This window comes from Olea europaea, chromosome 1, assembly GCF_002742605.1.
Source record: "Olea europaea var. sylvestris chromosome 1, O_europaea_v1, whole genome shotgun sequence".
Taxonomy (NCBI): domain Eukaryota; kingdom Viridiplantae; phylum Streptophyta; class Magnoliopsida; order Lamiales; family Oleaceae; genus Olea; species Olea europaea.
This window is the reverse complement of record NC_036237.1, coordinates 22,453,212-22,516,989: the sequence shown is the minus strand read 5'-3', so window position 1 is coordinate 22,516,989 and position 63,778 is coordinate 22,453,212. Positions and strand designations below refer to the sequence as shown.

General features: G+C 32.0%; 1 protein-coding gene and 1 long non-coding RNA gene across 4 annotated transcripts; both read left to right on the top strand.

The window, feature by feature from the left end:
- Positions 1-33,016: 33,016 nt before the first annotated feature.
- LOC111397279 (protein ORANGE-GREEN, chloroplastic) lies at positions 33,017-42,687 on the top strand. Of its 3 annotated transcripts, none has more exons than XM_023024132.1 (8): positions 33,017-33,321; positions 35,864-35,978; positions 36,122-36,238; positions 36,351-36,437; positions 37,181-37,257; positions 40,388-40,515; positions 40,884-41,020; positions 42,211-42,687. In XM_023024132.1, exons 1-8 carry the CDS (start codon positions 33,119-33,121, stop codon positions 42,286-42,288), a joined length of 942 nt encoding a protein of 313 aa, XP_022879900.1. In that variant the 5' UTR covers positions 33,017-33,118; the 3' UTR covers positions 42,289-42,687. The 3 variants fall into 3 exon arrangements, 2 of the variants coding, with proteins under 2 accessions (XP_022879900.1, XP_022879891.1); XM_023024123.1 differs by lacking the exon at positions 33,017-33,321 and adding an exon at positions 35,330-35,638; XR_002703211.1 differs by lacking the exons at positions 33,017-33,321; positions 42,211-42,687 and adding an exon at positions 35,330-35,638 and having other exon boundaries at positions 40,388-40,722.
- Positions 42,688-48,881: 6,194 nt separating this feature from the next.
- Positions 48,882-50,070, top strand: LOC111394546. Its single transcript, XR_002702643.1, has 3 exons — positions 48,882-49,003; positions 49,620-49,744; positions 49,845-50,070. It is a non-coding gene; the product is annotated as an uncharacterized LOC111394546 (long non-coding RNA).
- The last annotated feature ends 13,708 nt before the right edge of the window (positions 50,071-63,778 follow it).

The following is a 63,778-nucleotide window of genomic DNA, read 5'->3' as shown; positions in this document are numbered from 1 at the left end:
TTTTTTTTTTTTAAAATGTTAGACATTTTTTGCCAAGGTTATACCGTGATTTTAAGATAGTAAAATTAATGTTTAACTGTTAGTTTTATTTTTGTTATGTCACATGTGAATTAGGATTTTATAATAAAAAGTGACACATCATGTACTTTTTAATTAAAAGGTCGCACATTGTGTAGTTTGATATTTTTAACGGATCATTAATTTTGTTTCACTCAATTGTCAAGCCCGATCAACTCGAATTTTCATGTGGACTTGACCTCTCACTTACATCGTATGTCTGATTGCTTGAGTAAAGACAACAAATTAGCCTGACTTTTTCAAATTTCCACCATCAACCTTAGCTAAGCTTACGTTCAATGTTTGACTCATGTTTATAAATTGTTTATAAACAGTAAAAATAATTGATTTGGTCAAATGTGATTGTGTATTCAGATCACGCTGTGTTAAAGTACTTGATGAGCAAGAAGAATGCGAAGTCGATACTCATCCAATGGATACTCTTATTGCAGGAGTTTCATTTAGAGATCCGAGACAAAAGATGGAGTAAGAACATAGTTGTAGATCACCCATCTCAATCAAAACTTTGATACTTATGCTACAAAGAAATGTGAAAATGAAGTCGTAACATGTAATTTATGACCATTAACATAATGAGTTTTACAAAAACTTATATAAATAGATAAATTATCACGTGATAGATGCAATCACAAGGCTAAATCTTGTTATTCTGATAATGCATAAAATTCATGGCGTGTCGAATAAATGTGGTTATAACAAATTCATTCGGCATGCATGTTAGCACCATTTCCACAAAATCTTGAATAATTTAATATTCTTGAAGCATATAGATCAAGTGATATTATCATTAGGTCGAGTATATGTGTTGTACTCCTTTTTCCTTGATCAAGATTTTTCTTATTGGGTTTTCTAGAATGTTTTTTAAGAAGACAATTTTTATAATGTATTCAAATGAATAGTATACTCTTTTTTTCTTTCATTACCTTGCTCAATGTCTTAGTCAAGAAGGAACTGACTTTTTCTAACTCGGAATGAATTGGAAGCAATTCCTTAGGAATTGAGTAAGGGCTAGAACCGCTCCATCATCCCCCGAGGGGGAATATTAGAATTATCTAATAAGATTTTTAACAAAGCATATTCTTTGTGTAATTAATATCTATAATGTAATGAATATATATTCTCTACATAACTATATGATTTTACTCTCGTATATTATAAGTTGTATGCAAGACTCCCGAATATTGCAAAAACAAAACCTTTTTTTTTAATGAACCATCATGCTAATTAAAGTCTAATAAGAGTAGATGAATATCATAAATGAAAACGATCTTGTTTGGAGACAATAACAGACAACAAGGGACACAATTTACGAGAATTATTTTATACAAGTTTTTTGAAGATGGAGTATTCAAGACAAGATATGAATGATTTGATATAATGACTTTCATTAATTGAAATAAGTGGGAGTATTTTTACTCTTTTCTCCTTCGTAGAGGTTTTATTTCCTTAGATTTTCTTGACAATGTCTTTATCAGACAGGTGCAAATATTTATCAAAGAGGAAGTGTTGTAAAACTAAAGGATAATTTTATATAACTATTTAGTCTTATCAAAGTACTTAGATAAATTTTACGTACTTTAGAAGAGTGTACTCTGCTCAGATTCTAACTACCATTGAAACCATATATATAAAGGTCACTGTTATAATGAAATAGGCACTTAAGCTTTGACTTTACTACTTTTGTTCTATAGTTATTTATTTTCCTCTTCGTTTTATAACCCAACTTATTTATATGTATTTTGTAGTTTCAAGTTAAACACTCGAGAAAATACTTCATTTGCATCATATAATCATGCTATTTCTTTCCATTTCCCTTTATATTTCTATAAAGAGCCAATTTAAGAATAGCTTCGTGATGAAGATCGAATATGGATGATTTTAATTTAATTTAGACAATTTTATCTATGTATTGTTTTTTAATTTATAATTAGTTTAGACATTAATTCCATTTAGAGTTAGTCGTTATTTCGAATAAATGTGGTTATAACAAATTCATTCGGCATGCATGTTAGCACCATTTCCACAAAATCTTGAATAATTTAATATTCTTGAGGCATATAGATCAAGTGATATTATCATTAGGTCGAGTATATGCGTTGTACTCCTTTTTCCTTGATCAAGATTTTTCTTATTGGGTTTTCTAGAATGTTTTTTAAGAAGACAATTTTTATAATGTATTCAAATGAATAGTATACTCTTTTTTTCTTTCATTACCTTGCTCAATGTCTTAGTCAAGAAGGAACTGACTTTTTCTAACTCGGAATGAATTGGAAGCAATTCCTTAGGAATTGAGTAAGGGCTAGAACCGCTCCATCATCCCCCGAGGGGGAATATTAGAATTATCTAATAAGATTTTTAACAAAGCATATTCTTTGTGTAATTAATATCTATAATGTAATGAATATATATTCTCTACATAACTATATGATTTTACTCTCGTATATTATAAGTTGTATGCAAGACTCCCGAATATTGCAAAAACAAAACCTTTTTTTTTAATGAACCATCATGCTAATTAAAGTCTAATAAGAGTAGATGAATATCATAAATGAAAACGATCTTGTTTGGAGACAATAACAGACAACAAGGGACACAATTTACGAGAATTATTTTATACAAGTTTTTTGAAGATGGAGTATTCAAGACAAGATATGAATGATTTGATATAATGACTTTCATTAATTGAAATAAGTGGGAGTATTTTTACTCTTTTCTCCTTCGTAGAGGTTTTATTTCCTTAGATTTTCTTGACAATGTCTTTATCAGACAGGTGCAAATATTTATCAAAGAGGAAGTGTTGTAAAACTAAAGGATAATTTTATATAACTATTTAGTCTTATCAAAGTACTTAGATAAATTTTACGTACTTTAGAAGAGTGTACTCTGCTCAGATTCTAACTACCATTGAAACCATATATATAAAGGTCACTGTTATAATGAAATAGGCACTTAAGCTTTGACTTTACTACTTTTGTTCTATAGTTATTTATTTTCCTCTTCGTTTTATAACCCAACTTATTTATATGTATTTTGTAGTTTCAAGTTAAACACTCGAGAAAATACTTCATTTGCATCATATAATCATGCTATTTCTTTCCATTTCCCTTTATATTTCTATAAAGAGCCAATTTAAGAATAGCTTCGTGATGAAGATCGAATATGGATGATTTTAATTTAATTTAGACAATTTTATCTATGTATTGTTTTTTAATTTATAATTAGTTTAGACATTAATTCCATTTAGAGTTAGTCGTTATTTTTAATTTTATCATTATTTAAAATCAGTCGATATCTAGGAATTTAGTTATTATCCAAATTTTATTTACTACTTTAAATATGAGTTGTAAGCCTTATGGAATTCAAATTGAGTGGAATTTGAATAGTTGAGCTTTCTCTAATTTCCTAAATTCTTAGGTTTGATATTTAAAAATCAATGAGTACAATTCTCTATATTCATGCATGAATCAGAGAGTTTTTTTATGCCTATATTATTGGTATTATGAGAAATCAACGGAAACTAGAAGATGATCGTGTTGTGGTATTCATTTGAGATAAATGAATTTTGGATAACGTGTTCATCAATTATTTTATTTTTATCACTTTCGTCATGCTACATCAGCTGGTATCAAAGTTGTGTTTGTTCATTATAGTGATTGTGAAATTCAATGACAAAAGTTATGATGTATAATGATAAACTTTTCGGTCCCTTCAATCTAAAGAAGTTGATGGACATGTATTTGAATGAGAACCATGATGGTCCACCAAATTTTGACATAGAAGTTGAAGAATATTTGGATTTTTGTTAAAAAAAGGTCCTCCAATCTTTGACGAAGAAACTGAAAAATTTGTGGATTCAAATAATGACATTTCCAATGCCCCCGAGGGGGAATATTAGAATTATCTAATAAGATTTTTAACAAAGCATATTCTTTGTGTAATTAATATCTATAATGTAATGAATATATATTCTCTACATAACTATATGATTTTACTCTCGTATATTATAACTTGTATGCAAGACTCCCGAATATTGCAAAAACAAAACCTTTTTTTTTTAATGAACCATCATGCTAATTAAAGTCTAATAAGGGTAGATGAATATCATAAATGAAAACGATCTTGCTTGGAGACAATAACAGACAACAAGGGACACAATTTACGAGAACTCTTTTCTATGAAGAGCCTAATGTCAGCGTCTATAATAGGCAGTTGAAAGTAATCATGGTTTGGTTTAAGTGCCATACAAGAGCATCCGTGGATCTTAAGATGCATGCTATAGTTCGCAATTCATTCGAAGTGTTTTCTTTTGTGTGCCCTACAAATTTACCAAATAAATTGTCATTATTACAAGACTTTGGATGATGTCACGGTACAAGATTCGAGGACGAATCTTCGTCAGTTGGAGGAAAATGTTAAAGATTGAATATAGATGATTTTAATTTAATTTAGGCAATTTTATCTATGTGTTGTATTTTAATTTATAATTAGTTTAGTCTTTATTAATATTATGACTCTAAATTATCATAATTTTAATTAGATTAGAATTTTAATTTTATTTAGAGTTAGTCGTTACCTTTAATTTTATCATATCTACAATTAGTAAATATCTAGAAGTTTTGTTATTATCCAAATTTTATTTAATGCTTTAAATATGAGTTGTAAGCTATGGTCAGTGTTCAAAATGGCGCGTGTGGCAAAAACACCATGCCTGAGACCTGGGTGCTAAATAAGTGGTCAACGCTATCATTATTATCCAAATTTTATTTACTACTTTAAATATGAGTTGTAAGCCTTATGGAATTCAAATTGAGTGGAATTTGAATAGTTGAGATTTCTCTAATTTCCTAAATTCTTAGGTTTGATATTTAAAAATCAATGAGTACAATTCTCTATATTCGTGCACGAATCAGAGAGTTTTTTTATGCCTATATTATTGGTATTATGAGAAATCAACAGAAACTGGAAGATGATCGTGTTGTGGCATTCATTTGAGATCAATGAAATTTCGATAACGTGTTCATCAATTATTTCATTTTTATCACTTTCGTCATGGTACATCAGCTGGTATCAAAGTTGTGTTTGTTCCTTATAGAGATTGTGAAATTCAATGACAAAAGTTATCATGTATAATGATAAACTTTTTGTTCCTTTCAATCTAAAGAAGTTGATGGACACGTATTTGAATGAGAACTATGATGGTCCACCAATTTTTGACAAAGAAGTTGGAGAATATTTGGATTTTTGTTAAAAAAGGTCCTCCAATCTTTGACGATCATCTATCTTCGATGAAGATATTGAAGAATGTATGAATATTGTTGTGACAGTTATGACGTTTCCCCTCTTTTCTATGAAGAGCCTAATGTCAGCGTCTATAATAGGCAGTTGAAAGTAATCATGGTTTGGTTTAAGTGCCATACAAGAGCATCCGTGGATCTTAAGATGCATGCTATAGTTCGCAATTCATTCGAAGTGTTTTCTTTTGTGTGCCCTACAAATTTACCAAATAAATTGTCATTATTACAAGACTTTGGATGATGTCACGGTACAAGATTCGAGGACGAATCTTCGTCAGTTGGAGGAAAATGTTAAAGATTGAATATAGATGATTTTAATTTAATTTAGGCAATTTTATCTATGTGTTGTATTTTAATTTATAATTAGTTTAGTCTTTATTAATATTATGACTCTAAATTATCATAATTTTAATTAGATTAGAATTTTAATTTTATTTAGAGTTAGTCGTTACCTTTAATTTTATCATATCTACAATTAGTAAATATCTAGAAGTTTTGTTATTATCCAAATTTTATTTAATGCTTTAAATATGAGTTGTAAGCTATGGTCAGTGTTCAAAATGGCGCGTGTGGCAAAAACACCATGCCTGAGACCTGGGTGCTAAATAAGTGGTCAACGCTATCATTGACCACTTAAGGCGTACCTATGCGACCTAGTCGAGCATTATTACATATATATTATTTATTATTTATATTTTTACAATTCTTAAATGGTTGATTTTGTATCACATGATATGGAGGACGAATTATGTAAAGAAGAGAATGTTGAATTGGAGTTCGGTAAAGAATTAGATAAGATTTAAGCTCCTATACTATCTATATTATGTAATTATGATTTTGAAACTTATATTTTTATTGAAAATTTTGAAAAAAAATGTATAAAATTCATATAAATTTATTTTAATTATTAAATAAGTTTTGGACTGATTAAAAATTTAAACTAATATTAAAATATGAATTTTTATTTTTATACATTTTTTTTATGCCTAGGCATCACCTAGTTTCTCCGTATCCAAAGCTTAACCTCTACGCATTGCCACATGTTACGCTTTTTAAAACACTGCTTATGGCAATTGTATACATTTAAATTTGAATTGTTGAGATTTCTCCAAGTTTTTAAATTATCGTATTTGACATTTGAATATCAACGAGTCCAATTCTCTCTATTACTGTGTGAATTAAAGAGTTTTTGGATGCCTAGATTCTTTTGTGATCAACAAAAATTAGATGGTGATCGTATTTCGATATTTATTTGGAATTAATATTTTTTATTTCTATTGCTTCCGTTCTTTTCTATGAAGAGCCTAATGTCAGCGTCTATAATAGGCAGTTGAAAGTAATCATGGTTTGGTTTAAGTGCCATACAAGAGCGTCCGTGGATCTTAAAATGCATGCTATAGTTCGAAATTCATTCGAAGTGTTTTCTTTTGTGTGCCCTACAAATTTACCAAATAAATTGTCATTATTACAAGACTTTGGATGATGTCACGGTACAAGATTGGAGGACGAATCTTCGTCAATTTTTGTGCTGAAAACTTAACTTTCATACTGTGAGTCAAATGCATTTGTTTACATTTTTACCGTTATTAATTTCTGTTCTTTTTTGTTTTTTGGTTAAATTTTTGGGTAAATTGTTTCAAGATTTGTTACCTTTTTGGAGCATTGAATTTTTATTATGGAGGAAATTGGGGTTTCTTCTACATTGATTACAGTGTAATTTAATTAGATTAGAATTTTAATTTTATTTAGAGTTAGTCGTTACCTTTAATTTTATCATATCTACAATTAGTAAATATCTAGAAGTTTTGTTATTATCCAAATTTTATTTAATGCTTTAAATATGAGTTGTAAGCTTATGGTCAGTGTTCAAAATGGCGCGTGTGGCAAAAACACCATGCGTGAGACCTGGGTGCTAAATAAGTGGTCAACGATAGTGTGTGATTGTGTGTAGTGTGTGTCTCTTTGCTTTACGTATCCATTATTTAGTCCATAAATATATCATATAATCCAACGATTTCTTCTCAAAGTGCACATATCGAACATGAACAACAAACAAGCGACGATTTTTCTTTTTTTTTCATGATACGTTGTTCGAAAAAAAAAATTTTGACCCCACAGTTCAGATGGTCTGGGTCCGCCCCTGACCATGGCCTTTATATGGAGGACGAATTATGTAAAGAAGAGAATGTTGAATTGGAGTTCGGTAAAGAATTAGATAAGATTTAAGCTCCTATACTATCCATATTATGTAATTATGATTTTGAAACTTATATTTTTATTGAAAATTTTGAAAAAAAATGTATAAAATTCATATAAATTTATTTTAATTATGAATAAAAATTTAAACTAATATTAAAATATGAATTTTTATTTTTATTTTTTTACATTTTTTTTATGCTAAGGCATCACCTAGGTTCTCCGTATTCAAAGCTTAACCTCTACGCATTGCCACATGTTACGCTTTTTAAAACACTGCTTATGGCAATTGTATACAATTAAATTTGAATTGTTGAGATTTCTCCAAGTTTTTAAATTATCGTATTTGACATTTGATTATCAACGAGTCCAATTCTCTCTAGTACTGTGTGAACTAAAGAGTTTTTGGATGCCTAGATTCTTTTGTGATCAACAAAAATTAGATGGTGATCTCGATATTTATTTGGAATTAATATTTTTTATTTCTATTGCTTCCGTCGCGTTACATCACCATGGCCTTTGACCAACCCAAATATGCATATTTTAGATATAACTGAACATTATTGTTGGGCCTTCAACCAACCAAATCAAGATATCTCCATTAAAATTATATCATAAAATGATATAAAAAGTTTTCAATAAACACTGCGGCTAGTAATGATTAAACTTTATTCTCAATACCTTTATTGACTCCGTAATTCTTTATACGGTAACATTTTTATAACATATAATCCAATATATTTGTCACATACAATATAGTACAAGTAGATATGTGTAAATTGAATGATGTTTTTATAGTAATATAAGATAATATAATGCATATTGTTTGATGTGTAATACATTAGACATGCACTAGTGACACTCACTACGACATCTGGCTAAACGAACCATGCTCCCAAGATTTAATACAAGCTCCAAGTGAGATGTTCATTACCCATGCTGATTTTCATTACCATAAGCGGGTGGTGGACAATCTTTGTCGCCATTTTTGCGAACACTGCCTTCACCTCTGGGACTCATCTTTGGAGCATCACTGCTACCATAACCAAAGCCAAATCCAAACCCTGAACTGGTCCCTGAACCTGAAGAAGACCTACTTGAGCCCGATCCGTAACCCCATCCACCTTGTGGGCTCGATCCCCATCCCCAACTATAGTCTGAAGTCGGACTATGGGCCGATCCACTACCTTCCATGTTAGTCCTTATTGCACCACTCGGACCCAGGGACATTTTTGATGAATCAGTATTCTGCCTACTATCATCTCCACCCATGTTGAAAGTCCAAGGATGACACGAGATCAAGGAAATCAGAATGACGGAGAACCGGAAAATGTTGTGATGCATTTCTATGTATGCATAAAATTTCGTGGACTCTAATAGTTGAAAGGTGAAAGTTGGCCAGCTTTGATACAATTGATTAAGGCTTTATATAGTTCATTCTTGGTGGGTATTTATTGGTATTTGGGCTTTGATCCGACGACCCGTGAAGCTAACTAACCAGGAGAAAAAGGGCGATTTTGTATTCAAAATTTGTACCTTCACACATGATTTACACCATCACCTTCCAAAAACATAATAAAAATAAATAAAGTATAACTTTCAACAGCAAATGGACCCACAAAGTAAATATGTAGAATAGAACAAAATTAGATGTTTAATTAGTAACAAGTGCGACATCATTCGATGATCTTGAAATTAAATATGTAAATATTTATAAAGATCTTCATTTTATAGTCAGAAATACAGAGACTTCGCATTTTGTCTTGAAATTAAGAGAATATCAAGTCAAGTTTTCAAGTAGTTTGATATGGTTTTAGAGTTCACTGATATACTTAATCTAAACGGGCAAGTTCTCAATCTTTCAAGCAATTTATAACATTATTTTTAACATCGTTTCAAAAATTATACTTCAATATCTGAATTTCGACTTTGATACAAGTATTTATAAATAAATTTAAAGAACATTTGCATAGAGTTATATTGTGGACATAGCTTTATACCCCCCAACAATATGTGGTGGCACTAACTCTTGAAACATGTATATATAACATATTCATTGTATTTGCCCCAAAATTTAGATATTCCACGTGAATGCAGTAAAGCCAATGCTATTCAAATTTCCCTTGTTGCATTGGTGCTGAAACTGAAATCATAGTGTCAGTTTGATATATTGATAACCATAACTTTTGGGTGCTAAAACTCAAAATTTGTTTCATGTTATTAATTTAATATGTTTGCTCGTTGCATCAAGCTTCACGTACACAAGTGGCCGCCAATTCCAAGCCAACACAGGCAACAAACTATGTGTATTTTTGCTAAATTTTGGAACTATTATTTTTGCCTGTCTTTGTTGTATAGTACTTCTAACATATTCAATATATGAACAAGGGCAGACCCAGACATTCCGAACTATGGGGTCAAAAATGAAAATTTTCATCGTAATCTATAGTCGAGTGGCAGTAGGGGTGGACCCGCTGAGGGACAGCCGGAGGAGGGCTGATAGCAAAGAGAAACCTGGAAAGTGCAAAAAGAGAGACGAGTCACGACTCATGTTTAGCAATTAGCAGTTTGGGAAAAATGGAATTTGATTTGGGAATATTGGAACTCATTATATAAGTTTGATTGGATTTGGGTAAAATAGTAAATGGATTATGGGATTATAGATATGGATATAGTGATTGGATTTGGACTTTTTATAAGTGTGAGCTAGTATTGGAAAATTGGGTTTTGCAATTGATAGTGGGTACATGTTAGGTTATCCAAAGAACAACGGGAAAAAAAATCCAAAAATTTGTGGGGCCATTTGACCTAACATGACCCCATATGGATCCCCAGCAAACGAGAACAATATATCATCTAAAGTTCCTCAAACCATATGATGTATAAATCCATAAACCTATTCTTACACTTGATCTTAATTTAAACTATTGTTGACATTTTTTTGAATGAGAAAATGTATTTGTCAAATGTATCTTCTTGCAAGCAAGGATATATATATATATACACACACATGATACATGATCCAAATATAAACTACCACTGAGCAAAGGATCATTACTTAACAAAGGAAACTAAGACGATATATGAAATATGAAATAATGTCTGCCTATGTTATTTTAAAGTTTAAAAACTTGAAGTCAAAGTCTAGCTCAAGAAGTAAGAGCGAAACATTACGACGTATTTGACTTGGGTTAAGGGTTAGTTAAAAAATATAAAAATCAAAAGGTTAAAAAATATGACTATTTATTTAAATTTAATTTTCAACATCATATTCATATATGTTAGACCAATATACATCAAAAACTAATTTTTAAACCTATTTGTAAATTTATATTAAATTTTATGTTATTTACTCACATTTGTAGTTTTGTGTAGATGATTGGAGGTTCATCTCAATAGATTAAATTATTAGAATAAGGAGCTTGGTTCTCTAATAAACTCATTATTTACCTCATGTTTAATTGATGTAGATTTTGTTCACATTTTCTCAATAATCTCCAAGATGAGGTACAATATAATCCGCCTACTTCAAGCAACAATCTATCGATCCCCTCCCTTGAATAAGAAAGGATAAAACGTTCTAGCAAAATTCAATTTTTCCACTAGGCCAAGCCAACACCTTGTGCGAGTGCAACCTCCTTTGAGAGTCGACCACATATTTTTTGGGCCATCGCAATTATTTGGAGTCCACACCTTTTTCGTTATTTATCTCAAAACAATTGTTATCGAATTTATATCCCGCACGTGTACAGATCATAACAATTAGTAAAGTGGACCTTTTGAGTCCGAATTATCGTTCCCATGATGACTATACTTTAATACTCAATTTATTATTTCTAACTTCTGTTTGATAAAAAGAAACAAGAATAATGTTTGGTTATGCTTTTGAATTTAACTACCTAACAATAAGTGGATGCATACAAAGAATAATTGAGAATTCAAATAATAAATAGATATTAGGACGGAACAATTTCACCTATTGATCACCTTTAAGTCTTAAATCAAGATTCATAAAATATAAGACAGCGTTCGATTTAATTCTCCTATTGTATTCAATTTATTCATCTCGAGTTCTAATTGAGTCTATTTAACTATTTCAATTCCATATCTCTATGTGAATCAAACTTAGTTAAACGAAAGATTGGTTCTATGAATTCATATATGATGGTAATAATTAATATATGTATCTCTACACGTTATATTAATTTACCAAAATTTAATATGTGATCTAAACAAATAATCTGTATCTCTACGTAATTATTGAATAAAAAATTAATTAATTTACCAAAATTTAATATGTGGTCTAAACAAATAATCTGTATCTCTATGTAATTATTGAATAAAAAATTAAATGGTCTCAAAAGGTTACATTGTTTGCCCTAATAGTAAATTTAGATATTCATGATAATGGAAGAAAAATAAAAGTTATAGAATTCATAACCGGGTTTTGAAATCTTGATCATGGAAAGAATTGGATCTTGCACCAAGAATCTTCTTCATTAATCTCCAAAGTGTTCAATCCCTAGCTTTTACTCTTTGATTTTGATGATTATGTGTTTTCTCTCCTTTGATCTTGCTTTCTCTCAATCTTAAGTTGTATTTGTTTTTCTCTCAATGTGTGGATTCCCTTTTTCCAATTATGTTATCTAGGGTTTTATTTATGTCTTCTTCAAATTTTGGAAAAGTTTTAGTCAAGTTGGGCTTTTAAAAAGATGAATTTCACTTGAAAATCCTATTTGATGGCAGCAAAGCGCCTACTGCAATTGGGTGCCTGAGTACTGACTTTTGGGAAAAAAATCTGAAACATAGCGCTTGGGTGCTACAGGATAGCGCGTGGGCTCTGTCGTCAGCTTCAATTGCACTACACAGCATTCAGTCTTTTTACCACAACTTTTTCGTCTGATGTCCGATTGAGGCAATTCAAGATGCGTTGAAAACTAACTCAAAGAGATACAATTTTTCTTCAATATCATTTTAAAATTCGATCATTTATTATGTCAAAAATAGGTCTCAATATGAGTTTGAAAATGGTGCATACATTTTTTTGGTTGGAACTTGATGTGTGATCATACTTTGATTATATTTCATTCCTTTGATGTCTTTCTTTATCCAATTGACTCCGAGCACTCTTGAATTCTTTATCATGAGGTCCAACACAACTTTTGAGTATTTGCACTTTAGTTCTCGAACTTTTGATCTCTTACAACTTAGTCATTTTCTCCAATTTTGTTAACTTTTGCTTATTTTCCTCAATTTTTTGTATTGTCATTGAATTTTACCTATTCAACACCATATGCAATAATTTAGACCATAATTCATCCGAAAAGCAACTAAATATCATCATTTTAAAGCCTTAAATAAGTGCATGAAGTACACTTATCAAATACCCCAAACTTAAACATTTGTTTGTCCTCAAACAAAACTATTATCTAAATAACTACGAACACAAAAGTACGCAAAAAATAATTGGTTGGACAATCAAGCTTTTTACTTTAGGATTTGAGATTTCGATGTTTATTCTACAAACATGCTTCAAGTTACAATATCAAATCAATATCTACTCTTCCAGTGCAAAATCGACATGTATGTGAAGAATTAAGTAATTCATCATGACTACACAAGTTGTTTCAATTCTTGATCTTCTGTGGTCAAATATATCCTTACTTTCTCATGTGATTCACACACCTCCAAACCTATTTTTTCACTCATTCCTACTATATAATCTAAAGTTGACTATTTCAGTACTATCCTTATCCTCTCGAGTTCAATTAAAAGTTACTAGTTCTAAGTCAACACTTCAATGAACAGTGATTCTTCAATTATTTGATTACTTCGACCACCACGACTCAACTACCTAATTATCCTTCATCAAAAGTAAAATTTCCTCAAATAAGTATTACGGCTTAACTAAGGTATTTAGTGCTTTTACTTTTTTCATGCACTTGTGTTTTCTATCTTTCACTAATTTTTTTGTATTATCTCCATTAAACTTTCTAGATGATCATTATAGTAGGCTTTAGACCGATGACTTCCAAATCAGATGATTTTAGGACATCAGATTTTAAATACCATTACAGGATTATTGGCCCGAGTCAAGAAGGCTTCGTAGAGAACCAATTTTTGTTTCAAGTGTAGCTTCATCTTTGATTACCTTCTAAATGACTCATGTAGCAAGTTTTAGGCTAATGGCTCCCAAGTTAGACGACTTTAGGGTACCAGATTCTAATATACCCTTACAGTTTTAATTACTCGAGTCATGAAGATTTCAAACAGAAGTTTTTAGATTTCAAATGTATATGCATTGATTAGTGCAATGTCCTTTCACACACTTATTTAAACAAACCGGCCTCCAATTTAAAACTTTCGCCAAATTTTATCATGTTAGTCTAAGATAATCCACACATAAATTTCACACATAGAATACAAATTCACATCTGCATCTTCCAACAATTGTAAATTCACCCAAATCTGTGCCAATTTTGGCCTAATGATAAATAATTTATTATGGTCTAGATAAAGCATCTACACCAATAAAATCTTCCTATCTAACAAATGAATCAATTCATTTCATCACAGTGTCAAACTCAATTTTAGTGCACGTATAATATCAAGTTTTACAAGGTTAAGTTTCAATCAATCTAGTATGCATTATATCCACAGTTCATAAATCGACACCAAATCTCAAGGTAAAACGTAATTTTAAGCCAAACTGTCAAACTCACACAAAAATTTTAGGTAGAGAATTAGGCAAGTAACAATAATACACTCTCCCAAATTTAAAATAAATATTGTCCTCAATGTTAAATTTAAAAGAAAATGAGGACTTCCCAGAAATGTCAGTATTGCCTATGATGTTCTATTTTGATTGTTTTATTTGAGAAAGCTACAATTTATCATTTTTACCCTTTAAAATTGGACAAAGTCAACTATTCTAGTAATTTAATAGAAAAGTGGACAAAAACTATTAATTTGTCCTTTGGTTGCAATCAGTTGAAAGGTTTTGTGCATGCCACAAATGAAATATTAGAATAAAAGTTGCAATTCAATGAAAATTTTGAAATTGTAACTAATGTGCTTTTTGTTCCAACTATCTAAAAAGAATTATTCTACTTGTACAACTCCGGTTGACAATATACTCACAGGAGGGAGACTGCGGGCCTCCCTACTATGTGTGTGGTTGTCAATCAGGATTATCAATCTCGATTGTACATGTAACATAATTGATGTAAAAAATATCTTTTTTATTTCTAAAGTTTTCTTTAATAATAATGCTTTTGTTTAATTTTTTTCTTCTTTGCACATTTCAGGTGGAGGATCTAAGCATTAGGACATGTCTTCTGAGCTGTAACGTTCCAAATTTTTTCATGTTTATTAAGGACTTTTTAGGAATTATATGGGGATTCTTAGAGTTTTTAACAACTTTTTAGGCTATAAGTTAAAATAAAATAATGTACTTTAATTTCAACCTAGCCTATGATAGTATTTGGAAATCGGGTGGGAATTTTCAATTAGAGAGAAAACACAATCCTCTGGTACCTAAGGTCAAACCCCTATCATTTTTAGGGGTAAAGGTCTACCCATTAAGATTGGACAGTAATGTAGCTCAGATGAACACCTGCATAACTTTCTATAAGAAGCATCGATTGAGATCCATAAAAAATTTGGACTCCTAACTCGATAAGCGTTCCATTAATATATTATATACCTTATAGAAACTTCTATATTAATCGCGGGAGTAATTGGCACAAAACGTCCATATCTTTCAAGTTTATTGTGGAAAACTTCCATATCTTTTATTTTTTGGTATTTTCATCCTTACCTTCAACCTTTATTAGTGTTAAATGTCATTTTCATCCATTTTTTACTATTTTACCCTCATATACAAATAAAATAAAATAAAAATATAGAACTAATTGCAATCATGGTCCCAACTTTAAAAAAAATACAAATGAGTTACAAATTTTCAAAAATTACAAATTGTAACCATGCAACCACTTTCATTCTGGCTTCACCATCACTTGCAGTGCTTGTTGCCGCCACAGAACACTCAGCTTCGACATACTCCACCCAGTGAAATTATTTTACTATAGATAGAATCTCAATTCTTAATTGAAACTTACAACAAAATAATGTAGGGACTGAACGATTTGGCTGGTTAAAGAGTGGTTAAGAACTTACAATCCAATAAGGTAAGGACTCCCCAATATCATTTGCCACTTCAAGAATGCTCAACTTTTGCTGGTTGAAGCTAAGAACCCATTTCAGTGAAGGAGAATATAAGTACTCCATGCTGTTATTTCCACTCAAACTGCAGCACCTAAACTTAACCATAGTAGCCTACTCCCCGCTTTCAGCGACACTGTTCTTTTAGGAAGATTCTTTGATAGAAATTCTTCTTGTTACTAACTCAACACTAAAGTAAAGGGTTTGCACATGAAGATTCTCTGAAAAATGTATAAATAGAAAGAAGAGTTTGCCTATACATTTCATTTATACTTTTTGAAAAGTGTCCCAAATTTTTAAGTGCCTACACATTTCCTCTATACATTTTGAAGAGAGTGTCCCAAATTTTTTAAATATTTGGGACCATGGTTCCCTTTAATTCTTTATTTTTCTTTTATTTGTATAGGAGGTTAAAATTGTCAAAATGGATGAAAAGGACATTCAACGCAAAGAAAGGTGGAAGGCAGGGGCAAAAATGCCAAAAAATGAAAATTAGGGATGTTTTTCCAAGTAAACTTGAAATGTATGGATGTTTTGTGCCAATTTCCCTAATCACGGAGCCCTAATTTTTCACGTGTTTAGCGAGTTGGTTATGAAGTATCAACTCTCAAATGATAGTTTCGCTTTGAATCCTTATTTTTGTTATATTCATCCCCGTTGGACTCCATTATAATGGTATTTAACCGTAAATATGATATACACGATGATTCTTATATTTATGAAATGTAGACGAACAAAGTCTTGAATGATATGATAAGCAAGGATAAAAGTAAGTAATGGTCAACTACAATGCAAAACAATAGTCATTATGTTAGTTTGCTCTGGTGTGATTATGTAAGATGCACAATTAATGTTATCATTGCCCTATGCTTAGAGTACTTCGTGATGTTACTAAGTTGACCATGGTCCTTCGATTGGAAGATTAGAGATATTGTCACAGAATATAAAATCATGTTGTCACGGAAAAAGATAATCATTGCAGTTTCTGAAATTGATTTTCTTGGGAATCACATGTGCAGTTTAGTTAACAATGGTGTTTATGAATAGTTCCATGTAAAGAAATTGTTTGACTCTTGATTCGATTGGTTAAACTCTTTAGTTAGAAATTAGTTTAATGAGTTAGAAAATCAGTTGGAGCCTCTTAGATTCTAACAGATTTTCTATTGTTAGTTTTAACTGAACCTTACATACATTTTCTTGTATATCTCTATAGTCCTTTGTCTATAAATAGGACTCAAAAGCTGATAACTTGAGGGAGTAAGCAAGAGTGAAACGTGAGTGTGTGGGGAATCACATTATGTGAGCAAGAGGGATGATTATCTGTAGTGAGAGAAAGTAAGATTGTGTGAGAAAATTCTCTGCAACACAATATTTGTGAACATTTTGTGAGAGTCTTTTGGTGTGTCCTGGTAGAGTGTTAAGTGCTAGTGTTTTGTGCAAATAAACACTGTGTAATATTCTGTTAAATGGTGGATTGACTGGGGAAAAAAATTCCCTACAGTGGTTGAAGAAATTTGTCTCCAAAAATATCAAATTCTTGTGTCAAAATCTGATTCTTTGTTGGGTTTATGTTCTGCCAAGTCTGTGTCTTGTTTTCTATTGCTGTAAATTTGAATTGATCAAGCATTGAAGAGAGGAAAAATCCTAACGTTCCACCTTGGAGCTACTTTTCTCAAGTAACAAAGCCTCTACAATGATTAGTATAGTGGCATGGGTCATCTTTGTACTACCTTAATCATTTAATTTCTTCTAATGAAGTCTGTATCCATCAATAAGATTACAATTTTCCTTGTATACAAGTGCACGAAATCATACACACTACCTCTTTGTCCCACGAAGATAGTTTGTTCCTAATATACTTTTACATTAAACGGTGATTTTAGTAAGAGTAGTTTATATTTGTTAATAACAATGCACATTATATAAGAGCATATTAGAAAACTAAAAAAAAAAAATACACCTCTATATTCTCAATAAGGAAAATGACCTATGATTTGGGACATACGAGAAATGATATTAAGCCTATCTTTATGGAACGGAGGGTTACCATTTTTGTTTTGTCATTTATTAGTTACTGACAGTTTCAGGTCTTTTATTCTGATGTATTCTGTAGTCTAATTATTTCTTTTGATGATAATAAATTCTCTATAATTTTCATTGATCACTATAGTAAGTATTTTGTCAGGATTTGTCTCAATACCTTATTGGTTTATCATAAATTCCATATATTTTTTGGATGTGACCGCCAAAAGCACATTTCAACGGATTCAATTTCACTCGATACTTTCATAGTACATAAAAAGCTTCCTCCAAATGTTTTAAATGACTCTTAGCTTGAAGCGTTTTAACGAGAATATCACCAATGTATACGTCAATTGTCTTGCCTATTTGATTAGCGATTGTTTTGTTTACTAGTCTTTGATAAGTGGAATGACATTACCTTGTAACAATATAGTCCCGGATCTGTTATGAAGACAATGTATTCTTTGTCAGGTCCATATATGAGAAACTAATTATACCCTGAATATACATCTACGAAACTTATTATTTCATGTCCTATAGCTGCATCTACTAGCTGATCCATTCTAGGGAGAAGGAACTCTCTTTGGGACACGGCTTATTTAAGTCTATAAAATTTTGATAAGTTCGTCATTTTTAACTACTTTTTGGAACTAGTACTAGATTATATACCCAAACTTGGTATTGAGCTTCATAGATAAAAAATTATTTTCATGTATAGAACATTTATTATTTATCGAATTTTCGTTATCCTAGAGCATATGGTTAAAGTTTACTTCGGCTATCACTGCTATCTCATCCTCAAAACACGTGATTTCATTCCCATAGTTAACAGCTTTAATTCAAGAGACTATTGATTTCGAATTCCCTAATTTTGCGAGATCCTACGGCTAAAATTTTGCCAACAAACTTATCCTTTCTTTTGTGTGCTGCTGATCTTTTCATCTTCGTTCGGATTTAACACCGACAATCTATTACTTCCTTCGAATTTTCTATTCAATTTTTCAGGTCTTTTGCACTGCCACAGCCATCAGGATCCTTGCTAGGAAATTCCTTGCTAGACATTAATTCCTCCATTTTTGTAAGATTTGACTCTGTTTAGCTCATCTCTTCAAAAAATTTGACGATCTTCTAATTCCAAATAGTAGGATCGTGGTTACTTTGTTCTAGATTCTCAATAACAATGCCAATTTCTTAACCTCAAAATTATAATCAATAAAATTCTCATACCTAATCAAGATTTTCTCTTTCTAATCTTACCATACCTAATGTCCAATAAGAAGCAATAGGAGAAATAACTATTTAGGAGGAGATATTCAAATATTTATAAATTTCTTCTCGTATCTCGAGGGCAATTTGGTCTTTTTAAGTTAATGACTAGTAACGGTCATTTAATAGCACACTTTAGTTATCGATTCATTTATTGGCTTTAAGTCAAGCTTCGAGTCTTTTGGGCTCGATCCCCATCCCCAACTATAGTCTGAAGTCGGACTATGGGCCGATCCACTACCTTCCATGTTAGTCCTTATTGCACCTCTCGGACCCAGGGGCATTTTTGATGAATCAGTATTCTGCCTACTATCATCTCCACCCATGTTGAAAGTCCAAGGATGACACGAGATCAAGGAAATCAGAACGAGGGAGAACCGGAAAATGTTGTGATGCATTTCTATTTATGCATAAAATTTCATGGACTCTAATAGTTGAAAGGTGAAAGTTGGTCAGCTTTGATACAATTGATTAAGGCTTTATATAGTGCATTCTTGGTGGGTATTTATTGGTATTTGGGCTTTGATCCGACGACCCGTGAAGCTAACTAACCAGGAGAAAAAGGGCGATTTTGTATTCAAAATTTGTACCTTCACACATGATTTACATCATCACCTTCCAAAAACATAATAAAAATAAATAAAGTGTAACTTTCAGCAGCAAATGGACCCACAAAGTAAATATGTAGAATAGAACAAAATTAGATGTTTAATTAGTAACAAGTGCGACATCATTCGATGATCTTGAAATTAAATATGTAAATATTTATAAAGATCTTCATTTTATAGTCGGAGATACAGAGACTTCGCATTTTGTCTTGAAATTAAGAGAATATCAAGTCAAGTTCTCAAGTAGTTTGATATGGTTTTAGAGTTCACTGATATACTTAATCTAAACGTGCAAGTTCTCAATCTTTCAAGCAATTTATAACATTATTTTTAACATCGTTTCAAAAATTATACTTCAATATCTGAATTTCGACTTTGATATAAGTATTTATAAATAAATTTAAAACACATTTGCATAGAGTTATATTGTGGACATAGCTTTATACCCCCAACAATATCTGGTGGCACTAACTCTTGAAACATGTATATATAACATATTCATTGTATTTGCCCCAAAATTTAGATATTCCACGTGAATGCATTAAAGCCAATGCTATTCAAATTTCCCCTTTTGTATTGGTGCTGAAACTGAAATTATAGTGTCAATTTGATATATTGATAACCATAACTTTTGGGTGCTAAAACTCAAAATTTGTGTCATGTTATTAATTTAATATGTTTGCTCGTTGCATCAAGCTTCACGTTCACAAGTGGCCGCCAATTCCAAGCCAACACAGGCAACAAACTGTGTGTATTTTTGCTAAATTTTGGAACTATTATTTTTCCCTGTCTTTGTTGTATAGTACTTCTAACATATTCAAAATATGAGCAGGGACAGACACAGACATTTCGAACTATAGGGTCAAAAATAAAAATTTTCATCGTAGTCTGTAGTCGAGTAGCAGTAGGGGTGGAGCCGTTGAGGGACAGCCAGATGGAGGGCCGATAGCAAAGAGAAAACTGAAAAGTGCAAAAGACGAGTGCAAAAAGAGAGACGAGTCACGACTCATGTTTGGCAATTGGCCGTTTGGGAAAAATGAGATTTGATTTAGGAATATTGGAACTCATTTTATAAGTTGGATTGTATTTGGGTAAAATAGTAAATGGATTATGGATATAGATATAGTGATTGGATTTGGGCTTTTTATAAGTGTGGGCTACTATTGGAAAATTGGGTTTGACAATTGGCAGTGGGTACTTGTTAGGTTATCCAAATAACAAGGGGGAAAAAATCCAAAAATTTGTGGGGCCATTTGACCTCACATGAACCCATGTGGGTCCACCCCAGCAAACGAGAACAATATATCATCTAAAGTTCCTCAAACCATATGATGTATAAGTCCTTAAACCTATTCTTACACTTGATCTTAATTTAAATTATTGTTAACATTTTTTTGAATGAGAAAATGTATTTGGCAAATGTATCTTCTTGCAAGCAAAGATACACACACACACACACACACACGATACACCATCCAAATATAAACTACCACTGAGCAAAGGATCATTACTTTACAAAGGAAACTAAGACGATATATGAAATAATGTCTACCTATGTTATTTAAAAGTTTAAACACTTGAAGTCAAAGTCTAGCTCAAGTAGTAAGAGCGAAACATTACGACATATTTGACTTGGGGTAAGGGTTAGTTAAAAAATATAAAAATTAAAAGGTTAAAAAATACGATTATTTATTTAAATTTAATTTTCAACATCATATTCATATATGTTAGACCAATATACATCAAAAACTAATTTTTAAACCTATTTGTAAATTTATATTAAATTCTATGTTATTTACTCACATTTGTAATTTTGTGTAGATAATTGGAGGTTCATCTCAATAGGTTAAATTATTAGAATAAGGAGCTTAGTTCTCTAATAAACTCATTCTTTACCTCATGTTTAATTGATGTAGATTTTGTTCACATTTTCTCAACAATCTCCAAGATGAGGTACAATATAATCCACCTACTTCAAGCGACAATCTATCGATCCCCTTCCTTGAATAAGAAAGGATAAAACGTTCTAGCAAAATTCAATTTTTCCACTAGGCCAAGGCCAACACCTTGTGCGAGTGCAACCTCCTTTGAGAGTCGACCACATATTTTTTGGGCCATCGCGATTATTTGGTGTCGACACCTTTTTCGTTATTTATCACAAAACGGCTGTTGTCGAATTTATATCCCGCAAGTGTACAGATCATAACAATTAGTAAAGTGGACCTTTTGAGTCTGAATTATTGTTCCCATGATGACTATACTTCAATACTCAATTTATTATTTCTAACTTCTATTTGATAAAGAGAAACAAGAACAATGATTGGTTATGATTTTGAATTTAACTACCTAACAATACGTGGATGCACACAAAGAATAATTGAGAATTCAAATATTAAATAGATATTAGGACGGAACAATTTCACCTATTGATCACCTTTAAGTCTTAAATTAAGGTTCATAAAATATAAGATAGTAATCGGTTGAATTCTCCTATTGTATCTAATTTATTTCTCTCGAGTTCTCATTGAGCTTATTTAACTACTTCAATTCCATATCTCTATGTGAATCAAACTTAGTTAAACAAAAGATTGGTTCTATGAATTCATTTATGACCATAATAATTAATATAGGTATCTTTACACGTTATATTAATTTACCAAAATTTAATATGTGGTTTAAACAAATAATCCGTATCTCTACGTAATTATTGAATAAAAAAAATAAATGGTGTCAAAAGGTTACATTGTTTGCCCTAATAATAAATTTAGATATTCATGATAATGGAAGAAAAATAAAAGTTATAGAGTTCATAACCGGGTTTTGAAATCTTTATCATGGTAAGAATTGGTTCTTGCATCAAGAATCTTCTTCATTAATCTCCAAAGTGTTTAAGCTTTTACTCTTTGATTTTGATGATTATGTGTTTTCTCTCCTTTGATCTTGCTCTCTCTCAATCTTAAGTTGTATTTATTTTTCTCTCAATGTGTGGATTCCCCCTTTCCAATTATGTTCTCTAGGGTTTTATTTATGTCTTCTTCAAATTTTGAAAGACTTTTAGTTGAATTGGGCTTTTAAAAAGATGAATTTCACTTGAAAACCCTATTTGATGGCAGCGAAGCACCTATGCGCTACAATTGGGTGCTTGAGTGCTAACTTTCGAGAAAAGAATCTGAAACATAGCGCTTGGGTGCTACAGGATAGCACGTGGACTCTATTGTTAGCTTCGATTGCACTACACTGCATTCGGTATTTTTACCACAACTTTTTCGTCCGATGTCCGATTGAGACGATTCAGGATGTGTTGGAAAGCCAACTCAAAGAGCACAATTTTTCTTCAATATCATTTTCAAATTCGATCATTTACTATGTCAAAAATGGGTCTCAATATAAGTTTGAAAATGGTGCATACATTTTTTTTATTGGAACTTGATGTGTGATCATACTTTGATTATATTTCATTCCTTTGATGTCTTTCTTTATCCAATTGACTTTGAGCACTCTTGAATCTTTATCATGAGGTCCAACACAATGTTTGAGTACTTGCACTTTAGTTCTCGAACTTTTGATCTCTTACAACTTAGCCATTTTCTCTAATTTTGTCAACTTTTACTTATTTTCCTCAAATTTTTGTACTGTCATTGAATTTTACATATTCAATAACAAATGCAATAATTTAGACCATAATTCACTCGAGAAGCAACTAAATATCATCATTTTTAATCCTTGAATAAGAGCATGAATTACACTTATCAAATACCCCCAAAATTAAACATTTGTTTGTCTTCAAACAAAACTATCAACTAAATAACTACAAACACACAAGCATGCAAAAGATAATTGGTTCGACAATCAAGCTTTTTACTTTAGGATTCGAGATTTTGATGTTTATTCCACAAACATGCTTCAAGTTACAATACCAAACAATATCTACTCTTCCAGTGCAAAATCAACATGTGTGTGAAGAATTAAGAATCCATCATGACTGCACAAGTTGTTTCAATTCCCAATCCTCTGTGGTCAAATATATCCTTACTTTCTTGTGTGATTCACACACCTCCAAACCTATTTTTTTCACTCATTCCTAGTGTATAATCTAAAGTTGACTATTTCAGTACTATCATTATTCTCTCGAGTTCAATTAAACGTTACTAGTTGTAAGTCAACACTTCAATGAACAGGGATTCTTCAATTATTTGATTACTTCGACCACCACGACTCAACTACCTAATTATCCTTCATCAAAAGTAAAATTTCCTCAAATAAGTGTTACGGCTTAACCAAAGTATTTAGTACTTTTACATTTTTCATGCACTTGCTTTTTCTATTTTTCACTAATTTTTTTGTATTATCTCCATTAAACTTTCTAAATGACCCCTCTAGTAGGCTTTAGACCGATAACTCCTAAAATCAGAAGATTCTGGGGCATCATATTTTAAACACCATTACATGATTACTGGCCCGAGTCAAGAAGGCTTCGAAGAGAACCAATTTTTGTTTCAAGTGCAGCTTCATCTTTGATTGCCTTTTAAATGACTCCTGCAACGAATTTTAGGCTGATGACTCCCCAAGTCAGATGACTTTAGAGCACCAGATTTTAATATACCCTTACAAATTTAATTACTTGAGTCATGAAGATTTCAAAGAGAAGGTTTTAGATTTCAAATGTATATGCATTGATTAGTGCAATGCCCTTTCACACAATTATTTAAACAAATCGACCTCCAACTTAAGACTTTTGCCAAGTTTTATCATGTTAGTTTAAGATAATCCACACATAAGTTTTCACACATAGAATCCAAATTCACATCTGCATCTTCCTACAATTGTAAATTCATCCAAAACTATGCTAATTTTGATGTAATGATAAATAATTTATTATGGTTTAGATAAAGCATCTATACCAATAAAATCAACCTATCTAACAAATGAATCAATTCATTTCATCACAGTGCCATACTCAATTCTAGTGCACATATAATATCAAGTTTTACAATGTAAGCTTCAACCAATCTAGTATGCATCCTATCCACAGTTCATAAATCGACACCAAATCTTAAAGTAAAACATAATTTTGAGTCAAACTGTCCAACTCACACAAAAATTTTAGGTAGACAATTAGGCAAGTAACAATAATACACTCCCCCAAATTTAAAGTAAACATTGTCCTCAATGTTAAATTTAAAGGAAAATGAGGAGGACTTCCTTGAAATGTGAGAATTGCCTATGATGTCCTATTTTGATTGTTTTATTTGAGAAAGCTACAATTTATCATTTTTACCTTTAAAATTCGACAAAGTCAACTATTCTAGTAAATTAATAGAAAAATGGACTAAAACTATTAATCTGTCCTTTGGTTGCAATCAAGTGAAAGGTTTTGTGCATGCCACAAATGAAATGTTAGAATAAAAGTTGCAATTCAATGAAAATTTTGAAATTGTAACTAATGTGCTTTTTGTTCCAACTATGTAAAAATAATTATTCTACTTGTGCAACTCCAATTGACAATGTACTCATAGAAGGGAGACCCACGATATTTTTATTCAATGTGGGCCTCCCTCCTATGTGTGTGATTGTCAATTGGAATTGTCAATCTCAATTGTACATGTAGCATAATTGATGTAAAAAATATCATTTTTATTTCTAAAGTTTTCTTTAATAATAATGCTTCTGTTTAATTTTTTTTTTCCCTGCACATTTCAGGTGGAGGATCTAAGCATTGGGACATGTCTTCTGCGATGTAATGTTCTAGATTTTTTCATGTTTATTAAGGATTTTTTTAGGAATTATATGGGCATTCTTAGAGTTTTTAACAACTTTTGAGGCAAAAAATCAAAATAAAAGAATGTACTTTAATTTCAACCTAGCCTATGATAGTATTTGGAAATCGGGTGGGAATTTTCAATTAGAGAGAAAACACAATCCTCTGGTGCCTTAGGTCCAATCCCTATCATTTTTAGGGGTAAAGGTCGACCCATTAAGATTGAACAGTAATGTAGCTCGGATGAACACTTACTTAACTTTCTATAAGAAGCATCGATTGAGATCCATAAAAAATTTGGACTCCTAACTCGATAAGCGTTCCATTAATATATTATATACCTTGTAGAAACCTCTATATTAATCACGGGGGTAATTGGCACAAAATGTCCATATCTTTCGAGTTTATTGTGGAAAACTTCTCTATCTTTCATTTTTTGGTATTTTTACCCTTACCTTCCATCTTTCTTAGTGCTGAACGTCATTTTCATTCATTTTTTACTATTTTACCCTCATATACAAATAAAATAAAGTAAAAATATAGAACTAATTGCAATCATATTCCCAACTTTTAAAAAAATGCAAATGAGTTACAAATTTTCAAAAAATTACAAATTGTAACCACGCAGCCATTTTTGCACAGGCTTCACCACCAATTGCTGTGCTTGTTGTCGCCACAGAACACTTAGCTTCAACACACTCCACCCAATAAAATTATTTTACTATAGATAGAATCTCAATTCTTAATTGAGGAGAAAATGCATAACTTAAAACAAAATAATGTAGGGACTGAACGATTTGGCTAGTTGAAGAGTGGTTAAGAACTTACAATCCAATAAGGTAAGGACTCGCCAATATTATTTGCCACTCCAAGAATGGTCAACTGTTGCTGGTTGAAGCCAATAACTGATTTCAGTGAAGAAGAGTATAAGTATTCCCTGCTGTTATTTCTACCCAAACGGCAGAACCTAAACCTACCCATAGTAGCCTACTCCCCATTTTCAGCGACATCGTTCTTTTAGGAAGAGTCTTTGATAGAAATTTTTCTTGTTACTAACTCAACACTGAAGTAAAGGGTTTGCACATGAAGATTCTCTGAAAATGTATAAACAGAAAGAAGTGAGTTTGCATATACATTTCATTTATGCTTTTTGAAGAGTGTCCCAAATTTTTAAGTGCCTTCACATTTCCTCTATACTTTTTGAAGAGAGTGTCCCAAATTTTTTAAATATTTGGGACCACAGTTGCCTTTAGTTCTTTATTTTTCTTTTTTATTTTATTTTATTTTATTTGTATAGGAGGTTAAAAATGTCAAAATGGATAAAAAGAACGTTTAGCGCAAAGAAAGGTGGAAGGTAGGGGTAAAAATGCCAAAAAATGAAAATTAGGGATGTTTTCCCAAATAAACTTGAAATGTTGGGATTTTTGTGCCAATTACCCTAATCATGGAGCCCAAATTTTTCACGTGTTTAGCGAGTTGGTTATGAAGTATCAACTCTCAATCCATAGTTTCGCTTTGAATCTTTATTTTCGTTATATTCATCCCCTTGTACTCCATTATAATGGCATTTAACCGTAAATATGATATAAACGATGATTCTTGATCAGGTTAGAATTTCATATTTATATTTATGAAATGTAGATGAACGAAGTCTTGAATGATATGATAAGCAAGGATAAAAGTAAGTAATGGTTCAACTACAATGCAAAATAATAGTCAGTATGTTAGTTTGCTCTTGTGTGATTATGTAAGATGCACAATTAATGTTATCATTGCCCTATGCTTGTAGTACTTGGTGATGTTGCTAAGTTGACCATGGTCCTTCGATTGGAAGATTAGAGATATTGTCACAGAATATAAAATCATGTTGTCACGAAAAAAGATAATCATTACAGTTTCTGAAATTGATTTTCTTGCGATCACATGTGCAGTTTAGTTAACAATGGTGTTTATAAATAGTTCCACCTTGCTGCTACTTTTCTCAAGTAACAAAGCCTCTACAATGATTAGTATAGTGGCGTGGGTCATCCTTCTACTACCTCAATCGTTTAATTTATTCTAATGAAGTCTGTATCCATCAATAAGATTACAATTTTCCTTGTATACAAGTGCACAAAATCATACACACTACTTCTTTGTCCAACGAAGATAGTTTGTTCTTAATATACTTTTACATTAAACGGTGATTTTCGTACGAGTAGGTTATATTTGTTAATAACAATGCACATTATATAAGAGCATATTAGTAAACTAAAAAAAAATACATCTCTATATTCTCAATAAGGAAAATGACCTATAATTTGGGACATATGAGAAAGGATATTAAGCCTATCTTTATGGAACGGAAGGGTACCATTTTTGTTTTATCATTTATTTGTTACTGACAGTTTGAGGTCTTTTATTCTGATGTATTCTGCTGTCTAATTATTCTCTTGATGATAATGAATTCTCTATAATTTTCATTGATCACTATAGTAAATATTTTGTCAAGATTTGTCTCAATACCTTACTGGTTTATCATAAATTCCATATATTTTTTGGATGTGACCGCCAAAAGCACATTTCAACGGGTTCAAACTCATTCGATATTTTCATAGTACATAAAAAGCTTCCTCCAAATGTTTTAAATAACTCTTAGCTCGAAGCGTTTTAACGAGATTATCACCAATGTATACGTCAATTGTCTTGCCTATTTGATCCACAATTGCCTTGTTTACTAGTCTTTGATAAGTGGAATGACATTACCTTGTAACAATATACTCTCAGATCTGTTATGAAGACAATGTATTCTTTGTCAGGTCCATATATGGGAAACTAATTATACCCTGAATATACATCCATGAAACTTATTATTTCATGTCCTATAGCTGCATCTACTAGCTGATCCATTCTAGGGAGAAGGAACTCTCTTTGGGACACGGCTTATTTTAGTCTATAAAATTTTGATAAGTTCGTCATTTTTAACTACTTTTTGGAACTAGTACTATATTATATACCCAAACTCGATATTGAGCTTCATAGATAAAATTATTTTCTAACAATCATGTCAACTTCGATATTTAATGCCTCATATTTCTAAGTACTAATTGGTCATATCCTTTTCATCTTAGGCTTTATCTTTGATCGATTTTCAGTGAATGGCAAGCCACTTTGGGATCCATACCTATCCCATCAGCATGTTTTCAAGCAAGCACTCCGGGTTTGCTTTTAAAAAGTCTTTCAATAGGTCTATATAGGTTCATTCAATTCTTTGCCAATTTTTCAGAGTTTTAGTTACATCTTCTGAATTGATGGAAAAACTTTTCTAGTTCTTCGACTACTATTGCTTCATACATATAGTAAGTTATTTGAGGCTCAGTTAAGTAATCCACCTCAAGTTTTTCCCCCAATATTACCCATTGCCACTACAAAGATTGCATTTCCCTAGGGAGTTCGAGGGGCTGTTTCTCTTAAATCGCTAAGATTTTTTTCTCACATGACTCCCTAAATATATTTTATAGAAGCTTTGCCTTTATTGGTGGAGAACTTAACACACAATTGATGAAGAAAAAATGTTATATTTGCTTGGCTCTTGGCAGATTGTTCGAGGATTCCAGCATAAAAATAAATCTTTCATTAAAAATATAGAAATTCATACACCCTTTGTAAGCCTAAGGCTCTTCTCCTAACTTCACTAACAGGGTGGCTATCCTTGAGGGATTTGGCTGCCTCTCGTGAAATTGCGAGGCTCCGATACAAAAATCCATGGATTATATTGTGAGTTGATGTGATAGATAACGGTCATATTTTTCATTTTAATGAGGTAAAAATGGGGCTCAAACAAGCCCTAATTTCGAATTACCTAATTTTGCGAGATCCTAAGGCTACATTTTTGCCAACAAACTTATCCTTTCTTTTGTGTGCTGCTGATCTTTTCATCTTCGTTCGGATTGAACAGCGACAATCTATTACTTCCTTCGAATTTTCTATTCCTGTTTTTCAATTTTCATGTCTTTTGCACTGCCATAGCCATCAGCATCCTTGCTAGACCTTAATTCCTCCATTTTAGTAAGATCTGACTCCGTTTAGCTCATCTCTTCAAAAATTTTGACGATCTTCTAATTCCAAATAGTAGGATCGTGGTTACTTTGTTCTAGATTCTCAATAACGGTGCCAATTTTTTAACCTGAAAATTATAATCAATAAAATTCTCATACCTAATCAAGATTTTCTCTTTCTAATCTTACTATACCTAATGCCCAATATGGAGCAATAGGAGTGATAACTATTTAGGAGGAGATATTCAAATTTGCATGCCTCCTTCCTTTTGGTCGGGACTATTTATAGATTTCTTCTCGTACCTCGAGGGCTATTTGGTCTTTTTAAGTTAATGACCAGTGACGGTCATTTAATGACACATTTTAGTCATCGATTCATTTACTGGTTTTAAGTCAAGCTTCGAGTCTTTGTTTAGGTATGCTTTGTTAGCAATTCTGTTGACATGAAACATCATTGAAACAGTTCTCCAACTTAGGTTGCAAGCTTTTGTGCTTCATAAATGCCCACTTTTGATTGTATACTAAGCCCCTGTTTGGCCCTCATTTTTGATAATGAAAATGGGGGGAATAGTGTTTTGTTGAAAAAATGAGTGGTTGAAAAAGAAGGAAAAGAAAAAAAATTCGATTTACGTATAATATTATTTTATGAAAGATTGTGTGGTTAAAAATATGATAGAGAAAAATAAAATGTAATGAAATGTAATTTAACGGGAATCAAACAGGGGCTTATTAATTCTTAATTAGTTTTGTATGAATTCGCATCCTATTCCTTAATATTTATTTGTTGTTGAGCCATTAGTCACAGTCATCCCTGACACATCCTCCTACAATATGCGTGGCTCCATTACCATCATATGCTCCCAAGGGCGGATCCAAACGATTTGGGTTAGGGGGTCAAAAATAAAATTTATAGGGTATCTTCTAATAAAAAAAAAGCTAAAAAAAGAAAAGAAAAGAAAAGAAAAAGCTAAACAAAATTCTTTTTTCCCCCAAAATCTAGAGGGTCAGTTGACCCTATAATCCCCCCTCAATTCTGCCCCTGTATGCCCCATTCTAACTTTAGTCTCTCACCACCCGCTACAATCATCCTTCAATCTCTTCATGCCAAAAAACAATAATTTTATGCTAACATGAGTGAAAGTGAAAGCTCACATCTACAAATCAATCCAAAAGTTCAATCTTAGTTCGACTCTTGTTCCCTAACCTGAGGTTGAACCTACTTCCTCCAGGCTCTAACCTTACATTTTACAAATCCAGCATGGTGCCATGCAACATTAGCTAAAAACTTGATATCCTAATATGTAATGGCACATGGACTATAGTTCCTCCTGCATGCTTCTAAAACATTGTGGGCTGTTAATGGGTTTTCCTCATCTTATAGATTCAAAGCCCGGACAACGTCATGAAGTAAACTATATGAAAATATTAGAGAGCATTTGGTGGGAATAAAATTAGATTTTTAGTACATTTTGATAGACATTTTTAAAATGCGTGGTTGAAAAGTTGTGGGATCCAAAAAAAAATTGGTTAATATTGATTGTTTGACTTTGATTCAGATTAAAATTTGAACCAAATGGAGGCTTAGTCTGGTAATTAAATCCATAACCATTTGCCTTGTCCCAAGTCTTGCTCTTGCTTAAAACGTCAACTCGATGCCAACAATGTCTTTCTCCAATGCACGTTGAATGGGATTCGTTGATCGAACTCATCCAACCCATCTTTGTCATTTGCAGAAGGCCTTTTTATGATTTCGAGCTGGCCATCGCACAAGGTGACAGATCACCTTTAATTTTGCTTCTAGTGCAGTAATGAGAATATATAGGAGTTTTCAATGTATTATTTGGCCTTTTTTTAAGTCCAAGTCTAGTGTTGGGTGTGGAGTAGACAGATGTTTTAAAATAAGTCCACTTATTAAGTCCCTGTTTGGAAAAAAATTAAAAACTACATTTTGATCCAAATCAAAGTCAACAATTAATTTTAACCAAATATTTTGTGCAATCCACAAATTTTCACTAATGCATTTTATCAACTTTTATCAAAATATGCTAAAAACCTGATTTTAATATCCATAAGAAAGGGGCTAACTTGAAAACAATAAGGAATCAACTATCAAGAGTCGAAAAACTAAATCCAAATCTTAGCTTGGTATGAATTAATTTATAAATACATAGAATTGAGTGATATATAACTGTATAGTATTTGTAAGTTCATTGAAATGAAGTTTGACAAATTTGACAAATGGGAACAAAGTTGAACAAGTACTAAGAAAGTTTAGCAAATGGATTGTTGTGTAATAGACCTGCCTGTTTTTTAGGATAATTAGCACAAAACGTCTTTACCTTTCAATATTATTGTTAAAAAGGTCTTTACCTTTCATTTATTGTATTTTCATCCTCATTTTAACATTTCATTGCAAAAAATGTCATTTTCATCCAATTTCTCAATAAAGAAATGTAAAATGATAAATATACCTACTATTTAAATAAAATAAAAAATGAAAAGAAAAATTAAATAACAAATTGTAATTATACTACTTAACTTTTTAAAAAACTATAAATGAATTTAAATAAATTATTAAAAGGGTAATAAGCACAAAACGTCTCTGCTTTTCAATATTATTGTGCAAAATATTCACGTCTTTCATTTTTTGACATTTTTACCATTATTTTCACATTACATTTTGAAAATCATCATTTTTATTCATTTTCTAAATAAAAGTGTAAAATAACGAATACTCCCTCCTATTTAAATAAAACAAAAATAAAGAACAAATTGCAATTTACTCCCAAAAATTTTAAAAAATTACAAATAAATCCTAAATAAATAATTAAAAAAATTAAGTGATTTTTAAAATTTTTATTATTTATTTGAAATTTATTTGTACTTTTTAAAAAAAATTGGGAGTATGGTTGCAATTTGTTTTTTATTTTTCTTTACTTTATTTTTTATTTAAATATGAGGATATATTCATCATTTTACAACTTTTAATTGAAAATGGATGAAAATGATGATTTTCGCAATGAAATACCAAAATAAGAATGAAAATTCCAACAATCAAAGGTATAGACATTTTGTACAATAATATTGAAATGTATGGATGTTTTGTGCTAATTACCTTTTTAATAATTTATTTAAACTCATTTATAATTTTTTAAAAATTTTGAGAGGATAATTGCAATTTTTTCTTTAATTTTTTTTTGCTTTATTTAAAGGGGAGTGTGTATTTATCACTTTGCATTTTTTATTGAGAAATTGGATGAAATTGACATTTTTCGCAATGAAAAGTGAAAATAAGATGAAAACGCCAAAAAAATGAAAGGTAGGAACGTTTTGCCCAATAATATTGAAATGTAAGAATGTTTTGTGCTAATAAATGTATATATTTAATTTTATAATTATATTTTTATTAGATTTAATTATTAAATTTTAATTAACACCTGATTATTGAAAATGAAACTTAATCTCTTGTTTTTTTGAAGATCAATCTTTAAACGTTGGTTTGCAACCAAACATGGCCTATATTGCAAAATACCCACTATTTGAACCACCACTCAAAACTGATACTCTTTCCTGTCTCCATTCGTCACCCATTGAAAAACCCGCACGATCACTACTTCCCTCATTTATTATCAAAAAATGATTTGTTCAGGAAGAATTTCAGCTGTTTTGTATTCAAATTCACCGTTTAATCATTCGAATCTACGCTTCTCCAAATCCAGATTTCTCCTGGTAAAGCTAAAATCTCATGCCAAATGGAAAGCAATGACATCAGATTCCGACGCCTCTTCCTTTGCTTCTTCCGTTGATTCCGACGCATCAACTAATAAAAACTCTTCCGCGTAATATAGTTTTTTCTTTTATTTTGGTTATATAGTGTTTGTTGTTGTTTTGAATTGAGGTTTGATGTTTAGGTCATTGGTTGAGAAAATGAATAGTTTATTTTGATGAGTATATGAAGATATTTATGTAATTAGGCGTATTTGTGATTAAATGATTAATTAATTAGATATTTGTAGTTGTTCATGGTAAATTGGGAAGGGCTGATTGGGTGTGTATGGATGCAGGTTTTGTATAATAGAGGGACAAGGTGACAGATCACCTTTAATTTTGCTTCTAGTGCAGTAATGAGAATATATAGGAGTTTTCAATGTATTATTTGGCCTTTTTTTAAGTCCAAGTCTAGTGTTGGGTGTGGAGTAGACAGATGTTTTAAAATAAGTCCACTTATTAAGTCCCTGTTTGGAAAAAAATTAAAAACTACATTTTGATCCAAATCAAAGTCAACAATTAATTTTAACCAAATATTTTGTGCAATCCACAAATTTTCACTAATGCATTTTATCAACTTTTATCAAAATATGCTAAAAACCTGATTTTAATATCCATAAGAAAGGGGCTAACTTGAAAACAATAAGGAATCAACTATCAAGAGTCGAAAAACTAAATCCAAATCTTAGCTTGGTATGAATTAATTTATAAATACATAGAATTGAGTGATATATAACTGTATAGTATTTGTAAGTTCATTGAAATGAAGTTTGACAAATTTGACAAATGGGAACAAAGTTGAACAAGTACTAAGAAAGTTTAGCAAATGGATTGTTGTGTAATAGACCTGCCTGTTTTTTAGGATAATTAGCACAAAACGTCTTTACCTTTCAATATTATTGTTAAAAAGGTCTTTACCTTTCATTTATTGTATTTTCATCCTCATTTTAACATTTCATTGCAAAAAATGTCATTTTCATCCAATTTCTCAATAAAGAAATGTAAAATGATAAATATACCTACTATTTAAATAAAATAAAAAATGAAAAGAAAAATTAAATAACAAATTGTAATTATACTACTTAACTTTTTAAAAAACTATAAATGAATTTAAATAAATTATTAAAAGGGTAATAAGCACAAAACGTCTCTGCTTTTCAATATTATTGTGCAAAATATTCACGTCTTTCATTTTTTGACATTTTTACCATTATTTTCACATTACATTTTGAAAATCATCATTTTTATTCATTTTCTAAATAAAAGTGTAAAATAACGAATACTCCCTCCTATTTAAATAAAACAAAAATAAAGAACAAATTGCAATTTACTCCCAAAAATTTTAAAAAATTACAAATAAATCCTAAATAAATAATTAAAAAAATTAAGTGATTTTTAAAATTTTTATTATTTATTTGAAATTTATTTGTACTTTTTAAAAAAAATTGGGAGTATGGTTGCAATTTGTTTTTTATTTTTCTTTACTTTATTTTTTATTTAAATATGAGGATATATTCATCATTTTACAACTTTTAATTGAAAATGGATGAAAATGATGATTTTCGCAATGAAATACCAAAATAAGAATGAAAATTCCAACAATCAAAGGTATAGACATTTTGTACAATAATATTGAAATGTATGGATGTTTTGTGCTAATTACCTTTTTAATAATTTATTTAAACTCATTTATAATTTTTTAAAAATTTTGAGAGGATAATTGCAATTTTTTCTTTAATTTTTTTTTTGTTTTATTTAAAAGGGAGTGTGTATTTATCACTTTGCATTTTTTATTGAGAAATTGGATGAAAATGACATTTTTCGCAATGAAAAGTGAAAATAAGATGAAAACGCCAAAAAAATGAAAGGTAGGAACGTTTTGCCCAATAATATTGAAATGTAAGAATGTTTTGTGCTAATAAATGTATATATTTAATTTTATAATTATATTTTTATTAGATTTAATTATTAAAATTTAATTAACACCTGATTATTGAAAATGAAACTTAATCTCTTGTTTTTTTGAAGATCAATCTTTAAACGTTGGTTTGCAACCAAACATGGCCTATATTGCAAAATACCCACTATTTGAACCACCACTCAAAACTGATACTCTTTCCTGTCTCCATTCGTCACCCATTGAAAAACCCGCACGATCACTACTTCCCTCATTTATTATCAAAAAATGATTTGTTCAGGAAGAATTTCAGCTGTTTTGTATTCAAATTCACCGTTTAATCATTCGAATCTACGCTTCTCCAAATCCAGATTTCTCCTGGTAAAGCTAAAATCTCATGCCAAATGGAAAGCAATGACATCAGATTCCGACGCCTCTTCCTTTGCTTCTTCCGTTGATTCCGACGCATCAACTAATAAAAACTCTTCCGCGTAATATAGTTTTTTCTTTTATTTTGGTTATATAGTGTTTGTTGTTGTTTTGAATTGAGGTTTGATGTTTAGGTCATTGGTTGAGAAAATGAATAGTTTATTTTGATGAGTATATGAAGATATTTATGTAATTAGGCGTATTTGTGATTAAATGATTAATTAATTAGATATTTGTAGTTGTTCATGGTAAATTGGGAAGGGCTGATTGGGTGTGTATGGATGCAGGTTTTGTATAATAGAGGGGCCGGAGATGGTTCAGGATTTCGCCAAAATGGAATTACAGGAAATTCAGGATAATATTAGGAGTCGTCGGAATAAAATATTTTTGCACATGGAAGAGGTCAGTTTTCTTTATTAATAATATATGCAGACATGAACACTTCTTTAATTAAAATTTGTTAATTTTTGAATAAATTCTGTCTTCAGTTTATAGATTTATTTGTCTTTTTATCTGTTAATTGCTGTTTTGCATAAATTTTGTAGGTTCGTAGGCTGAGAATACAACAAAGAATTAAAAGTGCGGAGCTTGGTATTCTGAAGGAAGAACAAGAAAACGAGCTTCCTAATTTCCCCTCTTTCATTCCATTTTTACCTCCTTTGGTATGCTTGTTGATATGCATTTTATTGGTTTCACTATTTGTTGAGTGTCTTGGGATGTAGAAACTCTGCAAATACTTCATTATGTGGTTTCTAACAAATATATTTGTTGCAGACCTCTGCAAATCTTAAACAATATTATGCAACTTGTTTCTCTCTTATTGCTGGCATCATTCTTTTCGGTGGTCTTCTAGCACCTACTGTAAGTTCTGTTGCACCTTGTCAATAGCATTAGAACAAGAATCGAAGGATTAACATTTGCGCATTAATGACTGTACTTTCCAATTGTTCCACTTTATTTATTGGTCGGTGTTTCCATCCTGTGGTGATAATCTTGTGGTTAAAGCTTTTCGAAATGGCTATCACTTGTTGAAATGACTTATAAAATTGACATCCCTCTATTTCCATCTTCTCCGCCATTCTTCCCCCATTTAAAATTTTGAGCCCCTCCATTACCTTGCAAATGGGAAGTTTTCTGCCATCATTTCTTTTCCCTTTTTTCCTTTTACTGTTTTAGTTAAGAAATAAGAATTTTTTATATTGCAGTCTAATGTACTTTCTAAAGTGTTTATCTGGAGACAACATACTTTTGATTTGTTCTTTAGGAATTGTTTGATAAAGATGTCCAATAAAGATATAATAGCACGAGACTGAATTTGTAGATGTGCAATGAAGAGACAGTAGCATGACACTGAGACATATTCTGTCCCTGAGAGAAATATGGATTAAGCTGAAATATCATTCCATACCTGAAATTTTCGGTTTCAGCCGCTTTTATTTTCTTGACCTTTTTTGGCATCACAGAAGTAGCAAGAATGTGAATACTATTGACCTAGGGGGACAACAATACCGGACTATTTAGATGAGATTTGGTTGTGCTTATGATTTCATTTCTTAAAATTTATGTTGATGTCCTAATCCATGTTCTTTCTATGCTTACATTAGCTGGAGCTGAAACTGGGATTAGGAGGTACATCATATGCTGATTTTATTAGTAGCATGCATCTGCCAATGCAATTAAGGTATACTGCTGGAGTGCCCTTATTTATTAGCTAGTTAAAGTTATTCTCCACGACGATGCATCTGACATGTTTCCTTACTCTTTCCTTTTATGGATGCTGGCGGTGACTGAGACTTCATTAATGTCAAACTCTCTCGGGCACACGTTTAAGAATGTAAATTCAGCATTATAATTAGCTGGATGTCCCATGCTAATTCACACTCTTCAGATCAGAGCTGGTCATCATCCTCTTAAGAATCTATCTTGAATGTCAAGGACAAGTTATAGATAATAAATTTTCCCCCATGAATTATCTCATTTCCAGGACAAGGTGACAGATCACCTTTAATTTTGCTTCTAGTGCAGTAATGAGAATATATAGGAGTTTTCAATGTATTATTTGGCCTTTTCTTAAGTCCAAGTCTAGTGTTGGGTGTGGAGTAGACAGATGTTTTAAAATAAGTCCACTTATTAAGTCCCTGTTTGGAAAAAAATTAAAAACTACATTTTGATCTAAATCAAAATCAACAATTAATTTTAACCACATATTTTATGCGATCTACAAATTTTCAATAATGCATTTTATCAACTTTTATCAAAATATGCTAAAAACTTGATTTTAATATCCATAAGAAAGGGGCTAACTTGAAAACAATAAGGAATCAACTATCAAGAGTCGAAAAACTGAATCCAAATCTTAGCTTCGTAAGAATTTATAAACAATTTAATTTATAAATACATAGAATTGAGTGATAGATAACTGTATAGTATTTGTAAGTTCATTGAAATGTGCGACTCAAAATAAAGTTTGACCAATTTGCCAAATGGAAACAAAGTTGAAAAAGTACTAAGAAAGTTTAGCAAATGGATGGTTGTGTAATAGGCCTGCCTGTTGTTTTAGGAAAATTGGCACAAAACGTTTTTACCTTTCAATATTATTGTAAAAAAACGTCTTTAACTTTCATTTATTGCATTTTCACCTTATTTTCACATTTCATTGTAAAAAATGTCATTTTCATCCAATTTCTCAATAAAGAAATGTAAAATGATAAATATACCTACTATTTAAATAAAATAAAAAATGAAAAGAAAAATTAAATAACAAATTGTAATTATACTACTTAACTTTTTAAAAAACTATAAATGAATTTAAATAAATTATTAAAAGGGTAATAAGCACAAAACGTCTCTGCTTTTCAATATTATTGTGCAAAATATTCACGTCTTTCATTTTTTGACATTTTTACCATTATTTTCACATTACATTTTGAAAATCATCATTTTTATTCATTTTCTAAATAAAAGTGTAAAATAACGAATACTCCCTCCTATTTAAATAAAACAAAAATAAAGAACAAATTGCAATTTACTCCCAAAAATTTTAAAAAATTAAAAATAAATCCTAAATAAATAATTAAAAAAATTAAGTGATTTTTAAAATTTTTATTATTTATTTGAAATTTATTTGTACTTTTTAAAAAAAATTGGGAGTATGGTTGCAATACCTTGCAAATGGGAAGTTTTCTGCCATCATTTCTTTTCCCTTTTTTCCTTTTACTGTTTTAGTTAAGAAATAAGAATTTTTTATATTGCAGTCTAATGTACTTTCTAAAGTGTTTATCTGGAGACAACATACTTTTGATTTGTTCTTTAGGAATTGTTTGATAAAGATGTCCAATAAAGATATAATAGCACGAGACTGAATTTGTAGATGTGCAATGAAGAGACAGTAGCATGACACTGAGACATATTCTGTCCCTGAGAGAAATATGGATTAAGCTGAAATATCATTCCATACCTGAAATTTTCGGTTTCAGCCGCTTTTATTTTCTTGACCTTTTTTGGCATCACAGAAGTAGCAAGAATGTGAATACTATTGACCTAGGGGGACAACAATACCGGACTATTTAGATGAGATTTGGTTGTGCTTATGATTTCATTTCTTAAAATTTATGTTGATGTCCTAATCCATGTTCTTTCTATGCTTACATTAGCTGGAGCTGAAACTGGGATTAGGAGGTACATCATATGCTGATTTTATTAGTAGCATGCATCTGCCAATGCAATTAAGGTATACTGCTGGAGTGCCCTTATTTATTAGCTAGTTAAAGTTATTCTCCACGACGATGCATCTGACATGTTTCCTTACTCTTTCCTTTTATGGATGCTGGCGGTGACTGAGACTTCATTAATGTCAAACTCTCTCGGGCACACGTTTAAGAATGTAAATTCAGCATTATAATTAGCTGGATGTCCCATGCTAATTCACACTCTTCAGATCAGAGCTGGTCATCATCCTCTTAAGAATCTATCTTGAATGTCAAGGACAAGTTATAGATAATAAATTTTCCCCCATGAATTATCTCATTTCCAGGTAAAATGTGATAAACTATAATAAGAAAAGGTGCAAAGTATGGAAACATTCGATATTTTTATTAACTATGAATGAAAAGCAGAAACTGGAGATGCTATCCGCCAATAACATGAACACAACTTATACAGCATCGCCAGCTTCAACTCTTAGTTCATAGATAATAAAAATATCTTATGTTTTAGTTGTTTGCACCTTTTTTATAATATAGTTTACACGTTTTATCTCGAAATGAGATAACTCGTTGGGGGGAATTTATTACCTATACATTATTTTTGACATTCAAAATAAATTCGTTAGGAGGACGATAGCCTGCTCTGTTCTCAAGTGTGAATTAGCATGGCTAGGTCCTCCTATTTCTCCTTTTTCGTTTTCTGTTCTGGTGAATAATTTTAATAGTGTAACAATCATGTAATGCACAATTAAAATTTAATTCTGTAGGCCTATGAAAATTTTAGAATTGAAGACAATGAATGCTAATTTTAGATGAATTGATTATTTGGATTGAGGATATATAGCATCTTGTTCTCGTTTCTTAATAAAGAGAGTGGCTTTTATGAACACTGTAGTCAGTTTGATCCCATTAGAGGATTGTAGTCCACACATTTTCACAGATGATGCTTATTTATCATTTTGGAGTCTTCATATAATGCTCAAGTAAAACATTGTTCTACGGAGACATCCATTACTAATTTTAGATGATTTGGTTATTCGATTTGAGGATATGTTGCATCTTTTATCTGTTTTCTTAATAAAAGATTGACTTTTATGAATTCTGTAGTGAAGTTGATCCCATTGTGGCATCATTCTCTGGGGGAGCTGTTGGAGTAATATCTGCATTGATGGTAGTTGAAATAAACAATGTGAAACAACAGGAACACAAGAGATGCAAGTACTGTCTTGGTACAGGTAAGCAATGCATGTTCTGGCTTTCATGTCTTCTTAGTTTTTGTTGAGTTTGTTGTGGCTAGATGATATTGAAATAGTTATTAAGCTTAACAGCTTTTTTTGTCACTTGACATCTATTTTTGAAATTCTCCTGTGAGCTCTGCTTGGCAGATCTTTCAATCCTCCTAGGACCTGGGTGAAGAACTTGGGTTTCTGAATGTTTCAATGGTAAAAACAATTAAAGATTACGAAAACAATGTGAAGCTGGAAATATTGTTTCATTCATCAACTTCTAATAGTTTGCTTGATTCCACCAATGAATTATAAAAAGCTGTGCTATGCAAAATGGATGCTCTTGGTGCTTATGGAACTTATATCCTGATTTTCAGGATATCTTGCTTGTGCCCGCTGCTCAAGCAGTGGGTCGCTAGTTCTTATGGAACCAGTCGCCACAGTCAATAGTGGGAACCAGCCTTTGTCAGCACCTAAAACTGAAAGATGTTCTAATTGTTCAGGAGCAGGAAAGGTATGGTTTTGGAATTTGGTTTCCATGTATTTTTGCCTTTCATATCGTAGCTCTTTACATGTTGTTTCTGCGAGGAAATTATTTCCTGTTGCTTGATATACATGGTCTTGTTATGCATGCTGGATTAAGACGAGCACAGGATGGAACTAGTTTGTGGATTTGTGATCTGTATGAGTTTTAGTTGGAATGATGGAAATTGATTTTTCATCAAGATTTTATCTAAAAAATTGAGTGGATAATTTAAATCATTTATATTTTTCTTCAAATATTTCCTTTTTCTTTGAAGTTGGGGGAGGGGTCGGGAACTCGGGAGGGGATTTTCTTTTGGGAGTTTGCAACAGTTAAATTAGTAATTATCTCTACTTGGTGTTAAGGAGATTTGTTTGTTAGAATTTTGTGAAAGGAGAGGAGGGTATCATTAGACTGAGCCTTGTTGCATTGAGCACTTTTGTTCTTGCTTCTTATGTAGCTTCTCAAGCTCCTTGTACTTTATATTTTCAGTCACTCTAATTCTGGTATGAAAAAATTTAAACATGTGTGGGAGTTGTTTATATCAATTTAAGTTATAAATAGATAGAAATGAGTGGAGGATAAGTGGGTGGTACTTTTGGGTCCCCTAAAATATGTGGATAAAATGTAATTGATAGATTATAAACGGTTTGTAAACATTAGCCAAACATGGGTATCTCTAGCCTCACCTCCTGCCCAGTCATGCACTCCAATTCTTCTCCTTTGCTCTTACTACTGTACACATCACTTCAACAGACTGGGTAGTTAGACAATATGGAGATAAACTTTACCTAGTGTTTTCGTTGAAGGTTTATTATGATCTTCAAAACCCAGGAGACCAAATCTCTTTTGGTTTTGATTATCAATTTTTATTTTTATTTTTCCTCCATAAATTGCCCTATCCTTCATTTCCATTATGTTATGCTAAATACAGGAAGTGATTGGTAGAGTTACCTAACTAGGAATAAGGTTGTGCATTGAAATTGACATATTTCATCTGGAATCTGCAATTGGGGCTATGGCAAGTGAGCATGACCCACGGATTGACCCCTTCGACTATTATGCAAAAATTTTCCCTTGGCCTGTGGAGTACTTGATGCTGTAAAAGTTGGTGTGAAAGGAATGCTGCTTGAGAATTTTGATTTAGTTTTTGAGAAACTTCATTTACTTTTGTTTTGCAGGTCATGTGCCCTACCTGTCTTTGCACAGGAATGGCTATGGCAAGTGAGCATGACCCACGGATTGACCCCTTCGACTGATTATGCAAAAATTTTCACTTGGCCTGTGGAGTACTTGATGCTGTAAATGGTTTTTTCTACATATTAGTTTCCTCAAATCTCGACGTTCCTGTGTATATAAAAAGAATACGATTCCAAATGCTCCCACCCCAGAATATTTGTTCTATGGTAGGGAAAACAGCTGCTTTTGTATTGCAAATTTTCTTGGAGAACTAAGCTCATTTGTATTACGGTTAAAATATTAAGTTGCTTGAATGGCACGACGAGTGGAGCCCACCCAACCTCCGCCACAGCTTGAGCTCCTCAACGGCCTCCCACTGTTGCACCTCAACTTCATGCTAGCAATGCTGGTGTTTATCTGGACTCTAGAGGTGGTGTTGGCTGATGGCTGATGCTCCGCTTTTCCTCCTCTTTCTACTTTTTGTTGCTATCATGAAAATAGTAAACAGCTAAATTCTCCAATGGCCACCCAACTTTATATTTAGTATCGCTATGGCCACTAATTTTATACTAATGCAGTTATGCCACCATGGTCGTCCAATTTTATATAATATTTCATCATGGCTACTCAACTTTTTTCACCATTTTTACTAATTTTAAAAGGATAAAATGATGACTTTGCATTATATATATTCATTTTAAAAAAAAATAATTTTTTATTTATTTTGTTTTTTTTAAGGAATTTTTTAAAATAACTCTTTTACTTTATTTTATTTTTCTAAGCAACATTTTTTAGAATAATTTTTTATTTATTATAAAACCATTTTTTAATAAGTTTTTATTTTATTTTTTTAATTAACAAATTTTTAGATAAATTTTTATTTTAATTTATTTTTTAAAATAAGTTTTTATTTATTTATTTATATGTAATGCAAAATTATTTTTTTCCCCTTCTAAAATTAATGAAAATGGTGAAAAGAAATTGGGTGGACACGATAAAATGTTATATAAAATTGGGTAGCCATGTGTGTAAGGCAAACATGCATATCTGTGATTCATTAACCATCCCCAAAATGTATGGGACGAGGCCTTGTGGTGAGAGAGTTAAATTTAAAAGTACAATGTCCGCTCATATATAAGGGTTAAGATTGCAGTTATGACACTGACATGTTAAAATTTGCCACACAGGTATGTAATGGACTTCATCTAAGAGTAAAGGATTCCAACAGTTGTAAGAATACTCGATAGAATCAAACGATACAATTAAAAAGAATTCAAGACGAGGGAAAAAAAGTATAGCAAATCAGAAAAAAATTTCTTAGCCTTGCATATTCAACTGTGAATAGTAATATCAGCTTACCTACAACAATCACATCATCCAATCCATTCTACCCTGTTTAACAAACAAGTTTAGATCCAACGTCCCATTATTCCATCATTCCATCATTCGTCTGAAAATCTTGGACACAACGATTTCGTGTCGTTCAAATGCTCAATTTCGTCTTTGGCTTCCTTGAGAGTTTCAGCAGTTATGGAGATTTCTCTTGATTTTCAGTCAGTTTAAGGCCATCAAGCCTTGGAGTGACAACATTTGTAAGTGTGCACGTCTAGATCGGGGTGGCTGTTTGTTGTATATTTTCAAAATCTTGTCTCTTTCAGAAAAGGATTACTCCACTAATCGTAACAAAGAGAGCAATCTTGCAGATGAAATTTCCTAACCAACCAACCACAAGAAGCCCGGTTAAAGCATTCGATATACGCCATGAAAAATCCAACCATTGCAGCGCTACCTGCGATTCAGTATAGTATATATTAAATTGAACTTACAAGCTATGCAGTCATAGTGAACATGATCATAAATTCATATACTGGTTGAATTCTGTCTATGTTTCTCGTAGTCGGTCTCAAGTTTGGTGAAGTTTGGAGAAGGTTGGCAATTCATACTTTATAACTCGAAGATTTGCTGACTTGATTGGAAAAGTAAAATAATAAATACACAAAGTGATACAAAAAAAAGAACACCTCGATTTTTGAGTCTATCTATAAGAGAAGGCATACAAAAAATGTAAACGATTATTTAGTTTCTTTGGACATTTGTCATCTAATGAAGCAAATAAACATGAGACATTCCTTCTATGAGTAGCAATATCAAACCAGATAACATAAGTAATGTGGCCTTCATATAGCAACCAGTATAAAATTTTGTTAAATCTCATGACACTTGAGTCATCATTTACTTGTATAGGATTTTCCCGTGGATGCAACAATGAATTCAACAAACCACGATAAAGGATATTCATAACAAATCTCAAATTAATTAAGAAAAATTGGTTATATTTATATAAAAGGGTAAATTATAAATGTGCAAGGCTTAACCGTTTAGCAGCTCAGCTTCAAGAAGATGTGTGAATGCTTGATTAATGAGAATCGTGGAGAGCAAGCTAACAATGATCAATTGCATGTTCTGAATTGATATGGATCAATTAGAAGAGAAGATCCTAATCCAATTAAAAATGGAAGTGAAATGAAGTATGTACAAAAACGTATAGGATGTATAAAAAATGATTATAACTTTTTGCTCAGTTGTCGGATCTTCGACCATGAGTACAATTCGAAAACGTCTTTTGATTCTGCACAAGTTTGTCGAATGATTATGTCAAACTTTATGGGTCAAAATCCGTTGTTTAGGGGGACCTTTTTTTATGTTTTGAATTAGTTTAAGGGTATATTCGTTATTTGTAGTATTTTAGTTTTATTCAGATTTGTTTTGTAGTTTATTTGGATCTGTCTTTAGAATTAGAGTTATGTTTTGATTAAGAGTTTATTTTATGCCTATAAAAGGCTCATTCATTGTGCAATATAGATATTAATTTTTTTAGAATTAATCATACTGTGAAAATTTTCACTTTCTATTTTTTTCTTAATTGAATAAAACTTATCAAGCATTTTCAATATCCGTGGCGCTAAAACTATCAGAACTTATCAAATGTTCATACTTTTTGTGGCATTCAATAATTCAAGTAAGGTTCGTAAGTTTTGTGATCACGGGGTAAAGATATTGTTTGCAATTGTCTGGGTTCTTTGTTCAATAATTTATTGGGTCGAGATTCAAAATTGGGATTTTAGCTTTCTTAGGCTGTGATTCAATCTTTTGTAGGTTTCGAAACTACTATTGCTATGTTGGTTCACATAATTGATCTATGCCTGACAAGGTATGATAGAGCGTCTAAAAAGCACATATTCTTCATGGGTTGCACGTTGTTGATGCAATTCAAGAAACTTCCTCCTCCTTGCTTCTACATGATTAAAGGACAAGAAATGCAGCCTGATTTAGCATTTTATTGATTTATTTTTAGTGTAGGTACAGTTCGTAAACCCTTTATTCTTCACAATACATAGATAGCAGTTTGTTTAGATGATAAAAACTTGAGTCGACTAGTAGTCAGTTAATCTTAATTTAAGGGTTTGTAGGTCATACATGCATATCTATGATTCGTTCATCATCCCCATAATGTATGGGACAAATGAATGCATTTCGATTTAGGCCTAATGATTGAGAGAGTTATATTTAAAAAGTACACGTTTCGTATATGAACGTTGAATATAAGGGTTAAGATTGCACTTATGGATACTCTAGGGGAGGTTTGTAAAAATTTGCCTTTAGAGTATTTTATGGACTTCGACCAATATATGGTTTATCATTCTACAAAATGTTTCTATATATGATTCTATCTCTCTCATTTTTTTTTTCTTTGGGCTCATTTTGTACCCTAACTAAGAACATTAGTATAAGATAAAGGAGTCCAATTTAGTTTATAAGGATAGAAATAAGTGCAAATTTGGTGCGTAGTACATGATAGAACAGAACAAAACAATGAAGAATTCAAGATGAGTGATAAAAATATAGCTAATCAGGCAAAAATTTCTTAGCCTTGAATATTTCAACCGTGAATATTAATATCAGTTTTACGTGCAACAATCACAACATCCCACTCTATTCTACCCTACTTAACAAACAAGTTTAGATCCCACATCCCATTCCTCCACCAGTCATCTGAAAAATCTTAGATACAATGATTCTACATTGTTCGAATGCTCAATTTCGTCTCTAGCTTCCTTGCGAGTTTCAGTAGTTATGAAAGGAGATTTATCTTGATTTTCAGCTAGTTTAAAGCCATCAAGCTTTGGAGCGATAACATTTGTTGCTTGCTTTAAGTGGGGAAGTCTAGATTGAGGTGGCTATTTTTGTAAGTTTTATGTCCTAAATCCAATCGACTCTTGACATAAGCACATTTAATATATAGTTGATGTGATCTATGGCAGATCTATTATTTAATTAATTAATATTCAATTGAATTAAATAATGGAGTCCGTAGATTCAAATCTTAGTAATTTGTTAATTACAAAAAGTTGTGATTGTGAGATACAAATTATATATGATTGAATCTTAAATCGTCTATGTTCGTAAGTAATACAGAGATATGGATATCGTTATTACGGATAGACCATCACGTGTGATATTTTTTACTTGTGAAGTAAGTAGTTAATCTGACAAGCTAAAGTGTGGTGACACTTGAATGAACACATGGATGTTTTGTTATAAAATAAAACATTGGAGATCCGCTGAGAGATTCCAATGGATAACTATTTGAGTGTTGGTGGTTAATCTCTAATATTCGGTAGTGGAATTAGTCCTTTGACTTGAAGTCATCATAGAGCCTTATATAAGTACAGTTGTGTTTTGATGGTGTTGGATGTTGCTCTGCTAAGGAATTGTATGAAAGTTGTGAATGACCAGTAAATGATTCGTCACTCTAATAAGTAAGAGATTATGATTTGCACTTCATTCAACTAAGTTAATAATGAAATCCTTGGCTAAAATGTACTCATAAGTCGAAAATGAGTTTTTGAGTTATTGATTTAATAGTAGAATGAAAGATATGATCGATAATTAAGATTAACACACTTTCATATCTAGTAATTGATCGAATCATATTGAAGAAGCGATTATAGTTTCACGGTAAACGAACAAGTTTGGTTTTGTCATACCACATGATATTTTTCGTTCCATGTATTACCCTGACACATTGCTAGATGTCAATTTGAGACAGCGAACGTGAATTGATAGTAAATTAAAAGGGTGTTTTAATTTATCAATTTTGATTAGATCAAAATAATAATTCACGTCGTTAGGCATCATGATTGGGAACCTGATGTGTTGTACATAAAAGGAGTACTAGAATATTGTGATTTGTCAATTAATTAATTTAACAAGCGTTCGATAAATTAATTAATTGAATTACTTATTTATATGTCCGAATTAATTAATTGGATTAATTAATTCATGGACTGATTTTAATTAAATTGGTTAATTTAATATTGGATTGGGCCATGAGACAGGCCAAGCCCGTTTGAGCTAAGATATATAAGCAACTAGGATTTACAATTTTGTAGAGAAATTTATTCTTGTTAGCATAAGAGGAGAAAAATTCTATTTTCTACAATCTTGTTCTCTGTGTGAAATTTTATTAGAGGCAAGACAATTGGATAGTTGTAGGTGACAAATCAAGATTGTTGAAACGAAAAAAAAGCAAAAGAGTTTGCAGAATAAAAAAAGGTACAATTTTTATCACAGTTTCTACCTAAACACAAAGCAGATTCTAGGTGGGAATTGAAATTTATTTTATTGTCCACTGCGAATGATTTAGTAGATTTCCAACCATTTCTTGGTGATATGTTGAGAATTGCAAGCTCTTTGTATGGAGGCAGTAGCACCAATTGATGCCATGGGAAATAGAGGTTTTTTTCAGAAAATGCCCATGATTTTTGCTTTCTAGCAGTGTGATGGGTAGGCCATTCTATCCGTTTCTCATTCCATGCCTGGACACAACTACCGTAACTCAACTATTGTTTTGATAGTCTATCACGAGAGACTCTAAATAGGGACTATGCCAAAACAGATTGATACTTACAATGATAAGGGGATGTAATTCAATGGAAAATGCCACTTTGGCCAAAGAATTTGGCCAAATGCAATGATAGAAGATGTCGTGGTGGGAGGTGATTGAATGAAAAAATTGATTATGTTTTAAACATTTTAATGATAGAATGTTATGTTGCATTATGTCAACCTCTCTAGCACTGTAGTATGGTGGGTAATTCAACTTGCTAGAGTCAGTTTTTAAGTCGTACAAGTTCAATTTGTTATACCTATTCAGTTATAGTCAAAGTCAAAGAAGGAATTAAGTTGAATAAATGATTTTCATTGGGTTTAATTTGTAACTGCTAATACTTAAAGGGCCAGAAATGATATAAAAGAAATCCAGGAATCTTGCCCCCATTTAGCCCCCATTCTTTTTCATTTTTTTCCTCTCTTATTTTTAGCTACATAATCTTCCATAAAATAATATTACACGTAAATAAAAAATATTTCATTCTTTTTCAACTAAGCATTCTTAAAAAAATAAAAAAATAAATAAAAACCTATTCCAAACATTAAAATTTGGGGGGAAAAATGGGAGCCAAATAGGAGCTAATTTCTAATATAATAAATGAGATGACTAAAAGTTATATTGTAAGAAGATTAAGGACATGATTTGCAATTACACTATATTAATCTATTAAAATAAAAGGAAAGCGATTCATTTTACAAAGGAAGAAAATATATTGAGAGAGAAAAAATGGAGAAAGGGAAAGAGGGAGAAGAAAAGGAAAGAAAGAAAGAGGAGAGAAGAAGAAGAAGAAGAAATGAGAGGCCGGTTTGGAGATGGGAAATGATGGCTAAACTCTTATTGAGGTAGGGTTCTTCAATTTCTCCTTTAATTTATAGAGGTAAGTATAAGAATGTTGAATTATCTTTTATGGTTTATGAAAAATTGTTTATTTTCGAAGTTTAGCTAGAATTAAAGTTATTAAGAAGTATTTGGGTAATTTATGAATACTATTGCAAAGAAATATGAATATGGAAAGGTTTATGTTGAAGTATACAAGAGACATGAAATGAGCTCGTAAATTAGTCTCAAATTCTAAATCTATTGTGATTACATGATACCAAACACTTGATTATCATGTATTAAGTGAGAGATGAATTTTATGTTGGATTTTGTGCAAAATTCATGTACAAGTGCTGTTGCTGAAATTATGTTTTCTGTTGAAGTGTTTGGAGACAGTTTCAATAAACAGACATTGGTGCCTGATTTTAATATTCTGGAAATAGAGTGCTAGTTTCGTTAATCATGAGAGTTTCCTAGATATTTTAATATGGACACCACATTAAGTGTAAATATTATGGATTAGGTGTTAAAATAACTTATATAAAGGAGTATATGTGATTAGTGACTCTAATTGAGATTATGAGATTGAAAATAGAAGATGTCAAGTTCCTATTGATAAATCCTTATTTCTAATGGTAGGAGAAATGCTCAATGAACCTTGGTAAAGAAATATGATTTCTTGGAGGGAGTGTGAGATGTCACATTTGATATTTGAATGTGAGAAGGTGACGAGAAGATTAAAGTCTTGACCAATCTACAACTGGGTGAGTGGAAAAACTCAAAGATTTTCAAATATTGACAAATTAATTATACTATTATATTATGTGTAATTATGTGAATTTCTTTTACAATTTCAAAATGCAGCACAAGTCATGCTCTAAATTCTCAAGTACAAGTTACGACACATTTTTCCAACAGAAAATATTCGAACTTGAAAAATGTTATTTCTACAAGTATCCAAAAGTTGCTGAGAAGTACAAGTCGCACAATCGAAGAGTTTTTCGATGATTTACAAATTAGGTTGTCAAAATCAACTAAAGTTTAACAGTATGTGGATCAATTGTAAGTTAACTTTTCTAGCGAAATTTTTGGCAAGATTTGCCGAAGGTTTTTAATCAAGAGGGGGGGGGGGGGGGGGGGTTTCTTTGTTATTATATCTGGTTTTATTTACTTTGTTGATTTGGCCTAAATGTTTGTGATTGTTTAAATTTACGGTTCATTATTGATTATTGTTCACGAAATATTTCTTTTCGATTTAAATCACAGCAAGTGTACGGTTCGTTAACAAGTAATAAAGTGAATTTCTAGAGTCCGAATATCGTCTTACAGAGATTGAGTAGTTCAATTGTATTTATCTCGACCTTAATGGAATCTAAATGATTAATTATGAATTTTTATCCTGAGAAATCCTAAATCTAAGCTAGAGTACCAATATTATGAATTGGATGCTATGTTATGCAAGACAACGTTTAATTTAACTAAAAGGGAAAATTGCAGCAGCAGTACCAAACCTTTCGTTTATTAGTAGACTTTGCCCAAACCTTCATTTTGTGACAGCGAAGGTTCCAAACCTTTCATAAATATGCAGCCGAAGTCCAGATGGATGGAATCCATCCATTTCACCGTTAGTTGACCAAAAAACTGACTTTGACTCCAATTTTGATCATATTAGTAAGGGCAAAATAGTAACTTGCATATTATCCCATTAATTAAATAAGTTAAATAGATAAACCATAAATAAAAAAAATGAATGAAAGAAAATGTTAGGATCGGACTGTGATCGTGAATTTTGGAGAGAGAGAATGAATGCTGTTGGAAGGCAGAGATCTGGGGCATCATCGACTGTGCACCACCAGCGGCAGTACTCCGATAATTTTCTAGAATCATCATCAAACGACCAATGGCTCCAATCAGCTGGTCTTCAGCATCTGCAGTCATCTAACAATGCAGTTCCTCAACTTCAGGTGCAGTTCTATTTTTCTGCGTTTCTTGTTGACCACATGTATGCTGCTAGATCTGAATATCTGACGTTGAGATGGAAAAATTTTCGACTTTTTATTTTTGAATTTTTTTTGAATTTTTTAAAATTGGGATTTTGGATACCATGATGGAGGGGGTCAGGACTCGAGAATGTCTAGGAGCGTGCAGGTGCAGAGGACTTACAGTGGAAGAAGCGATTTGTTTGCTGAACCATTGACGCCACCACTAAATTCACGGTCGGGAAGTCAGAGAAAGAACGGGGAGGAGCAAGTTTCGCCAAATGAGTATAGTCCAGGGCTCTTGGATCTGCATTCTCTATAAGTACCCCAGTTCGAAGGTGGTGCTGGTTTCGATTTCGAGGCGAAGTCGTGTTCGCATCGATTTCTTATTTTGGTTCCATTTAGCAGTGAATAAGAGGGTAGCCGAGGTGGTGGAGGTTGTGGAATTGATGGGGGCCGACGGATTTGGGTGGAGATGGGCAGCCGGGGTTGGGTAGTCGATGGCTTCAGATTATGGTCGGGGTGAGGTGGGGGTGCTGTCAGGGAAGAAGATGAAGATTGACTATTTTCTTTTTTCATTTTTTTAGTTTAATTTAATAGTTAATAATATAGAAAAATAATGTTAATTCTAAATATACCATTTTACCCTTTCTAATTCAGTTAAAATTAGTCAAAATTCAATTTTATTGGTCAACTAATGGTCAAATGGACGGATTCCATCCATCTGGACTTCGGCTGCATATTTATGAAAGGTTTGGGACCTTCGCTGGCACAAACTAAAGGTTTGGGCAAAATCTGCTAATAAATGAAAGGTTTGGTACCTCGACTGCAATTTTCCCTAACTAAAATGCAGTTTGATAATTGGGACTCAGGTTAAATGTATTCAATGAATGTGAGATATACTAGGATCACAAATTCCCAAGTAATGTTCAATTTAACCTTAATTCCACACTTTGACAACACGATGACATTTTGAGGAATCAACACTCCTAAATCTATCCAACACACTCTCTCGAGATGAATCGAACCTATACTCATACACCACTAGCCTATATCTCTATGACGGATGCAAATATCGAGAATGCATGTAGTTTTGTGAGTACTTAGAGATTCACACAAAGCATAGGGGTATATTTCTATCCCCCTATGGGATCCTACGATGATTTATACCTTGTCGAATTTATTCCTCTTCTTTCGAATAGATGAAACAAACCACCAAAACTCACACAATTACGGACCCATAATCATGGAGGCAATTAAATGCATATAAATCATTCGAACAATCAATACGTATTTTAATGTAAAAATACGGAACAAAGGATTAAATATCACATTACAAGGTTCATCGATCTCTTAGTATATATTTTTCTAGCATACCATGATGGGAAGAAGAACACAACAATAAAAATCAAGAAAAGACATCACCCTATTGAATTCTTGAAGTGAGACCTTGAATCTTGGATTGAATCTTCTTGTGCTTCCTTCTTCTTTCTCCCCAAATCCTCCCAAAACAATGTATAATGTGTGGTCTATGTTTTTGGATGTCCCTAGGGCTTTAAAAGACTCACCAAGATTTGTTTCCATAAGAATTTCATTTAGAAAAGGAAATTAGATTTTCTTGCCGCGATTAGCTCGGGCTATCGCCGAGGAAAAATTTGGGCAGTCGCTTAGGCCAAGAATTTCTTCTCGATAATTAAAAAATCATGTTGGGCGATCGCTTGATGTTTATAACTGAGCTATCGTCCAGGCAAAATTTCTTCCATATGTTGGATTTTAGCCCTCGAAGTCGATTTTTGATTCTTTCAAGTCCTTTCTCTTGCATTTTCAACCATTTGACTTTTAATTTCATCCAATTGAACCCAAAACATCTTTAATCTTCATTTTGTGATCCGAATCAACTACTGAAATGTTGCAACTTAGTCTTCATACTTTGGATTTTCTTCCTTTTTGGTTCTTTTTCATTTCTTTTTTCTTGAATTTCACCACATTCATCAATATAGTCCTACAAAAATATAATTACATAGAATTAAGTCATAATTCAAACCTTTTATCATAATTAAGTCATGTTTGTGAACTAAATAAGTGTGTAAAAATACACTTATCGAACCCCTCAATCTTGAACTATTGTTTGTCCTCAAACAAGATAGTGGCTCAATACAAACATGGCTTAATAACCTGCCGTATATCAAGATTGGACTAAGTATTTGACTTCAAAAAAAAAAAAATTGATTAGTGTAAGAATGAAATCAACATTTACCCGTTAATTGCATACCCGAAGTGCGTGTGTGAAATCATGCTAACATATTTAGTTCATGATGGGGTTAGTCCCGACCCAAAGTGGTCAAATATGTCTTTACTTCGCTCGAGAGGTACACAATCCCCAAATTTATTCTTTTCACTCAGTTATCCTGGGATTGTGTTTTACAGTTAGGATTTTAGGAAACTGCAGTCATTACCTTTTCTTAGTTTGGATAAATCTCACTATCACAAGTTCACATGTCAACAAATGAAGGCTCTCCAGATTTGATTGTTTCAACACTTAAAATTAAACTAAGTTACTAAACTCGCTTCAAAGGTATAGTTTTTTCAACCAAATGTCCAAGGGCCTCTTGATATTATCGTGTCTTTTCTCACTTATTTTCTGATAATTTTTTTACATCATCTTCTCATTTGCTTTATGTATAACTCATGTAGCGAGTTTTAGGATGACTCCCAAACCAGTTTGCTTTAGGACATCAGATTTTAAACCCTTGCAGGTATAATCACTCGAGTTATAAAGGCTCGATCTGATAATTTTTTATTCACCTCTTCCCCTCTTGATTTCTATATGACCCATGTAATGAACTTTTGGTCGATAACTCCTAAGCCAGTTGATTTTAGGGCACCAGATTTTGAAATATCCTTATAAGCTTACTTGTTCGAATCATAAAGGCATGCAAAAAGGTGTCCTATTTTCACAAGTCATATTTATGCCCTTTATTATTTTTTTAGACATTTGGCCTCCAAAATCAACTCCAAATTTAAGATTTTCACCTAATTTTTATTTCACTGGTCTAGGCAATTCACACAATAGAATTCATACACGGAGCCCCCACTTATCTCAATGCTTTCCTATGATTGCTCTACCATCTCCAAACCGTCTTGAGGTAGTTTACTATTTGATTTAGTAGAGGGTTATTATTCTTCTCCTATTTTATGTTCAAAATCCCAATCACTAACCTAACATGTCGTGCATGAGTAGCGTGTATAAAGAATGTCAAGTATTATATCTATAAGTATTGGTTAATCTATTCAGCACCATATCCACAATTTGTAATTTATAGCAGTCCAATAATCACATCATAGTTGACAAGACTATCAAGCCCATACAAGCATGCAAGAATGGAAATACAGCAAACTGAATAAATCGCAAAGATTTTTTTTAACACTCATCAAGTACATAATAAGCAATCATGAAACATAGATATTGATGAATATTGGCAAAATGATGAAAAGATGTTCGTGTCCAAGATTATGTTACCCACTCCCAGATTTGGATAATACATTGTCCTCAATGTGAAGATGAAATAAAAGTGTAAACAGACATAATTGAAGGACAATAATAAATTAAAAGCGCAAGATGGGATACGAGTACTCCCCTGATCTATATGGAGGTGGTAAATAAAAACTAGGATCCACAGTGTTTCTCATTTTCCTGTGACATTATTTTTGGCGGTATCATGTAAAAGTGCAAAGTATGCGTATTACTACACATGGTGTAAATAGATGCAACTGAGGCAAGAAATAACCTATGTAGTACACAAATCCCCAAACTTGCTTCAAGGAGCATGCATACATTGTTGGTATGCAGATTGCATAATTTATGTCTCAACATAGGGTTTATATTACAAAAATGTGAATCACCAACAAAACTTTACTCAAAACATGCACTTTGTTCAATTTGACACATGACTGACTAAAATAGGACTTCAACTTCATGACTCATACTCAGTGCATTGGGACTCGTGTGGACCATGCTTAGACTCCACGTGATAGGGATGTATGATCGATGACCTAAAACTATTGATAATGCTAAAAAAAAGATGAAATTTTCCTAAACTATTGCAAAACAAAGTATATGAAAGGATAGAAATGTTGGGTTGCCTCCCAACCAGCGCTATTTTATAGTCGAAGCTCGACTTTTGGCATAGGCGTGTTATGGCACTTTAAATATGGCTTGGGAGGTATTGCATAGTTTGTTCAATATGGTCTTGTTCCGCATTGCAGTTATCCTCCACACTTCAAACCTGTCATTTTCCAAGTGGTGTGACTCTTCCTCATCATCTGTTTGAGACTCCACGGTGTATACCTCGATCTCCTTTGAGTTAGTGATAGTAGATTGAGGGTGCATCATATCGGCCTCCTGAATGTCTAGCGGTTTCTTCAACTCGTAATTGTAAGGGATTCTTATGTCAATCACGTCAATCTGGAAACATGTGTTTGGCTCGGTGGGATATTTCATTGTTTTGAAAACATTAAAAGAGGCTTGCTCCTCTCCTAGTCTCAGAGTCAATTGTCCTTGTTGCACATCTATGAAAGCTCTTGCAGTTGCCAAAAATGGTCATCCCAATATGATGGGTACGTCATTGTCTTCTTTCATGTCCAGAATTAAGAAGTTTGTTGGGAATATAAGTTTATCCACTTTGACCAATACATCTTCAATAATCCCTCGTGGATGTGTAAGTGATCGATCAGCCAACTGTAGAGTTATTGTAGTTGCTTTGGGCTTTCCCAATCCTAGTTTCCTGAAAATAAAGAGTGACATCAAGTTAATACTCGCACCAAGATCACAGAATACTTTATTAAAATAAAAATCACCAATTGTGCAAGGGACAGTAAAACCCTCGGATCTTTCAGTTTTTGTGGGAGCTTTTTCTGGATCTTGGCGCTGTACTCTTCGGTTAGGATTATTGTCTCATGATCCTTCATCTTGCGTTTATTTAATAATATGTCCTTCAGACATTTTGTATAGCTGGCATCTGGAATAGTGCATCGACGAATGATATGTTGATGTAGAGTTTTTTGAAGATTACGAGGAACTTCTTATATTGCTGCTCCATCCTGTGCTTTCTCAACCTCTGGGAAAGTAGAATGGGTGGCTCATAGGAGTTAACTGGAATGGTGGCCTTACCTCGTGAAGTTTCTGAATTCTCCTTTAGTGTGGATTCACGTGTCCGCTCGTCTTGCTATTCAATCTCTTCTTCTGTAGAGAGTGTTGTCTCATTGTTTACACTCGGCCTCTCAACGTGTCTTTCAGGTAGTTGCCTCCCACTTCAAGTTATGATCGCTTGAACATGCTCCATAGGATTCAACTCAGTATTACTTGGTAACTTATCTGGTGCCCTTTTCGTCATAACGACTGCCATCTGTCCCATCTGCATCTCTAAGTTTTTAATTGCGGCACTCTGATTTTGGAGAGTAGTTTCAGTTTTCCTTATGAATTGGTTATTTGCTTTTATGTATTTTTCAGTCTTTTCCATGAACTTTGCAAACATCTCTTCTAATTGAAGTGTCTTCTCCTGCTGAAATTGCCTCTGGGATCTATTCTAATTTTGGGTACCACCCCACGAGAGATTTGGATGTTCTTTTCAACTGTGATTGTAATTGTCTGAATTTTGATAGTTCTGTTGATGTTGACCCCATTGTGCGTACGCTACTTGTTCTATTCCTTGTGACAGAATTGGACATTTCGCTGTACTATGATTCGCTCCACATTCTTCACAATTTGGCTTATGTGCATATGTTGCATTCGCTAACTGTGATATGCTTTCACTGTGATATACTTTCCACATTATGAACTAGTGAGTCAATCTTTGCTGATAAGGTTGAATATGCATCTACCTCATAGACATCCGGAGGCTTCTTCCGAATCACCCGCTCAGAGGACCACATGCTTGAAGTGGTAGCCATTCTCTCAAACAATTTCAGTGCTCCATTGATTGTTCGTGTGGATATTGAGCCATCTGATGATGAGTCCACCATGCTTTTGAAGTATGGGGGTAACCCTGTATAGAAGAATCAGTTTTGCGTCATTTTGTCGAACCCATGTTGAGGGTACTTTCGGAGCATGTTTTTGAATCTACTCCAGGCTTCGTCAAATGATTCAGATTTCCCATGACTGAATATCGATATCTCATGTCTTAGTTTCGCTATCTTAGCTGATGAGAAGAACTTTGTGCAAAATTTATGAGCCAGCCCGTTCTAAGTAGTGATGCTTTCAATAGGAAGTGACCCATTCAAATGCCTTATCCCTCAGTGTATGTGGAAACAACCTTAGCCTAATAACATCATCCGAAATTCCTTGATACCTGAAGTGTTGACACATATCCAAGAATCGAGATATGTGTGTATGTGGATTTTCTTCGGCTCTGCCATAAAATTAATGTCTATTCTAGAACTGCTGTATCACATTAGTCTTCAATTGAAAATTAGGCTGTCCAAACGGTGGATACACTTTGTTGGACTGGCTTTGAATTACTTGAGGAGTCAAGAAATCTCCCAAAATCTCATTTTCTTCATTTATCGCCTATCCTTCATTGGCTGGGATAACATGGTTGTTAGGTTCGTTAGCCATTTGCAACTGTGCTTCTCTAGTCTCTCTTTGTAGTCAATGAAAAGTGCGCTCAATTTCAGGATCAGTTGGAATCAATTCTCCTCCAATCGATCTTGGCATTCAACTCGGTGAGAAAATCGGTAGTAGCACTAAGATTCAAACAATTTGAAGAACTATAATAAAAATAAAATGATCTAAATGAAAATTAATAAAAATAGAAATTTCAAGTTCGAATTAGTGCCTAGAAAAATAAAATCAAACTAATAATCAATCCCCAGCAACGGTGCCAAAAACTTGTTCATGAAATAGTTCCTTTCGATTTAAATCACAGCAAGTGTATGATTCGTTAACAAGCAATAAAATGAATTTTTAGAGTCCGAATATCGTCCCACAGAGATTGAGTAGTTCAATTGTATTTATCTCGGCCTTAACCGAATCTAAATGATCAATTATGAGTTTTTATCCTAAAAAATTCTAAATCTAAGCTAGAGTACCAATATTATGAATTGGACGGTATGCTATGCAAAACAACGTTTAATTTAACTAAAATGCAGTTTCATAATCGGGACTCAAGTTAAATGTATTCAATGAATGTGAGATATACTAGGATCACGAATTCTCAAATAATGTTCAATTTAACCTTAATTCCACACTTTAACAACACGATGACATTTTGAAGAATCAATACTCTTAAATCTATCCAACACTCTCTCTCGAGATGAATTGAACCTATTTTTATACACCGTCAGCCTATATCTCTATGACGGATCCAAATATATGAGAATGTATGTAGTTTTGTGAGTAATTAGAGATTCATGCAAAGCATAGGGATATATTTCTATCCTATATCAGACCCTTCTATGAATTATATCTTATCGAATTTATTCCTTATCTTTTGAATAGATGAAGCAAACCACCAAAACTCACACAATTACGGATCCATAATCATGGAGGCAATTAAATGCATATAAATCATTCAAACAATCAATATGTATTTTAATGTCAAAATACAGAACAAAGAATTAAATATGACATTACAAGGTTCATCAATCTCCTAGTATAGATTTTTCTAGCCTAGCATGATGGGAAGAAGAACACAACAATAAAAATCAAGAAAAGACATCACCCTATTGAATTCTTGAAGACTTTGAATTTTGGATAGAATCTTCTTGTTCTTCCTTCTTCTTTATCTTCAAATCCTCCCAAAACAATTTATAATGCGTGGTCTATGTTTTTGGATGTCTCTAGGGCTTTAAAAGGCTCCCTAAGATTTGTTTCCATAAGAATTTCATTCAGAAAAGGAAACAAGATTTTCTCGCCGCGATTGATTTGGGCTGTCGTCCAGGCAAAACTCGAGCAGTTGCTTAGGCCAAAAATTTCTTCTCGGTAATTAAAAAATCACATTGGGCAATCGCCAGTGTTTATAACTGGGCTGTCACCTAGGCAAAATTTCTTCCATATGTTGCATTTTAACCCCTGAAGTCAATTTTTTATTCTTTCAAGTCCTTTCTCTTGTATTTTCAACCTTTTGACTTTTAATTTCATCCAATTGAACCCACAACATCTTTAATCTTCATTTTATGATCCGAATCAACTTTTGAAATGTTACAATTTAGTCCCCATACTTTGGATTTTCTTCCTTTTTGGTTCTTTTTCGTTTCTTTTCTATTGAATTTCACCACATTCATCAATATAGTCGTACAAAACATAGTTACATAGAATTAAGCCATAATTCAAACTCTTTGATCATAATTAAGTCATACTTGTGAACTAAATAAGTGTGTAAAAACACACTTATCAATTATCCTTAATAATCATCTAGAGATAATAAAAGTGATTTATTAATGTATTAATTCAGCATATTAATATTCTCTAACAAAATGAATATGAGCATGCAATTCTATTCTTGTATATGGGATCATATGAATAAAGACATGATCTTTTTGAATCCCATTAAATTTTATTCGAAGGATGAACATTTTAAGGTTCGAATTGATTCTTATTTATAATGTCATGCTAAAAACAACTCACACACAAATGGAGCGATCTACCTCATTTAAATAAGTTTTATGCCATTCGAACTCAAGTAATTCGATTTGTTTATTGTTTTGAGTTGACAAGTTCCAAAAATTGCTTGAATTCAACTCGCCTTTTTTATCATGAAATTTATGAACTTTTAGGGATATTTTGAAATTATTAGTATTATTATTTTTTAGGTTGGGGGTGGGGGGTTGGGACGGACACAGATTGTAGTTTTTTATCCTAAACTTTATGAACTATTAGCTATATTTAAAATAAAAATAAAAAAAGTTTGTGTGTGTGGTGGATATATGAGCAGGAGCGAACCCAAAAATTTCGAATTGTGGGATCAAAAATAATAATTTTCATCGTAGTCTGTAGTTGGGTAGGGTGGAGCCGCTGAGGGATGGCCGGGTGGAGGGCCGATAACAAAGACAAAACTGGAAAGTGTAAAAAGAGAGATGAGTCACCGCTCACGTTTGGTAATTGGCAGTTTGGGAAAAATGGGATTTGAGTTGGGAATACTGGAACTCATTATATAAGTTGGCTTGGATTTGGGTAAAACAGTAAATGGATTATGGGATTATGGATATGGATATAGTGATTGAATTTGGGCTTTTCAAAAGTTTAGGCTACTATAGAAAAATTGGGTTTGGCAATTGGTATTGGGTACTTGTTAGGTTATCCAAAAAAAAAAAAAAAATAATAATAATAATAAATAAACAAATAAATAAATAAAGATTTCAAAAATTTGTGGGGTCATATGACCTCACGTGACCCCATGTGGGTCCTTCCCTGTATACGCGAACAATATATCATCTGAAGTTCCTCAAACCATATGATGTATAATTCCTTAAATCTATTCTTACACTTGATCTTAATTTAAATTATTGTTGACATATTTAATGAGAAAATGTATTTGTCAAATGTATCTTCTTGCAAGCAAGGATATATATATATATACACACACATGATACATGATCCAAATATAAACTACCACTGAGCAAAGGATCATTACTTAACAAAGGAAACTAAGACGATAAGTGAAATAATGTCTATGTTATTTAAAAGTTTAAACATTTGAAGTCGAAGTCTAGCTGAAGTTGTAAGTGCGAAACATTACGAGTTTGACTCGGGTTCGAGATTCATTTGAGGAGTTAAGGGTTAGTTAAAAATAAATAAAAATTAAAAGGTTAAAAAATACAATTAGTTATTTAAATTTAATTTTCAACGTCATGTGCATATATGTTAGACCAATATAACATCAAAAACTAATTTTTAAACCTATTTGTAAATTTGTATTAAATTTTATGTTTTTTAAGCATATTTGTAGTTTTGTGTTGATAATTGGAGGTTCATCTCAATAGGTTAAACTATTAGAATAAGAAGATTAATTCTCTTGTAAACACATTATTTACCTCATTTTTCCTAGTTGATATAGATTTTGTTCGCACTTTCTCAACAATCTCCTAGATGGAGCACAAATTAATCCACCTACTTCAAGCAACAATCTATCTATCCCCTTCCTTGAATGAGAAAGGATAATAAGTTCTAGCAAAATTCAATTTCTCCACAAGGCCAAGGCCAACACCTTGCGAGAGTGCAACCTCCTTTGACAGTCGACCACATATTTTTTCGGCCATCACGATTATTTGGAGTTCACACCTTTTTGAAATAGTTTTTTGGTGAGAATATGTAGTTAAAAGTACGAAAATATTTTATTGTGAGAATGTGTAGTTGAAAATGAATTTGACGGGAAAAAAAATTTCTTTAATGATTATCGAATAGGAACTTAACTATTTTGATTGTTTTATTTGAGAAAGCTACAATTTATCATTTTACCCTTTTAAAATTGGACAAAGTCATCTATTTTGGTAAACTAATAGAAAAATTGACGAAAACTATTAATTTGTCCTTTGGTTGCAACCAATTGAAAGGTTTTGTGGATGCCACAAATGAAATGTTGGAATAAAAGTTGCAATTCAATGAAAATTTTGATTCTTTAATGATTATCGAATAGGAACTTAACTATTTTGATTGTTTTATTTGAGAAAGCTACAATTTATCATTTTACCCTTTTAAAATTGGACAAAGTCATCTATTTTGGTAAACTAATAGAAAAATTGACGAAAACTATTAATTTGTCCTTTGGTTGCAACCAATTGAAAGGTTTTGTGGATGCCACAAATGAAATGTTGGAATAAAAGTTGCAATTCAATGAAAATTTTGAAACTGTAACTAATGTGCTTTTTGTTTCAAATATGTAAAAAATATCTTTTTCATTTCTAACGCTTTCCTTAATTATAATGCTTCTATTGAATTTTTTTCCACGCACATATCAGATGGAGGAACTGAGCATTGGGCATGTCTTTTGCGCTGTAACATTCCAGAATTTATTTATTTATTTTTTATTTTTTTTTAGGAATTATATGGCGATTCTCGGAGTTTTTAATAACTTTTGAGGTAGAAAGTCAGAATAAAAGACTTTAGGGCACGTTTGATTTGAGGAAATTTCATGGAAAATGGATTTTTTTTTTCCAATTTTCACATGCAAAAATTTTCTTGGCAATTTATTTTCTATCCTTCCCCCTCATGTGACTAGTGACCTATTTTCCTTGGTTTTGTTGAATTTCAATTCCTAAGGGTTTGTTGGGCAATCAATTTTCTAGCTTTTTCTTTTTTTTTTCTTTTTTTCTTTTTTTTTTTTTTGGCAATGGAAACAAATTTTATCCTCGGTATTTATTTTCTTTCCATCCAAATTTCACTATTGCAATCAAACGAACCCTTATTTTAATTTCAACCTGGCCCATGATAATAGCTGTAAATCGGTGGGAATTTTCAATTTTAGAGAGAAAAAACAATCCCTTGGCGGCTAAGGTCAAGCCCCTATCATTTTTAGGGGTAAGGGTCGGCTCCACTAAAATTGGACAGTAATGCAGCTTGGATGGACAGCCGCATAACTTTCTATAGGAAGCATCGATTGAGATCTATAAAAAATTTGGACTCCTAACTTGATAAGCGTTCCATTAATATATTATATACCATATAGGAACCTCTATATTAATCACGGAGCCCTAATTTTTCACGTGTTTAGCGAGTTGGTTATCAAGTATCAACTCTCAATCCATAGTGTCGCTTTGAATCCTTATTTTTGATATATTCATCCCCGTTGGACTCCATTATAATGGTATTTAACCCTAAATATGATATACACGATGATACTTGATCAGTTAGGATTTCATGTGTATATTTATGAAATGTAGACGAACGAAGTCTGGAATGATAGAATAAGCAAGGATAGAAGTAAGTAATAGTTCAACTACAATGCAAAAAAATAGTCAATATGTTAATTTACTCTTGTGTGATGATGTAAGATGCACAATTAATGTTATCATTGCCCTATGCTCAGAGTATTTCGTGGTGTTGCTAAGTTGTACATGTAAATGTCACCATGGTCCTTCGATTGGAAGATTAGAGAAATTGTCACAGAATATGGGATGATGTTGTCAAGGAAAATGATAATCATTGCAATTTCTGAAATTGATTTTCTTGGGAATCACATGTGCGGTCAAGTTAACAATGGTGTTTATGAATAGTTCCACCTTGTTGCTACTTTTCTCAGTGACAAAGCCTCTACAATGATTAGTATAGTGGCGTGGGTCATCTTTGTACTACCTCAATCATTTAATTTCTTCTAATGAAGTCTGTATCCATCAATAAGAGTACAGTTTTCCTTGTAATGTGTACAAGTGCACGAAATCATACATACTACTTCGTAGTCCCACGGAGATAGGTTTATTCTTAATATACTTTTACATTAAACAGTGATTTTAATATTAGTAGTTTATATTTGTTAATAACAATGCAAATTATATAAAAGCATATTAGAAAACTGAAAAAAAAATACATCTCTATATTCTCAACAAGGAAAGTGACCTATAATTTGGGACATGTTAGAAAGGATAGCAAGCCTATCTTGATGGAATGGAGGGATACCATTTTTGTTTTGTCATTTACTAGTTACAGACAGTTTGATGTCTTTTATTCTAATGTATGCTGTCCTCCAATTATTTCTTTTGGTGATAATAAATTCTCTATAGTTTACATTGATCACAATAGTAAGTATTTTTTTCAAGATTTGTCTCAATACCTTGTTGGTTTTATCATTAATTCCATAAATTTTTTGGATATGACCCCCCCCCCCCAAA

Coding starts and splice junctions, on each gene's coding strand:
- LOC111397279 (XM_023024132.1), top strand. CDS start 33,119: ATGATTTGTTCAGGAAGAATTTCAGCTGTTTTGTATTCAAATTCACCG. Junction 35,979..36,121: donor TATTTTTGCACATGGAAGAG/GTCAGTTTTCTT, acceptor TAAATTTTGTAG/GTTCGTAGGCTGAGAATACA. Junction 41,021..42,210: donor ATTGTTCAGGAGCAGGAAAG/GTATGGTTTTGG, acceptor TTTGTTTTGCAG/GTCATGTGCCCTACCTGTCT.